Below are 71,586 nucleotides of genomic sequence, written 5' to 3' on the forward strand. Positions count from 1 at the left end.
GAGACACTCTTCCAAATACACTTGTCTATTTATGGTGCTTGCGGTAACGAAAGGTGTACTTCACTTTTCGCAAGTACAAATTGCTTGCCAATTTCAGAACTTCTAGGCGAACTTCGACATCTTCTGTGTCCGGAGGTTCTCGGGAACAGCCACGTACAGGTTTCCTGAAAATTGATTGAAATCCGCCTTCACATGTGTCCGGTCATCCATTACGCAGCAGTGTGGTTTCGTTAACTTCTGGTCGTACAACTTCCGGACACGGCATTTTGCGACCGTATTTCGTTTCACGCCAAAGTTTGGGGACTTCTGAACGTACGTAGTCCAGCTCGAGTTTCGGGAATTCTGCACGAAAGTCTTGCTCACATGCAACTTTTTAGCCACATCTCGAACTGAGGTGTTCGGTTTCCGTTCAAAAGCCTCAACCATGTTTGTGATCGTTCTCGTTGACCTGACGGCTTTTTTTCCGGATCATCGCTTCCGTACAACAGTCAGACGTTCTTCGAACCGTTTCATGATACCAGTCACCGTGATTCGAGATTCCCAACTTTTTTCCGATGGCACGGTGCGACAGATCCTTTTTCTCGGAGTACTCGTGCAAAAATTTTGCGTGCACACAGTGTTGTTCCGCCTCCATTTTGAAAACTTTTGCGCATCTGATGAAACACACAGAGTGAAAACAATACACATCAAACTATGTCTACGCAAAATTTCAATTAATTTTACCCTACGGATCAAAGGTTAGAGCAATTTCAGTGTGTGCAGATTTTGAACGGTACACCCATTATTATCTACTCCAATAATTCCAATGAGAAGTGTATAAGTATCAGATTTTCTTTCCTGATGAGTAAAACGCATTTTTTCATTTTTACATGCTGTTTTAATCTACACAATGCTACTGGCTCCCCGAAGAGCTAGGTAACCGGCTGTGATATCCATCGGAAGACTTCGAACAGTTTGAAACTCTTCAGCGTTGTGGAAGTTGAGTTTCGTCTGGGGATCTGAGTACGGTGCAATCAGTCCGGAAATATCAGAATACTTTTTAGCCGGTACAAACGATGGTGGTGCATTTATAGATGAATCTGAAAATTGTTTTGAAGGGTGTTTGGTGTATTAAAAAATGTGACAATTTGGAAATTACACTACTTGATTTGATTGACTTGAAGATAGAATTCAACAAAATCATTCCCATTCCCATTCGGAAAAAAAATGCAAGTATCGTTACTAGAGGATTCTGTAATCGATTCCCCCGGTTCTCTTTAATATCGAGAAAGGTGAAAGTATGCATCATTGCTCGCGACGAATGTTGTAACGGGTGTTTTTTATTGCTACTTGGTTTTTCAGCACACTGTTTTTGGCAGATTACGCATGATTCGTCAAAATTAAAGTTTTTTAATTTTCTTCGCCATTTGATTTTGAAAAGGCTAACAAACGAACAGGCGATTGAATTTTTGAATTTTTTGACGTAGGACTACGTCTTTCATTTCTATACTAGGGTGTAAGTTCAAAGTTTCGAAAAAGAAAGCGTTACGCAGGACATCGAGATTTTGAGCGTTAATAGCTCTTCAACAACGGAACGAAATGGTATGATAAACACTTCATTCGAAAGATAAAATGTCTACGCGTTATATGCTTGTTACTTTTTGATCCAATAACATGTTTCAATAGCCCTAAAATTGCTTTCAAAACAGGCTATTGAAATAACACCAATCGGTATATAAGCGAGTGCCACTCGGAAATCCACTCAGTTATGATTGCGCAACGATTGAGGTACGATCGCTGGAGTGGATGAATGTTTCCCTAACACAGACTTCAAAACCATGGAGCCTGGGGAAATCGACATTGCAAAATAGATGCAAGCTGCGGGAACTTTTGTACTCGTTTGCGTTCTTGCAAGTTGGAATGTTTCCCTAACACAGACTTCAAAACCGTGGAGCCTGGGGAAATCGACATTGCAAAATAGATGCAAGCTGCGGGTGCTTTTGTCCTCCCTTTCGGTTCTAGAAATCGGAATGTTTCCCTAATACAGACTTCAAAACCATGGAGCCTGTAGAAATCGGTATAGCAAATTAGATGCAAGCAGCTTTTGTACTCGTTTGCGTTCTTGTAAGTTGGAATGTTTCCCTAACACATATTTCAAAACCGTGGAGCCTGGGGAAATCGACATTGAAAAATAGATGCAAGCTGCGGGTGCTTTTGTCCTCGCTTTTGGGTCTAGAAATCGGAATGTTTCCCTAACACAGACTTCAAAACCATGGACCCTGTAGGAATCGGTATAGCAAATCAGATGCAAACAACGGGAAATTTTGTACTCGTTGGCGTTCTTGCAAGTTGGAATGTTTCCCTAACACAGATTTCAAAAACATGGAGCCTGGGGAAATTGGCATTGTAAAATAGATGCAATTGATAATTTTGTACTCGCTTGCATTTTTGCAAACCGGAGTGTGTTTTCCCAATACAGATTCCGAAACCAAGAAGTTGAGAAAATTGGCATTGCAGATACATAGATACATACATAGTCGCAATACTTTTATATCACCATGCGTTTTTACACTTCGGAATTCGTTTGCTAACACGGTCTACAGAAGCGGGTACAAATTCAACGCTTTGGCTCGATTATTCAAGACTGTATTGGAAGATATCGCCAGCTCACTGAACTTCTACGCATACCGTTTGATGATTAGGCAAAATTTTGATAACTATTTGCTTCGATAACTACTACCATAATGCATGAATTGACTTAGATTGGGATTTGTTTGCAATTGAATTCGTAAATAGTTTCATTCATTCACTAGTTGAATCAATAATTTAATCAATACACACAAAATATAGCTCTGCGCAGCGACGATATCGTACCCAATGAGGAACATCCGAGGTGGGATTATTGCTTATTGAAGGAATACAATGATTACTAAGTCAACGACAGTCCTACGTCAACCTTGCGGTTATATCATGGTTATAACCCATCCATAGTTTTTTAGTATCAAAATCTATGCTTTGTTAAAAATGTGTTTTGTGTTTTCTTTTGTTCTATCGAAAAATCGTCTTTAACAATGATCACATTTTTGGTTGCACGGATACGTTAATAAGAAAAATTGTAGTATCCGGTCCGATGAGCAGCCAAAAGCAATACAAGAGCTTCTGATACATCCCGAAAAATGTACCATTGTGCGGTTTGTGGTCTGTTTTTATTAATAAACTAGCTGACCCGGCAAATTTCGTCCCACCCAAAATTTATTTTTCGTTATCATATTCACGTTTTCTAACTAAGCACAGGTTCATGGGTATAATCGCAGAACTGTTCATCGGTTGATTTTCTCATCTACTCGTTAAAATTACCTGTTACTATAAAATTCTTAGTACTTCTATCAAAACTCGTCATTATAGAATAAAGTATAAAGACAGCCATAAATCGGACAATTCCTGATTGAATTATATGATTTCATCATTAAATTGCTGAGTATAGTGGGTCTCTGGAAAATATTTTTTGGTTCAGTCAGAGTGTACCAAGTACACATAGTAAAACCTACTTGATTGACCTTTAAACGTTTTTTTTGACGTAAGACTACGTCTTTCATTTCTGTACCGTGATTCAAAGTTTCGAAAACGAGAGCGTTACGTTTGGAGGGCAAGGTTTTGAACGTTAATACCTCTATACAGGCTGAACGGAGTGGTATGATAATCATTTCATTCTAAAGATAGAATGTTCGAAAACTTCAATAGCTTACAAAGTACTTTGAAAACAGGTTATTGAAATCAAACATATCTGTATATAAGCGGGTGCCCGCTCTGAAATCCACTCATTTAGGATTGTGCAGCGATTGATGTACGATCGCCGGAATGTGTTTCCCCAACACAGACTTCATAACCAAGGGGGCTGGAGAAATCTGCATTACAGATACGTGCAAGCAAGGTACTTTTATATTCGCATGCATTTTTGCACTTCGGAATGTATTTTCCTAATACAGACTACATAAGCGGATTCCAACACATCTTGGATCTTTTATTTAAAGGTGAATACTGCAAAGTTTAAAACCTCTTAAAAACAAAAAAAGACGGGTGGGTAATGTCGGGGACATAACCGGAGTGACGTAGGACTATACAAAGGGGACAGCTTTTGTTAAATATATATTTTAAATATATTGTTTCATTTTCTTCTCCTACGTAGGTATTCACCTATCTACCTGAAAAATGGATTAGTTTACTGTTTACTCTTTATGAATATGTTGATGGTTCTGAAAAGAACCTTTGGTGTTGTGTTTTTGTTATCACTCGATATTCCCATCTTGTTCGGTTAAACCTTCCTGTTTAGCTATAGCGTTTGCCACTCGCCACAGCTTTCACAGTTGGAAAATTTCTTCCCATCCAGCTTGTGACATGTTGTTCAGTAAATTACATTTAATGCAACGTGCCGGAGAAACACTTTGCCACTCACTGAAACTAATGGTTGCCTTGATGAGCGCCGAACCGAAGCTACTCTGTTCTTGATGCGGGTTTTCTGATTGTCGTGAGATGCCTTGCAAGCCAACTCGAGCACTCCGACGGCCGAAATTCTATAATCGCTGTTAGGTATACTGGTGCTCCGGCACCAATCCGTTCGGCCTAGTTACCCTTGCGGAGCAATCAGTGAATGCGATCAACAGGGAACTGGAGACCTGCACGGTTCGAGTGAGACTTTGCCTTTCCCTTAACTTGTCCTCCTTTGTTACGTCCACGATGCGGATGCCGTACAACCACACGGGTTTACGGTTTGAAAGAAAATAAGATATTTTTTTGGGGTCCGGGTGTTTTATACTCTAGCGGTACACACTCACAGGATAGAGACAAATCGTTACGAATGAGCGTTAAAAGGGAGCGATGGCAAAAAAATACATTCTTTACGATTTGTTCGCTCGTTGGATTCACATGCAGGCTAAAAAGGGTCCTTTTCAGGATCACAAAATTATCTTCAATCTAAAGAGTTTATTGTTTTGTTATCACTCGATATCCCCATCTTGTTCGGCTAAACCTTTCTGTTTAGCGATTGCATTTGCCACTCGCCACAGCTTTCACAGTTAGAAAATTTCTTCCCTTCCAGCTTGTGACATATTTTACAGCAAATTACATTCAATGGCACGTCGCGTTACCACCACTCAGTATCGGATTGGAGGTAATTTTAACCTGTAATTGAACATTTGCGATGACAGTGGTATAGTGTCGACTTTCAATGTGGGGTCATAATTTGGACCCCGAACTCTATGTTTACAAAAATGTCCAACTAAATATGTCGCACCTGTAGGTCCGTCCAATTAGCTAAATGTCGAGATAAGTGTAAATTACTGTACTTTCAATCTAGAAGCAATTTAAGAATTGGTGAAAATCAATAAGCTCAGAACAACTGCCAAATTCACATACTCATCAGATCCTGGCAAACAAATTATAAAAAAACAAATTGAGTTTTATTATTATTTTGGATAATGTTTTAGAAAGCATTGAACTGTATTTCCTAAACTCTTTTTTGGAAGGTTTAATGGCCCTGAAAAGCGCCTTGTTTTATGGAATGGTTCCAATTTAGAAAACTTAGTACTCGTGGTTTTGAAAAAAACCATTTCGAACGCCCTCGATGCCGCCTTGTTCTGGATTTGCCACCAAAGCAGTTTGTATAAAGAACAAACTTTTTTCTTCTGCTACCTGATGCCGTTTTGCGATTACGTTTGCCACTCGCCACTCGCTGCAACTGCCTGTTGTCTTGATGTCCACCGAACCGAATGTGTTCTGTTCCGAATGCGGGTTTTCTTATCGTCGCTTTGCCAGCTAACTCGATCACTTCGGCGGCCGAAACTATATATCGCCGGCTAGGTGGACTGGTGCACTGGTACTAACGCGCTCGGCCTAGCTACCCTTGCGGGGAACTACAGATCAACACGGTTTGAGTGGGATTTTGCCTTTCCCTTCACTTTTTCCTCCTTTACCATGGCCAGACATGGCTGCTTGGGTTGGTTTGTTGATGTGTTGTGATGCGAACCGATGTGGTGTACGGTTTGAATGAGAATGATCGCTACGGCAGCGGAGCGGGGATTTTTAAGCTGACTGGCTGGCTCGAGAATTACGCATGTGTGAGACTGCGACCAATGTTTCGATAATTTTTTTCTTTTTCCTTTCCAATCGTGCTTCATTCTATTTCGCTGCTGCTCTGGTTGCCCGTTTTGGTCGGTACGAACCACAAAACCCAATGTGAACCCACAAAATGGACCAATCAAAAATGGGCACATAATGCATTTTGACAATGCTTGATATTTCACAATTATTCAATTATTTATATCAAGAAAAATGAAATGTAATTCGTTATGATAGATGCGTAGATATATTTCCTATCAATTGATGCAAAAACCTTTGCGTTCTAGTGAGAAATGCTCGAGTTATAAGGGTTCCAAATCTTGCATTTTTTCCTACTTGTTCAGTGCCTAGATTTCCATTTCACCCCCTATATCTTCCGGTTAGACGTAGTCCTACGTCAAAAGAAGAAGATGCTCGGTTATTCAAGACTGCATTGGAAGAATTCTCGAAGAAAATCGCTCCAGAAAACAACTGCAACAGAGATTACCAAGGCATCATGCCACGCCATATGTAGAATCATAACGGACTGTCAGACTTAGTCATTGAATATACTTGCAACAGAGAACGTAATCTATCATAATGCATGGATTTCCCTAACAGGAGATTTGTTCAAACTCTTTACTTACAAAATAAATATGTTGTATTCAATTGAATTCGGAAATTGTTGAATTAAATCACTCGTCCAATCAATAATTTAATCATTACACACAGATGATTACGTCAGCCTTGCGGTTATATCAAAGGTAGAATCCACCTAAAGTTTTTTGTAATACCGTAATCGTTCGCTATCTGGTCGTGGCTTATCTGGTCCTGGCTTAACTGGTCTGTTTCTTAACTGGGGGAACGTTAAATGGTCCTTGGACTAGTTAAAAAACAGATCTCGTAAACAATCGATGCCATATTCAAATGGAAGATTTGCTATGAGGGGCATTCGAATGTAATTCGAAATGTTGTGAAAATTGAAATTATTTTCCCATGACAAAAACATTGATTAAATTACAGAAAAATAATTTCCTCGAATTATATTTCATACCTGTTACGGTACCATCGAGCTAGTTACCATTGATCAATCGTTTGCGTACGATCGCAGCAAACTCGTGTGGAAAAATTCTGGACATTCTGGAAAATCATCTCTAGCGTGCAGAAGGCTTTTTGTGTGAAACAGTTTTTAAGTTATTCTTGTTATAAATCTGAATCTTTTACTTTGTAAATCAACTTACTGATTTGTGAAGGGCATAACCGAAACGGAAGTTGGACAGGCCAATTGAAAAGGCTAGATTAGAAGAAATCACTGAATTTTTGAAGCATATATTAAAGTATCGCTAACAAAAACGGTGAGTTGCCTTTTGATTGCTGTCGCAACAATACCTGTTGTTGCAACCAATGCAAAACTTCCATTGGAAACTTTTTGTTTATCCAATTTCATGATCAACGCGAATCAAACAATTCATTGAAGTTCCCCTCGATTTTATTTGACGTTTTACATGCCGGACCGGTTAAAACGAGAATGTCGATAAGGGGCTGTCCACATACCACGTGGACAGAAAAAGCACGATTTTAGACTCTCTCCTCCCCTACCGTGGACAAGCATGGACATTGCCTATACCCCTCCCCCTGTTGTCCACGTGGACAATACTTCATATCATTCGCTCACATTTTTTTTATCCCATTTATTTATTTATCAGGCTCATTAGCATTTTATCTGTAACAGAGCCGGGTTTTTATCGTGTACATGTACATATGTTTATGTTTCTATAAATTGTAAATTACATAGTAGAAGTAGTAGCCATTTAGGCGTTGGGTTTTTCTCTTCCATTACATTATGGTAAATTACACTGTAGTAGCCATTTAAGCGTAAGGGTATTCTATCTATTCTTCCATTGTTCAGCAGACCGGACAGCGGAGACAGTTGATATTGATCATTGTTGGATTATTTATAGAACAGCAGCTCGATGTTTCTTGCAGAGCAGAGCAGTTGTATCTTCCACCGTGGATCGATCTCCATCGCTGATGATGGTTGCATGGACGTAGTTATTCTATAACAACACAAAGATGGTCAATTGAGGGCCCTGAGTTTGAACTCACGATCGATCGCTTAGTAAGCGAACACGTAACGAAGTGGCTACGAAGACCCCCGTTCACTCACATTGATAACATTGATTTTCATCGGCATTCTCTCGACTTTCGATTCTATTTCCTCAACTATGTCCCTATCCATCCCAAATATCTCAGCTTGTTCTTTGCCGTCAATACAATACAAAATATTTTTCGCCATTTATCAGGAGAATTGCAGAAGAAGTCTTCCACTTCATATTTCGGCTAAGACTTCACCAGCGATTTGAAAATTCTTTTCGACTATTCTGCCTTAAGTGTTTCAATGACTTCCAAAGTGGTCATAATGCAATATCACACCGGACATCCTCCGGCTCAGTGGGGCCATTTTTCTTTTGGGGCAATGCAACAATGCTATGTTTTCGGGGTCTGTAGCAATAATTTAGTTTTATTTTGAATATAACCTTAAATCGTTTGATCTCTTTTATAAAAAATAGAGCCATTTGGCTTCATTAGTAGTCGCGATTGTCTTATATTCTTCTATTTTAATTTCACTAACATTGTCCGTAAAATTATTTACAAAATTACATTCTGAATTTTATTTTTCCCACGCTAAAATCGGTATCAAAACATCGCTCATACGCTTTGTACAGATGACTATAGAGCAATACTGCACCGAATTAACCCGTTGCTGGCCAGATTTTTTCAAAAATTATACATACACTGGAAGCTGCCAAAATTACAATTCGCACTATAATGCGACTGTACTTTATTTTCAAAATGGTCATAGCTCGAAAAAAGTTATCTGAGCAAAACAAGATTTTTAACAAGGACCAGGAACACGACCAGAAGCTCCATCTGCCTCATCAATCATCGTGAAAACATTCCTGACGGTCAAGCAGTTATTGCCAAATTTTATATTGATGTTCTGGAGCACCTGCGACTCCATGTGAGACCTGAACACATCGAAACCCGAATCTTGCATTCTGACAAAGCTTAGACCCACTCCTTCCTCATTGCAAGCAAGCTTTTGGTGAAAAAAAAATAAGGTAAACTTCATTGGTTTGATCAAACTTGATAATCTTTACTGTCACTTCCATTTCGAACACGTCATAGCAATCAATTCATGTTAAGTTATCGAAAACTATACGAGGGCAGTCCGATAAGTACTTAGTCTACATCATAGTCTCCTTTTAGCTCGATACACTTGACCCAGCGATGCTCCAACTTCTTTAATCCATCTGAAAGATACGTTTTCTCGAGGCCTGCATGAGGAGGCGATGACCTCCTCATTCGACTCAAATTTCTGCCAGGCTAGTGACTTTTTCAAGTTTGGAAACAAGAAAAAAAGTCCCACGGGGCCAGTCTGGAGAATACGGTGGATGGGGCAGCAGCCCGTAGTGCAATTCGACCAATTGGGCCGTGGCGACGGCGGAATTTCCATTTTTCCAATTTTTCTAAAATCCACGGACACACCCGCTTCCACACACAGTCAAAACAAAACTACGAGTCCGATTCGGCTGAAATTTTGAAAGTAGCCGTTTACGAGAATGTACTACACGATAAGTAATCTCTCTTGCGATACTGACACCGTCGGGCGTTGAGGTCGATGAGGGACTGCCCTCGTATAATAATCACTAAAAGTTATATTACTAACTCTGAACTGTTAAAAATTGAAATGGACAGCAGTATAAGAGTACATGCATGGCAAAAAACGTTGAATGTTCGATGAAAATACGATGATTAAGATTTCATTATATGCAGCGCCCTGTATATAATATTAGAAGAATTAATAATTTGGAACGAAATACTATTTAAGGTTATATCGATATATAATATAAATATATATAATCTTAAATATAGAGATATCGGTTTACGCAAATTCAGTCGCGAATAAAATGAAATGAATTGTCGATTTGTTTATCTACTTCAAATGGAAATAGATTGAATGAACTCATTTTATGAGTATTTTTTGCAGAATACAAATTCCAGTGAAGGACTTCAACGATATGAGAAAAATATGAATGTTCGACCGGGTAGGTCTCTCAGACTATTCAAGCCTTTCATTTACAAATACGAAGTACTCACGGTAGCAAACATTTTTTGAAATTGTTTTTAAAAAAAAAAGAACATAACTCACTTATTTTCGAATTTAGATGTACTTTTTGAAAATAATTTATTTTAAGTGTCCACGTGGACATTGTCTATACTCCCTTCCCCCTCACCGTGGACAAGCGTGGACATTTTCGTAACCCCTACCCTTGCTTAACTTGCACTTGCTTAAGCAAAATTCAATGTTTATATACCATTGAATGGACAATTAAATACCGTGGGTAGATCTAGGTTTCATTTTGTAATTCATGAGAAACAAGCGTTTGAAAAACAGGTACTTTAAAGCGTTGTCACATCACAAAAATAGAGCATTTTTTTAAATTTTTCAGCCGAACCTAAGTTCAAACCTTCTCATATTTGGGTTTCTCTGAGCAAACAATGAGAGTCATCAACCCACAAGATTTGGTTAAAATCGGTCCACAAATAGAGGAGTATCAACTGTCTCAAGAAGTCGTTGTCACGTCACGCAAAGTATTCGATCCATCCAGCGTGACGTGGAATATTTTGACTCAATAAAAGCATTTTTTTCGACGTTTTTATGTATAAAACACACAAAATTAAACGATATTTTAGTGAAATTGAGAACATTTACTACAAGAATCATCAGTTGGAGAATATTTTATATTGTCTGTCAAATACTTTTGTGACGAAACAAAACCTGACTTTTTACTGGACTGTTGAACATTAATGTTTGAAACGGAACTGAAACCGTTTCAATAGACAAAAAAGAACTTTCTTCTATGTTTTGTCACCAATAGATAAACGTAGATCCCATAATATAAAATTGATTCTTGTTTCGACTTCCGGTTTTCTGGTAATAGTATTGAATGACAAAAAATATGGAAACCACAAACGATTTGGTTGTTGGTTGCAGGTGTCTCAAAAGCGGAAGTATTCCATCGTTATCGATGTTTTTTTTAAATCGAGGAACCGGAAGACACCGGTTCGTTAAAAATGGATCTAAAAGACCGGAAATGGCATGAGATTCCACAATACGACTGTGAATGGTACCATTGGCATGGGTACGCGAAGAAGAATGAAAAAAAGGGAAAAAATGATAGTGAGCAGATAGGATTCGAGCGAGAGGGAGATAATATTTGATGATGATGATGTTGGATTAAAGAGGCTTTTTTAAACTTTTCAGTTCATTCGCCTCTAATAATATTTGAGTGTTAAAAACTTAGCCTTAGAGCGACGTGTGTGGAGTTAGACAAACAAAGTACACATCCAAATGCACACGCAAACGTCAACGGCTATCGATCAAAGTCAACGTCCAAGCCAAAGTCAAAGTCACGTGAACAAACGCCCCTGCACAGGTACGCGCACATGTACACAAATGCATACAAATAAATTAAAAATCTTTTGATGGCAAGGTCAAATATTTTATATTTTATTAATATTTTAGAAGTATTTAGAGTAATAAAAACATAATAAATAGTATATTACTTGCTACATTACGGTAAAATTCTTCTTTAATACAATTTATTGATTGAATGACGTGACAACGCTTCGTGGAGACTGTTTTTTCGCACAGAACGCGTTGTCACGTCACAAAATGAATGCCAATTTTTTCAATCTTCTTGCGAGTTTTTTGAAAAGCTGGGTATACAGGAATCACCGTTTGTGTTTTGTTGACAAATCATAGGACAAAGTTTATTTGCATGTTTTGAAACGGAACTGAAAATACAACATTATCGTTCAAAAGTCGGAAACCGCAAAAAGACAAGTGTTGTCACGTCACAAAAGTATTGGGCTGGCAACAAGCGAATTAAACTGAAAAACATCCGACTCCGACTGAAGATTCTTGTAGGAAATTGTCTCAATTTTACTTTGATATCGTTTACTATTTGGAAATCGTGCGATTTATACATGAAAACGAGAAAAAAGCTGCTTTTAGTGAGTCAAAACGTTGTCACGTCACGCTGGAATGGGTCTATTGTTAATCTGTCTAGCAAACTTCGTTCTGTTTTGATTGCAATAGACTGTTGTTGAATACTACACCATTCGTACACCATAGAATACTAATTAATTGTATATGAGGGAATGTCTTCTCTCCTGTACTCGCACGCAAAATCATAATTCGTGTACTCGCGCACGGTGTCACACTGTGCGTGTTTCTGTAATATTGCTATTATATATTCTTAGGGATTTTTTGTATTTGTTTAACGAAAAAGATATAATTGAATGAAAATATTGTTCCTTCAACTTCATTCAGTTTTAATAGTTATTAAATTCAGCCTCCTCAGAACGAAATTATTGATTCTCGGTCTATGCGCATATGCGCGACTATATAAGGGTTAAATATAAAAATAATAAACCATTGATCGCAATATTTTTTGTCAATTATTCACAAACTATATAATGTTAAAAGCGTCGCGGTCGAGGAACTCAAAACAAATTATAAATTCTAAAAATTGGGAACAAAAATCCACCCATGCCAGACATTGATACTCACAAGTAACATCCGTTTCTCTCCAAGGTAGTGTACGCTCGTAGGCAAGAATCTGCTTGAGGGACTTCCATGTACGCTTCTTGTTCCCTGCGACGGGATTTGTCTCATCAAGGGTTTTCCTTTTAAACACCGGCATTGGTTGCTCCTCCATAATATGTACGAAACGTTTACCCAACACTTTCTGTATACAAACAACAGCTGTTTGACTATTCAGAATAACCGGTTGCAGATGCGAGAAGCAAAATATGAACCGGTTCGATCAGCTGATTGTCAATTTCAATCCTCGTTGCAATTTTTGTTTGAACACCCATAGCTGACAAGCGTTCTGTCAAAAGTTTTATTTTCTACCCAAAAGTCTTCGATTTGATTAGAGGAACTTTAATTTAATTAGCGAAAACGTTGTAATGAGTGCAAGGACAACCTTTGACCGAATGCTGTGGTGCGCGAGAGATAATATTTAAAATCTGGTTTAAGTCTGCTGTCGATAAGGACACTAAGTGCAAATGTCGAACCAAAGTAAACTGTTTTGATTAGCTCGTGCTCTCCCATTGGATGGTTCTGACTGCTGGTAATGACGTGTTGTTTCTGGATAGACCACTACCAACGAAAGCATCAGCAACATCCAAAATTGCAGCGAAAAAAGCGACGACGAATGAAAATAATAGCGGTTCCATATGAGTACACTAACACCAGCCTGGGAGCAAAGAGCGGACGATTGCAATTTTTCCAACAAGCAAACAGCGACAGAATTGCACCGAAGCATTCGCCGCCGTATCAGTTCAAGCCTTCAACCGTGGGAAAAATACGCTACGACAAAAGCTGTTCCCAGTCGGACGTCTTTTCCGCAAGAGCCACAAACTGCCAAAAGCAATGGATCCGATGAGGAAGCTACAAGTCCAAATACATCTTTGTTGACAAATACTGTTAATGCTGACAATCACACCAACGAAAACAGCCAACAGCAAGAAAATGCGAAAGACAACGTGGAACAAGAGCAAAATTCCGCAGATATTGGGCTAGGTAATCAGAACGTCGGAAACGACGAGGATAACAGCACCGCTAATATTAGCAATAGAAATAGAAGATACAATCGTATCAGCATGATTATCATCTACGGCCGGGAAGCTTTGTGCATTCTAGCATTGATATTAACAACCTACGCATCTATTCAGAACAGGTAGGACACTGATAACGATTTGAAATTGCCGTGATCACCGTTATGTATAAACAACTTTCGCAGTACTCCTAGGATATCCAAAGCACCACCGCCTTCTCCCTTCTTCTCGCGAGGTTCGCTCGTGCACGACTGGCCATCTGGTGCTCTGGGGCCAACGCAGACCCGTGTTTCTCTGTCGGAGCTTTCGCTAGTGTTCTACTACGCGCCCTGGTGCGCTGAAAGCCAACATGCTCGCTCGGTGTTTGAGCACGTGGCACGACTGTACTTCAAAGAGGCTCATTTCGCTGCCATCAACTGCTGGCAGCCGGGAGGCGAATGTCGCCTGCAGTACTCCAAAGTACAGTCGTGGCCTGTGCTCATGGCTTACCAGCCAAACGGGTTGGCCGTGCAGTACCACCAGGTGTGGAGCAATGCGGCTCTCTCCCGGTTCGTACAATCGCTCATCAATCCCGTGCGCAGGTTGACTGGTCCTGGTGATCTGATGAGTCTCATGACGGGGAAGGATGTAAGTGTTCACTATATTCGCAGAGGCGTCTCGTGAGTAAATTGACTAGTTGTGCACCTACACGGTGAACGACAGCAACCCAAAATTTATATATTTTTAAATATTACTCAAAATTGCAAAACGGCGGTTAATTAGTGCTCGAATATTGTTTTCTTCATCTAAGAATCTGAATAGATTGGCTGAACTATCAGGTGTTTCATAGTATTTCAGACATTTGGTGGAAGTGGACCAACAAATTTTAAATTTGGAGTTTTTTGTTGCATTAGGTTAAGCATTTTGTATGCTTCATACCACTTTTATCAGATTTGTAAAATCACGAGTACAGCAGGAATAATAGATTGAAGTATTTTTGAATGGTCAACGAAAACTCATTATAGCATACAGACAGAGTGAACCATGTGTCAATCAGTTGTATATTGAATTTCAACTATTTTCAACCAAATTCAAATCAACAAAACTTTTTCTTGATGTTACTAGGTTCAGTTTAGTAAAACTGTAAAGAAACAATGGTTCTATCCGTATCAACATTGATATAATCATAGTCTCAGCCTCAGGGCCCAATGCATGTCAAGAAAATTTCCAACCCAGAAAGATCCTTGACTGATCGAGAATTGAACTCAATATCTAAAAGTGTCAACTTAGATAATATCAGAGATCTGCAACTATTCAGAAATACTCGATGAAATCATCTGATAAAAAGATAGTTTACGACAATTCTGAATGAGCTAGCTATCCTTATTCATACGCAAAAAAATATAATTAAGTATCAGCGTTTTGCCAGTATTCACTATTAACTAATAGGTACCTTGTTGAAATGTACTTGAAACCGTTTGCATAAAAGGCACACATGTATTGTATTAATAAATGAACTTGGTTCCATCCGACTGAACGGATAAGTGAAAAACACTGATCTTCCGTATGAGTGATCGCTAAGTATACTATTTCAGAATGCGGTTTAGACTAGTAATGACAATGAATTCGAATTTGACGATTTTATGGAGGAATACTGCCTAAGATAATTGAAAAAGGGAAGTACATGCTTTAACATGTATGCCGTGCAATTTTATGCATGCCTGTAGTAGATGGCAGAGACTATTATGCTGAACGCAACCAGGTGTTTATGCTCCTCCCATTAATTTTCTTAACAGATAGGTCAAAGTGTGCCTTTCTGTTAAAGAACGGTTAATTGATCAAACAATATTTTGAAATTGTTCAGCCAAAGTGAACGATGTCTTAAAAAGTGCTTCATTGGTTCAGTCAGAGTGGATTATGTACGTATAGGAAGCCAAATAGCTATCTGTTTTGGGCATGAGACTGGATGTTTTTTTCACAATTATCATACGCCACAGTATTGTGCGAAAGTTGCTAACATTTCTGGGAACAATACTGAACGAAAAAAATGAATGCTTCGAAAATTGCAGAGCGCTGAACTTCAAGTTCGTTTTTTTTTTTATTTTTTTGTCTTTGTTTTTTTGCCCATTTAGCGCTTTTGTTTTAGGTTACGTTGAGGTCACCATGAAAAAACGGGGTTTTCGCGCTTTGAGTAGGATTAAGATATTGACAAATTCTGCATTGAAAATGTTTGTATGATAAGCTCTAAAAGTCGCTCGAAGACAATTTTGATGTAGAACCTGACATATGAAAGTTAAAGTGAGAAAACCTGTTTTATCATGGTCACGTTAATGCAACTTAGAAAGCGCTACAAAACCTGTCAATATCTTAATCCTACTCAAAGTCATTTATGAAACTCATGATTTCAATTTCAGTTTAGTCAAATATAAAAAAAAACATAAATTTGAAAATCCCACATTATGTAGAGTCAAATTTGCTCATTCAAATGTCGCCAATGAACACTGCTTATGTTTGCCTCAGAAGGATGACAAATAAATAGAGGGCGTATTTTTGGACAAGAAATATCAATAACTTTGAGTAGAGTTAAGATATTGACAGATTCTGCATCGCAAAATTTTTGTATTGATGAGCTTAAAAAGTCTTCTGAAAACAGTTTGTATGTAGAATTCGAAATATAAAAGTTAAAGCGAAAAAATCGTTACCCTAATGTAATTTAGAACAAAAGCGCTAAATCGCTTGTATTGAAAGTTAGAAAAATACTTTGTTCTACAAATTTGATTAAATTTGAGACTACAACATTGTCAAATTATGTTTACCTTTATCTATAAAGATAAGAAAGTTAGATTTTTGATTTTACCCAAAATTTTGATCAACCTATTTTTGACAACATATATAAATGAGCGCTCCATCATATGTAATCACTTCATCGAAGCCAGTTTTTGTCTATAGAATGACTGTCAAGCTCTGGATCCTAATTTCCACCTCGATTCGTTCCCTGGTGCAACGTAATGGGGGCGAAGTCCTTATTTAACGCGGATAAGAAATCGGCACAAGCCGCCAAGATGACGTTAACCTACTCGACTGCCGACCCGCCGGAAGCAGCGGTCTGTCGCACGGAAACCTGTGTTCATATTTGATGAAAAATCCATCTACGCATATGTTCGAATTCCAGCAATGACCGAGTTATTGAACTTTTTCTCTGTTTCGGGCTCTGTTTGCCCTAACCCTTTCAATACCGCAGTGTGCTCCGCCGGAGTGTTATCGCTGTACGGAGCACTGTGCCGAAAAGTATGCACATCTCGCTGGTGTGATCGAAGTGCAGTATCACAACACTCGTACACACAGGTCGTTGCGCGGATGTCGTCTATAGACGACGCTCGTAGCGAAAGGGTTAAACTGGCTCTGGTTAAAAAACTACACTACGTATGACAGTTCTGTTCTGTTTCCATTTGAAAGATGAGAAAATTTTATGAAGGATATAGTTGAGGATATAGTTCCAAATCAGATATAATCGAGTGCGGTCTGGGTGACATTGCGCATTTCGAAACGAGTGATTTTTGTTCGTTTCGACCACTTTGACTTAGCATTGTTTACGAACCCAAAAATTTTACATTTTCCTACGAGACAAATTTTGCTTTAAATCTAGTACATTGAAGTAGCTTTTTACGCGGATTTCGGAATTTACGCGGTTTTTTTACGCGGATTTCAGAATTTACGCGGTTTTTTTACGCGGATTTCAGAATTTACGCGGTTTTTTTTTACACGGTACGCATTAACCTCGTAAAATTCAAGGTGCTAATTGATGTGACTTTTCCCGAAATAATTTAGTATTGTATCAATGATTATTAGCTGATAAATAAAAGAAGATACAGATAGCAGAATTGTAGCATGCAAAAAACTTCAGGTAATCAGTTGTTAGATTATGGGTTACATTTTAAACTAATAATTCACTGTTTGTTAGATTTTTACACGGATTTTGAAAATTACTCGGTTTTTTTACGCGGATTTCGGAATTTACGCGGTTTTCTTTTACGCGGCACATATCCCCCGCGTAAAAAGCGACTCCAGTGTACACTGAAAATATTAACTTGAAAAAAATACATAATACTAAAACCAATTCGACTTTAGTTCGAATTTTCTCGAAACGAGTTACTCGTTTCGAAATGCGCAATGCCACCCCTGTATTGTATTTCTCAACTATGTTGATCATCCTAGAGTTGTAGGTCCGCTTAACATTGCACACGGTCAGTCTTCTGTTGCATAGTTTTTTTCAACTCGCAATCGCGCTTTTGGTTTGGGTGATGAAAAATGCAAACGAAGAGAGGGAAAAACATTTCCTTGTTTTATTTTTCTAGAATATTCGAGCAAAACAAGATTGAAAACATGCGCCTTACAATGAATATAATCAGCGCTTAAAAACAACTTCTTTACGATCGCCTGGGTTCCTCCTTCAACTCACTCGAGCTCGATCATATGTATGCGCAATCAGCTTTGCAAGTGATACGCCAAACTGCTGCAGTGAACTAATGACATGGTTAGCTAAAGCTATACCGAACTTGTCTCTACTAACATCGTTCAATGACACAAATCTTTAGACGGGAATACTGCATGAAATTAAAAAAAAAAGTTGTATTTCAATTAGGATGATCAATATAGTTGAGACATATAATAATGAAATTACTACTTGTCAAAGGGTCATTGGTTTTTGAATTTATGTTCTATCATTACTACTCACCGTCCTTCAAGCAATATCGTAGTGTTGTATCAAACTGAGATTTCCTAAAAATATCAGTGGTTTCGTCGAACAAAATTGCAACGAAATCAGCCTGTTTTACTTTCCACGCGATCTGCTCTAGCATGGTGGATCCAAAAATTTCCAACAATTCATTCTGAATTGTTGCCGATGTTCCTGAAAATACTGTAGTGGCATTGATGAAGTGAGAAAACGATACATCTTTCGTAGCCAAAAAGTTTGCTTGAGCGCAATTTTATAACTTTGTTTGTAGATATACGCAATTCTGGTGCACTAGCCAAAGTGTGCGGACTAGCGAGAGCGTAGAATAAGTGGTAGGAATAGAAGCCAATATACGTTATTCTGGGCCACTAGTGAAAATGTGCGGTTAAAATATTAGACTGTGTAGTGCACGAAGCGAACGAGACGCCACTGAATATTCGTATAAATCAATCTGAATTTAATTTTTTTTTGTATCTATAGGCAGTCGTAGTTCTCTTTCTAAATATGAACAGTAACCAGAAGCTATACAGTCGGTTCTATCAAACATCATTGAAATGGTTGGAGAAGGATCCGTTGCAGGAGGTAGCCTTTGGAGTCGTCACCGGAGAAACTTCCAAAGCTTTTGGAGTGGAGGAACTTCCAGCGATAAGGCTGTACTTATGGAATGAAACGATTGTATGTTTTGTACGCTTCTCAATTCGGCATTTGCATCAGACTTTGAATATTTCTAGGAATTCACAGCTAATCGAGCGTGGACAACAACTGAGCTCACCAGTTGGGTAAATAAACACGTTCAAGTTGTTTCGATGTGGATTGCACCACCTGGGGCGACAAAGTCATCTTCGCTGGCGCCGTATTTCAACCACGGACCGGTTATGTTTTTCTTCACTCCTCGTTCGATGTACGGCGGCTCGTCGGATGCTTACATGATGCTACGGCAGCTAGGGATGCAGTACTATAACTGCCAGGGTGACAAATGGATTGAGGAGATGGCAAAAAAGTACATCGCCGAACAGCGCCGGCTTAATGCGGAAGAACACTCGCGGTTGAGCAAACAATGTGAAGCAGTTCTACGACGTCACCCGTCACTCGATGATGATGAGGGAATCGCGAAAAAGAAGCCATGTAAAGTTTCCAGCAAATCCGCAATTGCAGTTTCGTTTGTGAATGTGTTAAATTCTTCAAAATTTTCCGAAAAAATACACAAAGGGCGTCCTTTAAGTGCGGATGATTATTGTGAAATCGAGCGCGATAAGTGTGATCAGCGTTTCTATGAGTGTGGTTCTTTGGGAGAGGACGATGCTTTGAATATTGGGATGAGTGATGGTTGTGAGAGAGGACAACACAAGCCCTCTGGTTTGTATGGCTCGGTTAAAGTAGATAGAAGTACGGAAAATCCCGCGACCTCAAAGTTGGATTCCGAACAAGATTATCGGGGTCCAAAACATTTACGCAAACAGCTTCTGAGAAAAGAGTGTGAGTTGTTACGATTAAGTGAGCTAGAAAATAGTGAAAAGTTCTTCCACGAAAAACATGAAAAACAAGAGATCGGTTATATAGATGCTATCAGGGGAATGGCGTGTAGGTATAACAAAACAATGACCATTCTGGGGATGGACAGTACCCTATATCATGCATTTGCTGAACGGCTTGGTGTCGATGTCTTGCATGAGCCAAATAAATCTGTGGCCATCATCGTTGATCACGAGGTGAGGTGAAAATCTTCCGATTTTTGGAAAACAATTCACATTAAATTAGTTTTATTTTTCATTAGGACGAATCAACGTATCTGCTACGAGACAACATTAACTTGGCTACGATGGCAAAGCTAGTTCACAACTTTTACAATCGAACCTATCCACGTTTCCTTCGATCGGGTAGCATATCGTTCAAAAATACACATTCATTCAACTTGAGTGAATTCAGAAAAGAAAGTCAACGTATGGTGGAAGTAAAACGGGCGGAATACGCTGCGCGTGTTCAAACCGCTTGGAAAGAGAACAATTTCTCGCAAGAAAATGAGAAAAGGCAGAACGCAGCAGACGATGATGCTAATTTTCTTCAGCACCATCAACATCATCTCGTACGGGAGATCAATTCCCAAAATTTTGACCAGGTGGTCGTGAATTCGAGAAAGGTAAGTTTGCAGTTTTAGTGACTATTTTGCTTTTCAACGCTTTTCACAGCCTAGTAACTACACAGGAGAGTAGTGCTTGAACAGTGTCTGGCTGTGTTAAACACGCCGGAGTCAGTTTTTAAAATGCCATTAAACATCTTGGGTGGAAACCAGCAGTTGACGATGTGGGTGATATTAATTTTATTGAACAGAACTCGGCAAAGTCACATTCAACTGAAAATCGCAAAGGGACCATGAAACCACCAATCTTCGCATTCAATTGGAAATGTGTTTTTCCTTCTTCCAGCAGTTTCTCTGTCAACATAAATCAAAAATCATTCGGGCGCTTTTGTTATGCTTTTACTTCGTCCGTTGGTCAATTCTTCTTTCACCGTTAAATAAACTGAACGGCCTATTGAAATGATCCCCTCTCAGACTGAATTCGTTTTGTAGTAGAACTACGTCTTACATTAAGGGTGCCAAATCAGAAAACAGGTCATACTTTTATTGAATAAAGATAACTATTTTTGTTACGAACAGATTTTAACGATTTGCATACCAATCGAATCAGAAATTTTCTAAGATTTGTTTGATTTGCTATAAATTACAATCTCATAGTCTGTATATCAGGGATGACCAAACGATAGTCCGCGATCGCGTAGGCATGGTCTAGGATAGTGTCATCTCCGAATGCAATGGATTAAATATCCGTCCTTTTTCCATGATCATTTTATAATCTGCTAATCTCAATAAACTATATTAGTTGTAAGAGTAGATATTTCGTCATTAAAGTTTCCGTTGTAATTTTTTATTTCAGATTGTTAGTTATTTAATATATTAACACTTTGCCGTCCGCACGTTTTATAAATTGTTATATTATTTATTATAAATTGTTAAGTATTACTAATCTTATAGTTTATTTTCATAAGTTTCCAGAACTGTTGCCATACTTACATAAAATTTCGAAGATGTACATACGTAAATATTACAAACCTGTCTAAATTCCCCCTATTATATGTACATGGGGGTGATCATCGCAAATTTTTTTTTGCTTTTCGGTCTATTTTAATTTCAGTAAAAAACCATTATATGTTTTTTTATTCGAATTTTAAAACTATGGTAAGTAGTGCAAATTGATTGTGCAGATTTCTTTCAAGAAATATAGTCATGAACAGAACAACAATGATAAATGAGAATTTGAAAAAAATCTAAAATTAACCCTTTTCGGTCGTTTGTCTGCTCTCAGCCACAGCAAGAAATCATACTAAATACTTTATTCAATTTACATTTCTTTTCTAAACGCATTCTAATATCTAGTAAACTTTTTCACGAATGTATATGGAGTTCCTTTGAATAATAGGTTACAATACTCGGTATAAACGAAATATTATTATAGTGGAAAGATAAGAGAATCTCTCTCAAAGCAAATTGATATCGGCCGCAAAGAGTTAAATATTGGGCCCTGTTATACAAATCTAGTTGAACAGAATTTTGCTCGTTAGCTCTATTTTGCAGTCGGGTGAAAGCTGTCGGCATGTCGGCTGTTGGCGAAGTGTTTGGTTTGATTGTTGCATTCCTGATGTTTTGTTTTGAGAAACATTTCGGCTACTTTTCAAAACATGCAATTCGCCGACGTTGGAACAAGAACTTGGTTCGATAAGATTCTATCGATTTATGAAATATGAAAATTTGCTCAGTGTAATAGTTATAGGGATCGCAACGACCGTTAGATTCAATTTACATAATAGGGACCAATATTTCCGACAGATAGTTTTTATGCCTCTAGGTAACTGAGTTATATAATAAGTATCTTCGTTGTATTTTAATGGAGTATTTATGCTTTGTATGTCCATAAATGACAATTATCTTAAAAAAATCAACGATATTGATTGATGTTACTTCACAGAAAATGAAGTATTAATTATCAATTATTAAGTAACCAATTATTATTTTTATTTTATGGAATAATTTTCAATGATTATTTATTGGTATGATCTATGTTTTTCCTTCATTTAATCCTCCTATACTCGAGCATTCGGATCCACAAATCAAGAATCAATAATTCCGTTTTGAGTAGGCTGGATTAAACGATTATTGAAACTGAATAAGGTTGAAGACAGTATTTTCTGGAGCTTTTTAATTTAATTATACAGTGATTTACCTCTAATGGGACATTCCGAGACACCGCCCAGTGTCGCATTAGAGGCCATTTTGACCTGTAATTGGCGCGGCCTCGATTATGTACAGTCTCTGATTCCTTTTCACTGTATATAATCGAATCCTGTATATAATCGAGTCAAAAATTTGTTTTCTTCTTCGTTTTTAATGCATGCATTATTGGTTTTTTGAATAAAAAATAAGCATTTGATTTTTGATTCATCCCCTTAAAGCCTTTCTCACATGAAAAAAATAAATTTATCCAGATTCTCTCTGGATATATCAGATAGGTAGATGATCATATTTGATGAAAAAAATCCTTCTACGCATATGTTCAAATTTCAATAATGACAGAGCTATAGACTTTTTTTTGTTTCGAGCTATGTTGCCTCAAACTGGCTCTACATTGAAAAGTACGCTACGGAAGTCGATTATGTTGCTTTCACTTGAAAGATGAGTTTTGAGCGAATTTGCTATGGTTTTGGTATCCTATGAATATAATGAATAAGTTTCCGGATTGGAAAGCCGTCTGAATTCAAAAGCATTACTTTTAAAACCTTCAAATGGAATTGAGATTGTTGGGATTTAAAAATGCGTTCTATTTTCCAAAGTTCAAACGAAGACAAACTGCCAGTTCGTTTTGTTGTCCATAACAATAATTATCAAAAATCATTAACAAATCTTGGTACCTCCTCGAGCGCTCCTTTGCCTCCAAATTATGCCTTCCAATTCAATTCGGCACATTGAAACTTCTTAATCCAGCCCTCTAGGATTAGGACTTATTAGATAATTGTAGCTACGACTAGAGCTTACGGCTAGACCTACCGACAGCTCAGAAACATAATAAATTAGAACAAACAGAAACTGAACGTAAGCTCTAAACCTTTTACACGGAAACTATATAACGTACATTTCACTTTCAAAATTGTACGTTATTTCGAAGCATAATAAAGAACTCAGAAACATAGCTCATATTGATGCATTATGATTCTAATTGGGTACAGTTGGTAAATAATGATGAAAAAATCCAACTAGAAGGTGAAGCCAACTTTTCTCATGATATTTCGCTTCATACTGTTGATTGAGAGTAAATAGATAAAATGATCGCTTGCTTGTTGAAATAACCATTTCCCTGTAACTAAGTCATTCTTCCGATGTATGAGATATTGTTGGTAGTTGTATGGACTATTCATATAATTTATTTTTTTTATTAATTCGTTTATTTCTACAGGCTCAGTTACTTAAGTTTAAAGGAGCCGAATTCTTGAATATAATTTTAAAACTATATATATAAACAATTTTCTTAGATCTATGGTTAGTAAGGTGGAAAACCGATTACTCGCGGTGTACTCGAGTTTAGGAGGGTGACATATTTTTAGAAGAAGGATGGGATATAAGGAAATCGTAACAATGTTGATGAACACTCATTTCTTAAATCTATTCGTATATCTATAGTGTATTTACATTTCAACTTATTCTACTATTTATAGCAAGGGGACGAATTACCCGCAAAGGAAGGAAAGGAGGGTATAAGGATGTAGGGACAATCACACACGAAGATCTATAGCTTTAAGGAAAACTTATATATGGGACATGTAATCATTCATATAATTTTTATTCAGAATAAAAAAAAAATAGTTTTTTTTTACAAAAGTGAATTTCAGTTTTCGAAATTATTTTTTTAGCGTTATTTTTATAAATTTTTCCTTATATTTTTTTATGAAAGATCAAAATATTTCATATATTACATTCTGTGACTAAGATTTTGTAGGTTTGCTTGAAGTCTTTAAGATAATTTTTTTTCGGAAAAAAAAGTAAAAAAATGCATTTTTTCTTATATTTAAAAAAATGTTTCAGCGCAATATGAAAAATGGCATTTTTTCATGAAAATTCATGCAATTTCCTACATTCTCTAACCAAAAATTTGTAGGTAGTCTTCGAGTTAGGAATTTTTGTAAAAAAATAGGAAAAAAACTGGTCCTTTTAAAAAATAATCTATTTTTTTGAAGATTTCATGTATGCAAAGTTGTTCAAATGACGATTTTGCATGAAATTCGTACATTGAAAATGTGTACGTTATATCGAAGTTCCTCTGTACTTATTTTCAAAACTAGGAATAAAACATGATGATTTAAATTGTTAATATGTATTCAATAGGAAACTACATTGTCCTTATAACTGGCTTGAACGACTTTTATTTATTTCCGGTCGAAAATCATAAATTAGAAATGTTCCTGTTATAAACCTTTCGATTTTTTTTATAAATCCTTTTTGGCACTAGGTCGCTTTTCCGGCTTGAAAATCGATTTTTGACGAGATAATTTTTTTCCAGACAACAGAAAATCTGGACGTTTCATGCATTTTTATGCATTTTTTCAAACCCCGATTTCATGTACTTTCCTCTTAGGTGAGCGCGTGGCTGTGATGTGTTTTCAACTGCAGGTCGGAACTTGTTGCCATTAAAAATCATACCATGCACAACATTTGATGAAATGATGGGAATGGGGATGCCAGTGGAAAATTTAGACGCAAACTTGCCGGTTTTGTGTGAGAGTTGGTGTACATGCACATGCACATGCACATCGGGGTTTCCAAAAGAAATTTAATGCCAAATGTCTTCTAATTGCATGAAACTTCGAGATCTACTGTCATTCCGTTTTTTTTGTCAAATATCGACTCTCTGGGTATGGTTTAAGGTGCCAATGATAATCGTCATTTCAATTTTTCATACGGAGATTCCTGCGAAATACTGATTCGCACGATAAAATACCCTATGCGAAATATTAGCTCAATCGGTCTTCGGTCTTTTACTAGTGTCGGAAACGTCAAAATGTGAGTCTTTTGAGAACTGAAAAATAACCCAAGGAGGGAGTTCATGAAATCGGGATTTTCCACACAAATTTTTTGATGTCTTAGAATCGCATGAAATGTCGAGCTTTTATCGCACAGGTTTGTCTGTAACACATCAATAGAGATTGCCAAAAGCTACGGAGCTTTGTTGGAAAGTCCTTATGTATTCATTTTAAAGTCCGAACCTGGCACCAACAATTACCACTTGTTCCTGTCTATAATCAAGCCTCAAATTTCATATCAGAATTAGACCTTTTCCTTGTTGTTAAAATTTATTCACATTCATTTTCCCGAAATTGATCCATTTTTTTTAAACGCTCTTCGATTTGAAATTCTATTTTCAGACTGTTGTCGTTCATTTCTACTCAGCTCAATGTGCCTTTTGCAGCATGCTATCGCAGCATCTGCTCGTCGTTTCGAGGATGTTCCAACAACAGCCATTGCTGGACTTTGTTCGAATAGATGGCGACAGGAATGATCTTCGGTGGGAGTATACCATGGATACGTTTCCTACGCTGCTGATTTTTCCTAACCAAAGGTATTTTAATTCATAGAAAGGAATGAATTTGCACATTCTTAATGTGAATATTTTCACAGGAAATCCGAAAGTCGCGTTTTCTCCCGCAGTCTACAGATGACCGTTCCCAACGTGTTGGGATTTATTCTGTCCAATTTAAGCCCTCCAGAGCGGCTATACGCCAATTATTTAATTTGTGAAAATACAAAGGTTAGTATTCTGTCTTACAAATGATTCATTCCAATATCGACTGTCATCGCGTTTTTTTTCAGCGCTCACCTCCCCGCGAGAGCTGTCTGCAGACGATGAAACGCGAGCTGAGTGAAAGTATTTCGCTCAATCTTCGCCTGTACCGGCACGCAAAGAAGCGGCCAATCCTCGCCGCTCGAATTCTGCAGCGATTGCAGACTTTGCAAGAGTTCTATCTCTCCACACTTCGCTGTCTTAGTCATTCCTGTGATTTTACTAAGTTGAAAAATAGTGCTAAAACTATTCTCAACATTTGGCAGATGAAACCCTGATTGGACTAGGTTCTATTTATATCCGTTGGTCCATTCAGGTATGGTTTTTATCAGTGAGTACAGAAATCCACAAAGTCACATTTTTTTCAGTTTTCTTTTTATTTAGTATAAATATATCAGATTTATTTTAATATTTTCGTACATAAAGTCGATTTCCAATCAAAAGTTATAATCTGTTGGGAGCATATTTGCGGGGCGGATATCTGCGTGCGCTAAATTTATTTTCCATCTTTTGTTGGAGCGCAATCTGATCAAAGTCCAAATAGAACTTAGATAATGCAATGTTTGAAAATTAGAAAAAACGGATATTATATGCAATCTCGTTTCTTAGTACATTTGTACAAAATTGCGAGAAAGAATAAAAAAGGAATTAGCGATATTACAGAAGCTACCGGGTTGCGTTATTATTCAAATGATTAGAGTGATTAAATTATTATTGGAAGTTTTATAACTCGTGCCGAAAGGGAGAAGAATGAACGTGTAATATATTTTGTTCCTAAATCATGTTTTCCTCTGCAATATTTAATTTGAAAGAAATTCCGATTCATGCTCTATTTTCTCTGAAAATAATGGTAGTAGTGTCCCAACATCAGGCGAAGTTTGCTACTAATTCTAATTACTTTAGAATTTGATATCACATATAGTTGAGGACAAAGAAATTCCCATTATTTTCCAATAGATGACGTTACTGATCTTCCATTGAATAGCGCTTGCATGAAAAAAACGGTCAACTTTCGGATGGCGACAAAAAAAAACTACAAAAGATAATTCAATGGAAAAAATTTCCCATAGAACCTAATTTTATTGGTCATGTTCCAAAAATATTTCGACGCCCTGTCTGCTGGCAATTAGTCAGAACTTTCGCCATTTTTGTCAAAAACATACTTGCTGACATATTTTTTAGTTCTTTTTTAGCTTTGTTTATTAGTTTCTCCTCCGTTTTCGCCACGACAATACATAGATGCACATGGGAAAAGTTCGGAGGATTGGTGGACTTCGGAGCAACATCTATCTTCAAGCGAATCAACTCCTTCTTCGCCTAATGGTCGGAGACCAGGTCCGGCCAAAACACCACATTCTCGTCCGGATGATATTTTTGTATGAAGGAGGCAACTTCCGGCAGACACTTTGTGCAGTAAATCTCTCCGTTCACCGCAATTCCCGAACGGAAGAAGAGCGGGTTTGACATTCCCTTTTCGCTGATCGTTAGCCGCAGAAGCACCTTCTTTGGGAACTTGGTGTGGGAGATGTACTTCACGTCGGAACTTACTCTCCTTCAATTTTCAGTCTTTGTTTCTTGGTCATATCTTGCTGTTACGACACGGTCGGTCTTGACTTACGTTCCCGTTGATGATGTCCATCTCCGCTAGGCATGATTTCACCTGGCCCGTTGCTCCGATCTCCCGACCCAAAGCCCGGAACGATGTGGCCACCTTTCACTTCGTCTTCTGTTTCAGCTTCCACTGTTTACGATTGCGTAGCACCGTCGGTTGTCCGGAACTAGGTTTCCGTTTAATTTTCTCATTCTTCTCCAGAAGTGTAAGTGTTACAGATATCGGAATGGGCGTATCCGGCGGACTCGAAGTACTTGACGATGTCCACTTTCTTCGCAACGGAATGGAGATCCCAGTACGCACAAACCATGGAGCGCAGTTGCGCCATAATTTCCCCAATTCAACTGATAGCGCTGTCAAATTATATTCGAAAATTCATGGTTTACTATGATTGACGATGCACAAGTGGTCTCATCACTAGGTGTTAAGGTGAACGCATGAAAAATTGGTAAAATGTGTACATTTTTGTTAATGCTAACGTTAAGTCCGGTTTAGGTGACGTTAGAAAGTTTAGAATTTCAAGTAAAAATAATGGATTCCTTTTTCCCTAACCGGATATCTGAAATCGCTATCGACCATCGTAGTGTGTGATTACGCATCTTTACTGAAGACGTAGTCTTACGTCAAAACATTATTCTGTACCGGGGTGTAAGTTCAAAGTTTCGGAAACGAGAGCGTAACACATGGAATGCAATGTTTTGAACGTTAATACTTCTTTGTCGGCTGAACAGAGTGGTATGATAATCAATTTATTCGAAAGACAAAATATCCAAAGGTTATATGAGTGTTAATTATTGACCCGAAAACTTGTTTAAATAGCTTAAAAATTGCTTTAAAAACAGGCTATTGAAATCACACAATTCTGTATATAAACTGGCGCCCGCTCAGAAATCCATTTATTTGATAATACGATGTGAGATAAGGATGGTCACGCTCATACGCCTATGCATTATGCTCTTCTCTCCCAACCAGTGCTTGGAAACATCTTTTTTTTTCCAACATATATATTTTTATCAAGGCTCATATGGCGTTAGCCTCACGGGGAGTCCAATACTTTGACAATTTTTCTTATTATCTATGTTAGTAATATGTAACCGATTACTCGCGGTTGGCTCGAGGTTAGTATTACAAGTGTTTTCGTAGTTGGGATGTTGTTGTCTCCAATGCTCTGCACGTGTGCCCGACACGGGATACTTCCTATTGGGATGCAGCTGACCCTTAATCAGCAACGCCCCCCTAGTCTGTACGCTATATCTAGCGTGGTGCATCTTTCTCGACTCGAGGAATCCAGGATAGAATGGTCACTAGCCGGCGCAATCATCAGTTCGTGTAGAGTTGTCATGAGCAGTACAACCTTTGGCTCTTGTTGAATGTTCAGTGGACTGCACAACCTTTGGCCCGTGTATCTGTGAAGAGTGTGTGTATGTATTGCTGGAAACATCTATGTCACATCAATCACTAATTATACCATTGCATTTGGGATACCGAAAACGAACCAACACCGGGCCTCACAATCATAGCAAGCCACTGGCAGTTGATTCATTCAGTTTCCTTCATTCTCTCTTTCGATCTTGCTCTTTAATTGGCATTTCCGCTTGAACCACTGATTTGCGTTACCATTTCGGAGTAACTTCAGAAATGACTGAATAAGCGAGGCACTGTCTCAATGAGAAAATCACACACTTATCGGGATATTGAAAATGAACAGTCACTACATTCCTGAATAACAGTAGTAGTGAATGACAGATAAGCGAAATAAACGCGTTACACTGATACAAACATATTTTCTGTATTACTTAAGGTGAAGGTGGAAGCTAGCCATTGTAGTAGTATAGGTAAACCCTCGTGTAAAAATGGGGTAATAGTGTTTGTGAGAGAAGAGCAAAGCACACGTAAATAGATCAATTCACTTATCATACTGTGTGGCGCTTCATTGACACGAGTCTTTGAATACATTTGAAAAAAAAAAAACAAATAACAATTCAATACTAAAGTAAAATGTATGAACGATATGTTCCGATGAACAATTGCAAATATAAATATATATAGAAGGTGCATTTGCATATGATTCTGATTATACGCGAGCGTAACATGAGCAAATTTATAATACATGCGAATTGGGGCACTTTTGGTATTAACAAGTTCTTCCGCATAGTAACTCGATGTTGATAATTCCTTAATATTTTCCTTCGTTGATCGTATTGTTTTCACATATTCACGTTGGAAAGCCTTAACCCTTCTCTTCGTTGACCGAGGCATTTAGATTGAATTTAATACTTTTCCGTTTACTGTTTTTGAAAGCATAGACAGCCGTGGCAGTGTTCCGAGCTCTGCAATACAATTTTCTTACCCAATGTTAAAGTTGCTAAAACTTACATTATAGACCCATTAAACGTAAAAATAATAATTGTATTGATATCAACACAATTTTATTCTATTGATTTTCATGACATGGGACGCTATGACTCCGGAATAACATTTTATTGAGTGGTTTTTATAGCTGTTTCGATGATGTTGTTTGGCATCAGTGTCGAAAAAAATAACGATGCTTCCACCAATACAAACAAAACCATTGCAGAAGATTGAAAAACGAAAATTTAACTTTCAGAGCACTTGCTCGAGTTTTCCGACGTTCTTCACTATACGGTGCGAAAGCAGATGAAAATTTAATATCTTGTGAGTAATCGATTAGAGTTTGGTTGATATTAATAGATGGGAAGTGTGCGAAAACGATCATTTTCTTCACACTGTTTCGCAAAATTATTGATTTTCGGGCGAGAGGTGAGGGAGGGAGATGAAAGAAATGAGCGCCATTGTGGCAGCCATTTGTGGCTAGCTTCCACCTTCACCTTAATAAGCTCAATATTACCAAGCCCTGCTCCCAACTCCAGTCGCAGTGTTTGGTGAAAGCAGCAGCTCTATTATCGAATGCTCATGAATGGCGCTATCGACCGATGATTCCAACTGTCGGGGGTTGGGGAGGGGGTATTATTTGCGCTGAGTATTATTTCCCAGGAAGAATCGATTCTTCTTTTGAGCTTTTATAATTCTTTCACTTTATTCGAAAGATGAAATCTCGCGTAACTTTTGAAAAGGTCCAATGTAACATTTTCGTCAACTCGAGAAAAACGAAGTTGTAGACCCAAACATTATTCCGCGAATTGTCCTAAATGCTTTCGATCTTTATCGTTATTTTCACCACTAGCAGTCAAGAATAACTCTGAAAAACCAATCGTAACTGTTGTTCCGTGATTTGAGATAAAAGTTGAAGACTAGGAGCGAAAAATGTCACATTGGACATATTACGTTGCACGATAATAATTTGAAACTAACTATTAAACAACAATCCAAATAACAGCATTTCATTCTAAAGGCAGATTATTATTGTTATCACTCGTCGAATTGCACTAAAATCGGTAACAACACCTGTAAGAAACAAAAACTCAAAACGACCGAAGTACGACTTCGTATTGTTTTGACTGCTTTGTTACTTCGGACGATTCGGGCGTCGGAGAAAAAAGGCGTCCGAAGTAACAGCCGGGCGCATAGAATCCGAATCTGTACATTGGATATTTTTTGTATCGGCGATAAAAAGATGAAGAAGATAGATACGTGAACGATTGTTTTTGTAATACATTCAATGATTGAAAACTAATAGCGTGCATCCATTAACTCGATTTGTTTACATTTGTTACATAGGACCTTTTCAAAAGTTACGCGAGAAATGTCTGAGAGTTATATGTTTGTTACATATTGATTGCTAAGCCAGCGGTAGTCCTACGTCCACTTTACGGGTCTATGACATATATGACACACTTCTAGTTTTTATTGGGGTGGGGAATAAGTTCATAACGTTTTAATATTTCTTTTATTTTACAACGATTTGTTTGCTGTTTGGCAAAGGGTAAGTATTCATTCGGAAGAACTCTTTGTGCTCTACAAAACTATGTTAGTTGTATTTTTGAGTTACTCAACTTTTTATTAGTTCCGAGGCTTAGAAATGAAATACCCAGGAGACGAAATCCAACATTTTCGATATCTGCTCTTCTTTGATTTTAATCGAGGTCAAAAAGCTGCCGAAGCAGCACGGGACATTTGCGTCTTGAATGGAGACAGTCTACAGCACGGAAGTGGTTTGCAAAGTTGAAAAATGTTGACTTTGACATCGATGACACGCCCCTTCTAAATTCGATGAAGAACGCCTCAAATCACTTTTGAAGGAGAACGGTCGTCAAACCAGTTGTGAATTGACGGGAAAAATGAACTACGGCGAATGTATAATTGATTAACTTATTGATATAATTGTTCGAGCTCATTCCCCCACCCAATATAAAAAAATATCTGGTTGTTTAAGAGAATTATGATCGTTATTCCTGTTTGATTCAGGAGATGTTAATATCAATAGTCGATTAAATGGAAGTAGGAAATGTGCGAATTAAGACGATCGCCACGCCCCATACTTAGTAAGTGTCAATGCATGTTCTGTTGCTCCACTTTTCCGGACTCATCTTATTAAAGAGACGATCTGGTCGCTCGTTTCAATGTTGTACCTCATGAAAGGATGTGAAAAATGTACCTGCAACATTTTTCATGTCGCCTTTTCGAATTATTATAATTTCATAGAATTTCTCTATCATCATCGAATCGTCATTACTGATACTACAGCGAATTGTTCATTTCTCGCCGATCTCCATGATAACAACAAAACGAATACCTACGAACACAATTCGATACGAAGCGTAGGGATAACGTTCTTCATAATTTATGTCCGTCTCGCCGATTAGTGTCGCGGTTGCCCTACAATTCTCGCACGCGCCCAGTAATTTGTGATTTACTCCGGTTTGAATAGATTAATAACCGATAACAACTCTGCACTGCTCTCTCACGTGTGGAGCTTTTTATGGTGATTTATGTGCTATGCATCGCATCGGGTGCTTTTAGTAATAACATGCTGGAATAGGACTTTCCCAGGGCTGACCTTCGTGTATACACACATAACGACGTCAATTTATCGACTGAGTTGAATAAACAAGCGAGTTAAAACCACTGAGTCGACCTAGCTGTTTTTAACGGGGATACGCGAATGAACTGTGACCAGTTGGCTGTAATCAATATCTGTTTCCGGTTGTTTCGATTAGAGCTTAGTGTTCGGGAAAGTTTGATATGATATGACACCCAATCATGGGATGCTCTTCGTCAAGCGCAACGGAGGATGAAGCGTTTCGTCCGAGTACACCTCGGCAGTCTAGTGCAAACACACAGTTCGTCGGGAAAGTGCCGAGAGAAAGTAGAAAATTCAATGATACAGTGCCAAACGTAAGTTGAGTTGTGGCTAGTTATTTCATTCATAATAACACCAGTGTTTTCACAAGAAACCGGAAACCGTCCCGCAAGCTCATCAGCGCTTGGACGAGGAAATCTGCGCCCTTGAGAGTACTTGTCCAGGTCCGCGTCTCTTGACGGCGGAGGCATGGATTGAACATCTGCAGACGTTGTTCGGAAGAGGCCGGGCAATCGATGAGCATCCGAACCAATTGGTATTGAATGCTAGGATCGTTGACATCCCGAGCGAAATATCTGATCCTTACGAACCGGAAAGTGCGAATGCAGTTGCGAATCGTAACCGGGATGATACGGCAAAGGTTCGTCGAGTATGTATTGTTTCGCTCTACTTTTTGATGTTGCGTAAACAATTATTGTGGAATACCAGAATGTTTAAAGAAACCAATAATCGATTAGAGTGAATATCTAGATGCTTATCTGTGGCGATGCCATCATCATTCGCGGTATATTGAATTTTTAATGTGCTCATGACATTGAAAACATCGTCAGTGCTTTTGGGTGTGCAATGGTGCTTTCCCTATTTCGGTATGGTTTTCTTTTTTAGTGAGTGGTGTCATCGACCTCACTCTATGTAAATGTTAGTCAGTTTGCGTCTGAATGATCGCATATCAGACCATGGTCAAAATTCTCCGAGTTTTTGTGATGTTTGAAGTTAATTCAACGAATCAATATAAAGAAGCTGAGCGCGTTCTAAGGGTTTTGTAGCTCCCGAAGGAAAATACTTTCACTCATCTTTTGATGGCTGGCGGAAGTCCGATGTGTCCAACGAAGCGGAGGTATTGAGGGCTATATTGAGCAGTTCGATCGATTATGTGTTTTGTCGAGCTTCTTAGTGCGTGGTAATCTACATATGGCGAAGCGGAACGAGGTGGGATTAACGGATTTCCGAGCAGCAATGGTGATGGAAACAGTGGATCGAAATGTTTCCGTCGTTGGCGGTGGGGCAACCGACCCGCAGTTATTTTCTGGGACACGGTTCTTTTGCGCTGTTTTTCGAAATAACACGGCTTTCTATCAAAGATGTGTGCATTTTATTCGAGAATGTTTGAAGAAGTATGTGAAATTTCAGAATGTATGCAATCCGACATCCCGGGCGAAGAAACTTTTTGGTAGGATAAAGACCACTAACGTCTATCACTTCGGAGTCACAGAGCCGGAAGGCGCTAACTCCGTATTTCTTACTTAATTTCAACGAAGTCGTACGACCACCACGGAATCTGTTAGAATCCAAGACTGTCGGAACCATGGACTGGAAGTTGTGTGGAGAGTTGGTAGACTATTATCGGTGTAGGAGGATCAGGGTGTTTTGATCATCAGGAGAACGAATTGGTTTACGGAATGCAAGTCGTTTGAGCCATGGGATTTTGTGATTATAAAGTGCGTTTCACTTAGAGTTTGAGTTTGATTTTTATCTACTGCAGCACCCCTAGTTGTCACATGGAGAAACTATTGACAGCGTTTTGATCCGGATGGTTTGTTTATTCATTTGTGAAAATTTCATCAGGATTGAAGGACGTATTCAAAAGCTATCGACAATGGAACGCGTAAGGCGGGAAAAAATTTGCACACTCAAATTCAAAACCCGATGTGGTTAGGAGGAATGATCACAAAATTCCTGAAATTTCCAAAATCGACTGTAATTACCGTACTCAAACGTTACCGGGAGACCCTTACGTTGGATCGGGCGAAACCAATCAGGCATAGAGGTGGAACATATGACCGAAATCTACGAGCAAAGGTGATTCGAGCGGTCCACAACAATCCTGGGCTCTCCTTGCGGGATTTGACGGAACAGTTCACGGCGAATCACATTATAGTTCGGCGAATTTGTATGCGAGAATGCTTGTGGTTGAAACAAAATCTGGTTGCTAAAATCCGTGTAAGGAAGCTGTACGAGTAAGTGTTGAACAAACACAAAGAATGCATTTTGATGGACGATGGACATATGTAAAAATGAATTTTGGACAAATAACCGGTAAAAAATTTTACCTTGTCAAGCGTAAAGGAGTTGTTGCCCTTCAGTTGATGATTTGGCAAGGGATCTGTAGTTGTTGATAGAAGACAAAGATTTTCATCACTGGGACAACAATGAATGGGAATGTATACAAGGAGGAGTATCTTCAGAACAGGATTTTGTCATTCATTCGATCACACAAAGGTACGTTGAAGATATCCTCCCCTTTTTTGTAGGTTATTTCTGTGTTAAGAAATTGCCTTCTTAATGCGACCAAATTCGAACTGAAACAGGCTTTAATTGAAGAGAAAGTCTGAAACGGATGAACCAGAGGTTGAATTCTTCAAGATGATGGGGGTGTCCGCTCAGCTCTGATGAAAATTGCAGATAATGTGCTAAGTTAGCTCGATTAGAGCTGCAGAAGTTGACCAGTTTTAGGGTCCATGGAACGTTACGGTTTTTTTGGCAGTCCATGAAGAGTCTAATGAGCGAGAGCAGTGTGCTTTTCAGTTGGCCAACGATGATAAAAGGTGATTAGGAAATAATATTCCTAATATAAGAATATATTAGGAGATCAGAATTAAAAAGGTCTCGTCATACATTACGACCACGACGTCGCGCTTCGCCGTAAACATGTTTTCCACTTTCGGTCGCTCCTCCTGGGGGATTTCCTGCTGCTCCGACACAGCCGGCCTCAACTGGCGTTTCCGCATGGCAGACACTTCTTAACCGTTTGGCCGGTTGCTTTGATCTCACGGCCCAAGCTGCGAAACGATGAGGTCAACTTGCTCTCGGCCTTCCTCTTCAGTTTTTGTTGCACTGTGAATGTCGAATTGGCTATATCCCGCGGACACGAACTGTCTCACGATGTCCATTTTTTTTTGCTTCGGGTGAAGCTGGCGTTACGAAAAATAGAAGAAAAACCGAAAACAGAGTATTCGTTTGACACATTATTACACCAGCAGTTCACACATATAAACGAAATACATTTCACGAAAGTGCCAACAAATTATGAGGAAAGAAGACTTTTTCGTTGTTTTATCTATTTTTTTCAATTTTGGAAATGACGATTTAGTTACCTAAAATAAATGGAAAGTTCGAAACTGCATTTTCAAGGAAACCTTCATTCTATAGTAGATAAAAGTGCGTATTCGTTTTTATGAAAAAGTTCAAGAGTTTTTTTTTAGAAATTCGATTAGTTGTAAAATTGCTTGTGGGGTAAAAGTGCGCAACAGCGTTTTGCTCTCAAACAAAATCATACAATGTTTTCAACCAAATTTTGAACGGGACTCACATGAAGAGAACTAATTTGAAGAAGTGCACTCCAGAAATGCTCGTAAAGATCCGACAGAGGCTTCGGAAGGGAGTCTCGAGATGTCGGATTGCGACAGACCTCGGATGCTCTGAGGAAGAAGCTCATATCTGTAAGTGATTTATGATTTGAATCTTTTTTCATTGACATTTCTACTTCTGCTGGGATGTGCCAGCGAGCACATAGGGCGGCTCAGACCAGTATTTACGAGTGAGCAGTCTGAGAATCTGGCGAACCGTTGCAGAGCACTGGACAAAGCTTTCTATGGCTTTCTTCTCTCAAACATTTACGGCGCCTGTTGTTTGATTTTGTGGAAGCCAACAACCTCCAGCACGATTGGGCCTCTAGCTTCATGAGCAAACCTCGTCTGACTCTTCGAACCTCGAAAAGCGCAACGGAGCAACAGCGCTCCAAAGCAAAGCGTCGGAATCCTCAGAACCGAAATCCAAGATGAGAAAATAATCAATTGCTTAAAAATAATTCAAAATGAATTTCGAACTAAAAATGTTTTTTTTAACATGCACTCAATTCAAATAACGGTTAAGGTGAAGGTGCAACGAAGCCATTGCAGTAGTATTGGTAAAACACGTGTTCTTCATGGGGCAATAGTGTTTGTGGGAGAAGAGCAAAGCTCACCATTTGGTACGTAAATAGATCAATTCACTTGTCGGACTGTGCGGCGCTTCACTGACACGAGTCCTAGAATACATTTGAAAAAAAATTCAATACTGAATTAAAATGTATGAACGATGTGTTCAGACGAAAATATATATATATATATATATATATATATATATATATATATATATATATATATATATATATATATATAACAAATGCGAATTGGGGCTCTTAACAAGTATTAACAAGTTCATCCGCACGGTTATTCGATGTTGATAATTTCTTAAAATTTTCCTTCGTTGATCGAATTTTTTTTTTACATATTCACGTTGGAGAGCTTTAATCCTTCTCTTCGTTTGATTGCATTTTGATTGAATCTAACACTTTTCCGTTTACTATTTTTGACCGTAGAGGCAGTCGTGGCATTGTTCCGAGCTCTGCAATACAATTTTCTTAACCGATGTTAAAATTGCTGAACTTACATTTTAGACCCATTAAACGTGAAAATAATAATTGTATTGATATCAACACAACTTTATTTTATTAATTTTTATAACATGTAACGCTTTGATTCAGGAATAACATTTTATTGAGTGGTTTTTATAGCTGTTTCCATTATGTCGAAAAAATAACGATGCTTTCACCAATACAAACAAAACCATTGCGGAAAACTGAAAAATGAAATTTAACTTTCAGAGCACGGTGTCTACACACTGATGCTTCTTCTTCCGCTGGTAATGATAATGCGTTTATTTTTTTTTACAAGTTATCTCAACATTTCAATTCGCACTTTTGCCCCCACTATGGGGCCACATCAACTGCCTCTTGATAATTGTCCAATATTTTTGGATTGGGCGGAATTGGGAGCTTTCGGTGATTCGGTGAATTGATTCCATCTTCGATGAAATAAAATAATCTAATAATGCCAAAAGTATCTAGGCATGACGGTATTCCGTTGATATTGGTCACTATCATTCAGGTAGTCCACAGTATAGATAACAGACAACAACTTGAATATTTCTTCCCACAGCTAGCACTCAAACTTGACATAGCAATGGACTCCGAAAAGGCCGCTCGTCAGGAGGAATTCATCGCCCGCATTTCCCGCTCTGCGATGGAGCTTGAAGAGGAGAGTTTTCGAGCCGATATGATCGAACTTGCCCGTTCGAGGGCTTATGGTCTTCGCCAAAGCTTCAGTCGATTGAAGGCTCTCTATTTGGAGCTAGACTACCTGATAGCATCGGCGAACAATGGCAACTATAGCTCACTGAACGAACAACGGTTGGATGGAGAGCTAGAGTCGGCACGAGACGTTCGCGATCGCTTGGGTGGAGTTTCTGAACAATGGCGAACAGCGGGGTCCCTTATTCGCGCTTCCGCCAAGGGTATGCTTCAAGCCGTTGAATGTTGGAATCTTGTGGAACGCTCGAAGTCTGCACAAGAGAGAATTGCACTTGCGCTGGATTGCAGGACTGCTTGCCATGGCGCACTAATAACATTGGGAGCAGCCCAGGCTGCGTTGCCTCAGGTAGAGATACCATTTGTAACGCTTAGACAGCAATCAGCGGTGAAACACGGACTCGTCTACATGCTGACGGATATGGCTAATGTGACGCGATATCGGCACACAAAAAATGTTTTGGAAGGATTTTCGAGTAATGTACAAAAATCGGTAGAATGGATTCATAACACGTACAAAGACACATTGCAAAATGATCTCAGCGAAGCGGATCAAACGGTGATGATGTTCGCGAAGCAATTGCGAGAAATCAGAAAACATTATCTCAGTCAACGAATGGGGTCCAAAATTTACGCCGGTCTCCCAGCCGGACATTCTGAGTAAAAATAATTGTTTAAATTGAGTATTACCTATTAGAGTCTTATATTTTCACTTAAGAATATCGAATAGAAATATTTACTTTATACAAACACAAAATTTACACTTATTTATATGTCATTTCCACTTCCTTGGCGTCCGATATTTGGGATTTCTTTAATACGTGTTCATAATCGTCCACGCTGCGTACCGGCTTATACAGAGGTCGAACCCAGGGTGTGAGAAGTTTCTCGGAGATGGGTTCCTTTTGTCCTCCTGTCATGTAGCTGATAATTGTTCCAGAGAACACTGCTATGAGTGTGCCAAGGATCGAATAATACATGAATCCCAATCGGAAAATCCAGGGAACCTCCGAATTATCGTGTCCATAGGAATCGATGTAGTAAGAGGTGGTTGCCGTTCTGTAAGGGTAATATTTATACATTGTTTTTGTCGGTCTGGAATGATTATTCTCTCACCCTGTTGAATTGAAGCTCGGACAACCATCGTATCGTAGGGGAAGACTGGGATATTTCAAATGTCCATTTAATATTTCCAATTGTGCCCCTGCGGCTATCACGCATAATGTGCCGAGTGAAATTAGGGAACCCCAAAATGCTCCCTATTTACAGATAAAGTAAAATTATCTAGGTGTCGATCTACGCCGTAAACTCTACCACTCTTACCTTGTCGTTAATTTTCGGCGAAAACATCCCCAAGGAGAAAATTCCCAGCAACGTTCCGGAAGTTACTCCGGATACCGAAATCGCCAAACTGAACACACTGCCCAGTTTTTCAACGACGAATACAAGCACCAGACAAAGTACTCCGATCAGCACCACCATCAATTTAATAATATTGCTGGCAGTTTTTTCCTTAAAACTGAATTGAGTCTTCACGAAGTCGTCGTAGATTGTCCCCGACAACGTGTTCAATGTGGTCGACATGGTCGACAGAGCGGCGGAGAAAATACCCACTACGAATAGTCCGGGCAAACCGGGGATATTCTGGGCTACATCCAGCACATAGTACGGGAAGATTTGATCGTTTTTCTTCACCAGCCCCGAGTAAACCGGGTCACAGTCGTGATATTTGCTGAAAACCAGTAACCCATTGTAGACGGAGCACAGCTTCACCACGATGTGGCCCACTCCGAAGATCCAAACGGCTCTGGAAAGATCAGAGTGTGTATGGGGAATTATGGAATGGAGATGTTTTACTAGAGCTGTTTCATCGCAAATGACAATTTTCAAATAAATTTAATTTTTGTATTTTTTTGATTCGGCTTAAATTTTGCAGACGCATTTTTTATTACCAGAAAGGCCCATTTGCATAATCGGTTTGCTATTTTGACTCTAATCTTACTTTGGGCCTAAGCCTAAGCAAAAATTGCTTGAAAATTTTCAAAAAAATATAACTCAGAAACGGTTAGTCCAATTGACTTGGTGTCTTCCGCAATGTTTTAGGTTATTATTGGGACTATGCGAAGAAAGTATGCACTGTAAAAAAATGTTTTGTTTTTATTTTATTCTGAAAATAATTTAAGTGATAGTTATCCTAGTGATGAAAAGGATAACGGACATCCGACCAGTTTCGAGGTCGGATAGCCGAATATCCGTCGGCCTCTTTATTAGCGGATACAAAATTAAAAGAAACGGCAAGCGTAAATGAAGCAAATGAAACGCAATATTTTAGGAACAAATAAACACATTAAAAAAATATGGACGAATATTCCATTTTTCGTTTTGAATCAATGTCGTAATAGTGTATCAAGTTTTCTACAAGAAATCTGGAATAGTTTTTCATGACAATGGTTTTATATAATAATAATTAAATAATTTTGTTAGTGTATTGAAATAATTCCAATACTGGTCAAGTGAGAGTAAGAGTTACGTGTTTTGAGAACAGCAATCAATTATTTTCACTGAGTTTGAAAAACTTATAATTGTCATCAAGGATGGTAATCTGAGAGTTACTTCTCTTCACTACTCATTTATTACTTCACTACAAATCGAAATTATTATGATCGGCGATCCACTAATTTGAGGACTACAACCTTTTCAGACCCGAGGTTCAAGTCAGACCATTTAGGTGTCTCGAAACGGAAACAGCCAGACAGAAAATCTTATTGGATCATAATAAAATATCTTGAGACGAATCTTCACAGGGTAACAACTCATTGCCGTCTAGAACACCTATTAAACGAAACAACAGCGACAAGACTGAACAAATCGATACACGCGTATCTCACATATTTTGGAACGCCGGAGAAGCAAAGGAAAATAATCGCCAATGTCGCGATAAGGAAATTTTTTTCACGTAGGACTACGTCTTACATTTCTGTAGCGAGGTGTAAATCAAAAGTTCAAAATATTCAAAACGAGAGCGTTACACTTCGAATGCAAGGTTCGGAACGTTGATATCTTTTTGCCGGCTGAACGGAGTGTTCAATAGATTTATAAATAGGCTATTGAAATCACACAAATCTGTACATAAACGAATGCCCGCTCGAGAATCCACTCAGTTATTATTTCGTTGATATACGATTGCAGGAATGTGTCTTCAGAACCAATGAGCCTGGGGAAAATGGCGTAAAATAGCTGCAGGCTGCGGTTGCTAAAAAGCTATTTCTAAAAAAAATCAGGCTGATAAGCGGTTCGAGTACATACAAATTAAAATACACAATTCTTTCGTTCACATATCCACGTAAATGAAATGGACAATACATCATGGCATAAGTCAGACTTGCAACGAAGAACGTAATCTAAAACAATGCATCAATTGAGCTAAATTTGGATTTGTTTGCAATTGAATTCGAAAGTCATTTAATTACTGGTTTAATCAATACACTCAAATGATTACTCAGCCAACGGTAGTCCTACGTCAACCTTGCGGTTATGTCATAGGTATAACCCACCCGTTTTTCTTGGAAAATTTCGCCAATATCGGGAAATAAAATTGCTAACGGAACTGACTGGTATGTAGAAATATTCCGAATCAATCGCCATCATGATCTTTTTAAAATTAGTTTTAAAAAGTTCAGTTTTAAAATTATACTGTTATGAGTTGATAGTTATTTTATTTTAATCACATTTCTGACATGTCAGTAATCGCACCTTATTTTAAATTACATGTGAATGATGTTTCTATACTATTGTGTTATGATTTATCTCATGTATTTTTTTCTTGTAATATCCGGTATCCGGCCAGATGGATAGTTACCGGATATCCGTTTCATTTCTACTTAAAACTCAATTTTCTAAAAAAGTGTTTTGGAAGTGCGCTAAAATGGAAAAATAATGGACAAAAAAGATATAATTTTTTAAAAGAAGTTGGATTTTTGAAAATTGTTGCAATGTTTCTTATAATTGTTTTTAGATCCAATTTTAATTTGCAGCCCAAAAGGTACACGGCAGAAATTTTCTAATTGCTACCGTTTCTGAGATTTAGTGAAATAAAATTTACTGAAAATTCTGAACTTTTGGTCGTTTTCGAATATTTTTTCGAGTCTTTTTTAAATTTTCCTAAAAAAGTAGAGGGGGTCTTCGTAGCCTAATTGGTTGCGTGTCCGCTACTAAGCGAACAATCATGAATTTATAACTCAGGGCCCTCAACTGACCATCTTTGTGTATTATTTAGCTTCTACGGCCATGCATCAATCATCATGTGATGGTGATCCCAGCCTCTCACTCCACATACGATCGATCTGCTGCATCGGTAATTGGTGCTATTTATAAACACAACAATGGAAGTCTCATATCAACAGTCCCGCTGTGTCCAACTGTGAACATTCGAACAATAGGAATATTCTTACGCCGAAAAACGCGACATGTGCTGTGTATCGATAGAATACGAAGAATACTATTACGCCTAAACGGCTAATGTGTAATAGATAAAAATGTGTATCGATGAGATAGGAATACTCTTACGCCTAAATGGCTACTGTGTAATATACAACATGAGAAAAATGTACACGAGAAATTCGGTTCTATTACAGCTGAATTGCTAGATGAGTCTAATTATAAAAAATAAAAACAGATGGGATAAAAAAAATCTACTCTTGAGTTAATAAGATTTTGTAGAGATGGAACTCAAAACGAAGCCACAGACCAATGACTGTTCAATTGAAACTCTAACTCGTTCCACATTTTCAGGTGTTCTTCAACTCCTATGCTTTTTAATTGTGCCAACCGAACTGTGCTCTCTGGAACAATCACGCAATCGAACGGAGCCTCTTTGTTTCCCAATCATTGATTGTTTTCATAAAGGCGGGTATGACGAAGCCCTGATACTCATCCGACCAAACTATTATAGTGACTGAAAAAAGGCTCTCAAGGCGGCATGGTACCGGTTTTCTACCCCATCTCCAGCCGAAGTGCTAAACAATCGAATTAAATAAAATAATTTCAAAGTCCTGCCTCAGCTACGCGATCATCCCTTTTTCCTTGAAATAAATCGCAAATGGATGATAGTGCATTTTCACATGCCAAGCTATCTGTAAACACTTTTAATGCATTAGATTAGTCGTATTTTTTTAAGCTGTGGGTTATAAGATTCACATTTCCGTGAATGGTACATACAAACACCTTGTGAGTTCCCGAGCTAGCTAAGCGTTGACAGTTTTTAGGCCGGAGTTGAGCAAAGGATGAAAATGCAATTTGTATTTCAGTGTTCAATTCCTGTAATCTGTTGTAGGCCTCTCGCAATGTCGTAGTCATAAGCCTTTTTCGAATAATTGTTACACAATCACCCTGACAAATAATTCTTCGTCATAGCAGCATAGCAGTCCAAAATTCCAAGTCCAGTCGCAAAAAACTTTGAGAAGAAATGCTTCAGACAACACGCGTTCTCATAAATAATTATCAGGATCGCTTCCACCTGAGGGGAGGTTCTAAGGTTCTGTATTGGGTGCCCAGCAAACATTGAATCGTATGAATAGCCATAATTGGAGGCGATATACGTATATGCCATATTTTATACCCATATAAAGCCGTATATATCGATATACGATACTTTATACACTGATATGCGATTTGAGCCGACAATGCTATATAAAATTAATAGAATAGAATAGAAAGCATATCGCGATACTAGGATGATCATTATGCCGATATACGACTTGGTCCATCAATGCTATAGTAAACCGTATGTCTGCCATTTTATACGATTCCGGATACACACTGTGTATCCTTTGATTGATATTTTATACGGTTGTAATTTGATACGAATTTATATGTGACCTAGTATGTGTAAAAGTTATAGAATTTAATGTTTGCTGGGTGGCTGCCAATCCAAGGGAACCCAATGTACTTTATTTACACTCTTCAAAGGTTACAGTATACATATTATGAACCGTTGTAGCATCTGAGAGCGATTCAGCGTGTGAAACGATTAAGCTTTTGAAGTTTGTGTAGAACAAAACCGTTGTGGGTGATTTGAGCATTAGATGAGACAGCTGACTGCTCGTTAGTTGAAGCGAGACTGTGCATTAGAAATCATGAATGGCTTATTTATACCCAATAAGTTATAAGCAGACGAGGTTAATATGCAGTATCTCCTCTCTCTCCAGTATCCGTTGAAAGAACGCGAATTTGCATTTCTAGTGAGCGATTTACGCACGCCTAATTAGCAATGGTATATGAAAATTATACCTCACGGTTACATCCATTCCTCGGGATAGAAAGTACGGGTAGATATGGACGGAATTGCACAGAACAAATGTATGATAGAATGAATCGCAATGTACAACATATCAAACAATTTTTAGAGAATTTCCAATTCGATCGGTTCGCAGCAGAAATAATTACGAACTATAAAACTATTTATAAAAATGTGACGTGTGTTCTGATTTGGTACACTCACTGAAAAAGCTAGTCTAGGAGAATCATAACAATATTATATTATCCTCTTGTCCTACGATTTCATTCTAATAGTACGAACAAAACACGAGCACATCGAGTCGTTCCACTACGATAAGTGACTGAATGTTTCGATGCTGTAGGTGCGATGCAGTATAATTACCAAATCTAAAAAAAATCTCCTATTTTTTTTGAAAAAAATAAATATTTTTCGTCCATTTTTCATCTTGGTGCACTGTGTAATAAACATCATTAACTAATGACCTGATGTCCGCTCCAACAGATAAAAAAAACTCTCAAAAACAAAGTCAGAGTAAAAATCAAAAAGTTTTTTAACAGTGCACACTTACTCCATAGAGTCCAATTAATAACCTTGAACATTGCGGAGATAACAAAACAATCGGACCAATCGTTTCTGAGTTATTTTTTATTGAAAATTTTCAAGCAGTTTTTTAGACCCTTCTCGAAAGTAAGCCTAGAGTCATAATGGATAACCGATGATACCAATTATTCTTTTTGGTCATAAAGAATCTACAGAATTTGAGCCAAATCGGAAAATAAAAATCGACTTACTTCTTAGCACTTGACAAATCCGGCACGGTTAGGAAACGCTGAACACACTCTGGTGTTACACCGATGTTAGAAATCCACATGGAGGTTAATCCGATAGATACCAGCCAGAAAGAAGATCGAAGGGTAGGATCTGGATCCATACTGGAAGTTGGCATGTTTATTTGGGATTATTATATTGAGAATTTTAGATGTTCAATATTCTTTTTTTTTAGTTTTGGATGTTTGAACATACTTGAACCAGATGAGTCTTCCACCCGCATCCGCAATTTTGTAAATATTTACGATACCGCCCAGCTGCAATGTTCCTAGTATCATTACGACAGCCAGTGCCAGTAACATGGCTCCAAATTGCAGTGTATCAGTCCATATTACTGCCCTACAAAAACACATGAAATTTCGCTTAGTAACCAGCTATTCAACTGAACCTAAATTTGTCTCAGATCTTACCTTATCCCACCAACAGTGGTGTAAAAAATGCAAATACAGCATATGACGGGTGTGATGATGTGTACATTGATACCACTTACTGCAAAAAGTTTCATCCATTGTACCGAAAAGTTCAAATATAATTCATCAAAAATGCTGACATAAGCCAACTTTCTCTCACCTTGGCTAAACGCTATCGCTGGGGTGTAGATTATCACCGGGACGTTCAGCAGACAGTAGAACATAAAGAGAAAGCTGGCCAGCGAGCGGACGCGTTTGCTGAAGCGCTGCTCGAGATAAGCGTAGCAGGAGGACGTTTGCAGCTCGTAGAACACCGGCAGGAAGATGTACACAATGAAAATGGTTACAACCAGTCCGGAGATTGAGCAGACCCAGTACTGTATACCGTAGCGGTACATCTCGGCCGGTACCCCCAGCATCGTTATGGCCGATATGTGTCTGGAATGTGTAGAATTGTCGATCAAAAAAGAGCATTAAAGTTAGTACGTACGTAAATTTGATAAAAGGGACAATTTATTCATCATACTTTCGCTCAGATAGATCATTGATGAAATGTTTTTTGACTATCAGTGTCCTTTCTTCCCTTTATCAGTTCTTCTAATAATTAAACCTAGGAACAAGTCACCCTGTCTTACGAAATTTATTAGTTCAAGATACCGATTTGTAGTAGTCCGAAGTCCTTGAAGAAGCAGCATATAAAATCACTGTTAATGTTCAATTAAACGAAACTAGGATTAATGTTAGAACAAACTTTTCCTCAAACCCATAAAATATAGTGGAGTGCGAAATGAAATCACATTCGAAAAAAAAAAAATCAAACAAAAAGATTTACTGATTATCAAAAAACTTTTTAAAACACTGTTCACCAACACTTCATTGTATTATTGTAATCTCAATGTGAGTCTTAATGACTCTCATTCTACAATACAATTCAATTTACTCACGTTGCAGTAAGTGACATCGCCACGGGGAAAACCTTCATCTGTTTGCTTCCCAGAAGGTACTCCGCCGTGTTGTCCTGCTTCTGCTTGGCAAAAAATCCATAGTATATACCGATGAGGGCCGACATTGCCATCATCGTAAAGAATATGACATAGTCAGCTGTACTGAACCATAGCTTGGCATGCAGCAGTTCTCCCGGCAGACTTTCCACGGTCATTTTTGAAAAAAACTATTATAACCGTTACGTTCAAGCGCACAACCGCAGAGGTCTCAGACTACGGACAAACTCTTCCTAATGTTGGAATTACTTCGAACGAACTAAACTTCTCAAACTATCATACGTACGGTTTAGCCACTCAATTAGGTACGCTTAACTCTACTTAGCTTCACAATTTGAGCCGAACTATTTTTAGACGACTCAATCACCGCTTTTGTCGTCGTCTTGCGACCACTAGTTAAGAGAAGATGCGTTCTGAGTGCCGAATTCATCAACACTTTGCAGACCGCCAACACCTTTGCCGAGGTTTAGCATCAACTCCAGCGAACTATGGCGAATGACTATTTATATGTACCATTGAGGCAAGATCAGCGGCTGTCGTAGGCACGCGCAATAATATCTTCTAGGTTAGTGATCTTATATGTCAGCCCTACCTCAAAAGACAAATGTTATAAGCTCTCCATATTATCCAAATAAACAAATAGCCGGCGTCATTCTCCCATATGTTCTGTGTTCACATGAAGATAAGATTAATTGGTCAAATATCGTATATTTAGGACAGCTACCTACCCCATTGTTTTCGTCATACTTCAACCCAAACTGATGCTTCTCAGCACATTCATCCATCTTCATAGAAAGTTACTAGCATAGCCTCAAATCGTCCCATTTGGAAAGCAGGGCTCCACCCGAAAGAGAAGAGCGGAAGGAACAATGGCACGATGAGTGTGACTGACAACATTACGCCGATGGATATCACTGATCTTTCCTTATCTTCGCCTAGTATATCTTCTGACAACGTGGAATTGCATACGTGGAATCAACTGATGCTTGTGTTGATTCAACATGTTGATGTCTGGTTCTGATATTAAATCCACAAACATAGTATCAGTGATGTCCGTCGTAAGATTTATATGAACGAGGTGCGGAAATATATAGAGAAACTCAATTCGCGTTTTCATCATGAAACGTTCCTTGATTTCAATTTCCGCTTAGGAACGATTCTGTTATTTAGAATCCATGTGGAGATTTTTATACATGTGGACATTAGTATACATGTTTCGTTAGAGTCGCACACAGATTGAAACATTAGTTTTACGTATAATAATTTAAAGTGCAATAATTGAAGGCATTGCATTGAAAATAAATCTCTTTATATATAAAAATGTTTTGTTCGTTTGTGTACGCGTCAAAAACTCGAAAAATACGAAACCGATTGAGCTCAAAGTTGGACACAATATACATTTCACTCCGAGGAATGTTGTTACGGCATAAAAAATTGAAAAAAATGGAGAAAAATGATCTTCTATGTGGTCATAGTACGTTTCTGAAATTAAGCTTCTTATGAAAATCAACCATTTCGTATTAAATATGAACTCTATGTGATGGAAACATCTTTTTTCAAGTATTTGACAAAATCATGAACTGGAATTGTGTTTCGGAATGATTTAAAATTTATCGATTTCGCTCATCCATCTCTATCTCTATATACATAAAAATGTTGTGTTCGTTTGTGTACGCGTCAAAAACATGAAAAATAATGAAAAAATTAAAATTCAACTCAACCATGCAACCACAATGTGCCACAGCAAAGCGTGGCAGGGTACAGCTAGTATACAATATTTTCTACAACAATATGGTGCATCATGAGGTTATCTTTCTGACTCAGTTAAGCTTTATGAAGTAAACATTTAACGAAAAGTGGTGATAAGTGTTTATCCCGTAGGAGTTCACAGTTTTTGAATTCAATATTCAGTCAGAATATTAATTAAAACTAATGAAATGAGAAATTTATATCTTCAAAACCAACGCGTCTATAAAATTATAAAAAATATTTTCAACTATGTTTGCCAACAATGGCTAGCAGATGTACTTACGCTTGCTGGGCGATGGTTCAGATTCTTGTTTTTCGGCTCAACGTGACGCGATTATAAACATTACAGGACGAACAAAAGTAATGGTAAGGGGCTGTCCGCATACTACGTGGACGCAAAAAGCACGATTTTAGACTACCCCCCTTATTTTTTAATTAAAATTACCAAGTAAACACCTCGATTGCACCCTTGCTCCATTTCAAATTTATTTCATGTTAGATTTTGTTTATCAGAAAGGACTGTTTCAAATGACTTTTCCACTCACACGAATAAAAAGTTAGGAGTTCAAGGGTTTAGAGGCGTATGAACTGAAAAGTTTAAAGCCTCTTTAAAACAAAGAATGTCAATAGGAGTTAAGGAAGTATTTCTGGATCATTCGCTGCCGTTTTTACATCGAAACCACCGTGCTATGGAATAGCACGGTGGTCAATATAAATATCATTTCAAAAAAAGTCAGAAGTCCTTTACATGGTTTATAGGACTGGGGCTTCGATTCTGGACTACCCTGCTTTTTTATCAGTTCCAACCCCAATCATTGGAAACTAAGGATGGCCTACGAATTATAAACTTGTTGTAATTCGTGCGATTTTTTTTGTAAAGAAGTGACAATTTTTTATTTTTTTTCAAATTGCTCGAATTTCAATTCCTCGCGAAAGTGTACATTTTTGGAAAAAGTGATGCAAGTGAAAAATTAAATCTTCGCGTTCGTATGTCCGTTCTCACCCAAAACCGTTTTTACTGTGCAGAACTGTAGTCAAAAACCAGGACCTCATTTTGAGGAACTGTTTCGAAAGATGGCACACGAACGAGAGTTTTAGAATATATTTTTTTTATATAAAAACAGCATTTTAAAATACATTATTCAGTAGATACACATCTAAAGTTCACAACGAATTGAAGAAATCTTATTTATCTTTCATTGTCATACAAATTATGCATCACTGCTTTTTCAAGAAAAATAATTCCAACCAGTATGACACCCATATCCGAATTGAATAAGACCGCAAAGGGTTAACATGCAACTGTGTATCTATATGAAGATTATCATTATTTTGGCATTTTTATACAATTTTGGTACATAGTCATGATTTGCAACATGCATTTTGCATGTATTATTTTGAAATAAAAAAAAAACTCTGACGGTCCACGACCAGGAGCTCCAGCCATACTGACTTTTGGAAGAAGATTGTTTGGACCGATCAGAGTAAGTTTGAGGTTAGAAGATACAAAGAAATGACAGCCTGAAGTCTGAGCGTATCCAGCCTACTCAAGCAACAGCAAGCAAGTGGAGGATCACTGCTTGTGTGGGGTGTTTACTTGGAATGGGGTGGACAATCTCGTCAAGATCGATGTAAAGAAGACTGCTGAGTACTACGTCAATGTCTTGGAGGAGAACTTAAAGCCATCACTCAGGAAAATGAATATTAAAGGCTATATTTTCCAACAGGACAATGATCCCAATCACACATCGAAGGTTGCGAAAAGCTATTTCCAGTCCAAAAAGATTAAAATACTTGAGTGGACATCCCAGTCCCCAGACCCCAACTCCATTGAACATCTATGCACAATACTGAATACAATGAATACAAGCAATGGCTTGTTCACATCCTTTCTATTGTAAGGAATACGTTCATTTTCAAAAACAAAATCATGAAAAAGTATTTTGCGTAATGCTGTTTACTTTTTTCTTTCCAACACTGTACATAGGATAATTGGTAACTTATCGAGAAGTTCTTGATCAACGTGATAATTTTTCACAAACTGCTTTGTGATTAGTTCTCTGACCCCAAATTGCTAGATATTTACTTCAATAGCAATTTCATTTTAAGCATCTTCAAAAAACACGAGTTCTACCATTGTGTTCACACTGACAAGTATTTGAAAAAAAATAACAGGCAGCTCAACCTTTTTATTGTTAAATATGCAGAACAAGCATGAAGGAAAGTTTGATAGTTCTTGAAAATTAAAAACATATTTCGTTGATTTTTAAATATAGATGTGATTGTTTTTTTTCTCAAATATTCATTTCACGTATCCACGTGGACATTGGCTATACCCCTACCCCCCACACCGTGGATAATCGTGGACATTTTCGTGACCCGTGATCCATCGGCAAGTGTAACACAAGGTGAACTAACAGCTAGCTAGATACCCAGAGGAGAGTATTCAGATTATATTTTTGTTTCAAATGCTACCACTTGTTGAGTTTTCCTACGTTTCTTACTTTTTGGCTCGTGTACCCATCCCAATGCTGTTCAGGGCAGAATTAATTATATCTCGCTGGCGCCGAAAATATGTTTCAGTAAAATAAGCGCGAACGATAACATTGAATAACTCCATTCGTGTAATTGATAGTGTGCTGCTCGCTAGAAATCAATTCAATTTCACTCTCGAATGTATGTCGCAAACAAAATTCACTTTCGTTGTGTCAGGCAATAGAACCACCGACAACAGGATCCAACTTAGGACACAATTTGCACTCATGTAGATCGCAAAATGTTACTAGCAACATCGATCTAGTCTTCCCCCATTCGCCGCTCGCCACTGAAGATAAGCGAATGATGACGTTTATAATTCTTTGTGAATCATTCATCGCCTTGGCTGTGCAGCAATGATTCAAGATAGTTAGAAATAGATGATATATGCGGTTCAAAGCAGTATGCAGTCATTAAATGAGCAGCTCTTTGTTAGGGTCAACTCGGATGTGCAATCAACTGGTTTCATTCCTTGCTTCGTTTATTCACTTGGTGTAACAAAACCAAACTTCCTTGGGCTCCAGAATAGCATTATCAAGATGTTGAAGTCTACGTCTTGTTAGAGCTTCACAATTGCAGAGCAAATATTCCGAGGTTTCGCTTTCGGCATTACAAAAGCGACAAATATCATCTTGTACGAAACCTATGATTCGTAGGTGGTATTGGCTCGGGCAGTGCCCTGATATAAGGCCAGTAAATGTGCTGAGGTCGTTTTTATTGAGACTCAGCAATTGTTGAGTAATTTTAATACGCGGCGTGATACCTTGTTTATGACTTGTTAAATTGCACAGCAATTTAATTGGCCATCACCTCCCGGGCTTCCCATTACTTCAGCTCACTTTTTAACACACAATCAGAAATTCCACATAATGGTTATGGACCAGTGAAGGGTGAGCTTGAGCCACCCAAGTTTCATCTGCTTGTGCATTTCTCTCTATACCTTAAAAACGGATAGAGACGTTTTTGCAGGTACTCTTCGCTATACATTTTCGAATTTCGTTGTCTTGTTTGTGACGAGAGCCTTGATTTTTCGTCCACAGATCAACTTCCAGGTAAATTTATCAGCGAAAACGAACATAAATTTCCTGTGGACATTTCCTCTGGCAGTGGCCAGTGGAATTTCAGGTCTGGGCCGCGACTAAGTAAAAGTTTATAGATCGTTCATGCACATTTTGCAAGTCTGATTAAATAATCCTTGGTTTCGTTCAAAGAAAACATTCTTTGAATAGAAAGAAGCTTTCTATTTTTTTTGCGTGCATGTTGGCAATTAAAGTCTGGGGAGCCGACTGCATAGCGGGCGACGTCGTACAAATGCTGACCAAAAAAATAAATACCCAAAAATTAGTTTTAGATGCAATTTTCAGCGGCACACAGCAGAACCAGCAGAGAAATTTCAGCGGCTAAAACACACCATTAATTTCTCGATGTTATCACAAACTGAATGAAGGAAAAAACTAAAAGCTACACTTACACTGCACTACATATGCTATGTGTGCATGCGATTGCATCATCCTTTCTTCTCCTCTTCTCCGCTCGTTTTATAGCTCGGGTCGCGATCGTCGCGAACAATCAGTATTGGCCATTTGTATTCAAAGATCCAGCCAAAATTGTTGCTCCCGTGGTCGAGTGGTTAGCGTCACGCCTAACATGTCACTGCTGAATAATTCAATTTTAGTACTTGTTCAAATAGCTAATAATAGCGAATGTTACATGAATTCAATATATAAATTGATGCGTGCACTAAATAATGATATCAAATGTGAAAAACTCTCATATCAATCGATGTTTATTTTGTTCAGAACAGAAAAAGAGGTTTATTTTATTTTCCCAATATTTTTGATGAAGCACCCATTGTCATGAAAGAAAAGCATTTTTTCCATGTCAACATACCAACACACCACGCGTTGAGTGGTGGTGATGTGGTGTCCGATTCGCTTCTTCTACTCTACGCACTGCCGGTGCTTGGGGTGAAAATGCAAGAGAAACTGTACACCATGTTCGAACATCATGTGAAACATTGGGATTAAACATCGTATGTCCAAACATACCACGAATACAAACATGTCACATTTTCTAACATAGGTACGAAAAAATCATGTTTGTACTCAAACACAAAACTGTGAACAGCAGCGTGGACATGCTTATTCCGGACGCAGTGTTTTTGTGAAACATGGAATACTGCACATTTCTGCATGATTCAAGAACTAATCAAACAAACGGAACCAAATTGACATGTGGAGGTTTTAGGGGGCAAGAAACATTTCTAAGGAGGTTCAACGCTGTTCCCACCTCTCTAAGGGGGGGCTGCCATAGAAATTAAACACAAATTTCTGCATAACTCGAGAGTAAATCTTGCAAATGAAACCAAATTAGACATATGGAGATTTTAGGGTACAATAAATGTTTCTATGGTGGTTAGACACTTCACCCCCTTTCTTAGGGGGAGGGCTGCCATACAAATGGAACACAAATTTCTGCATTACTCGAGAACTAATCAAGCAAATGAAACCAAATTTGGCATTTGGACGTTTTAGGGTACAATAAATGATTATATAGTGGTTAGAAACTTTGTGTCAGAAAATATTCTGATATAGTATTATAATGACGTGTTTTGGTAGAATTACTAGGAATTTTATTGAAAGTTATAGTCAGCTAGTACAGTTATAAAATCTCGAAGTTCACGTAAAAATAATAGATTTTCTTTTCTCAACCTATTTTTTAAAATATTTCTAATAACATCTCAATAAACTATAAAAAAAAATATTTCAAAACCGACATTTCCTCTTTTTTTCCAATTAATGCTCAAAATTTCCGACAGCAAACAGGTAGAGGTGGTACATCCGTTTCTCGACCCCTTTATTAGAGTATTATTCCTATTCCTCCCAAACAAAAACTCACGAGGGGGAAACAAAGAATGTTTCGCTGAAAAATGTTTCCCCTTGGAATGATTTTTCCTCGCAGAAGCATTGGACCGTACCAAAAGGCAATCCTCGCCTCTTTCACATCGCTTTTCAAACCGGGTGGTGGTAACCTGTTGTGCGGCAAAGCATCGCATGGTTACATTACAGGTTTAGTACGGACGCGTATGCACTGAAAAAGATCCTCTCGTGTTCACGTACCTACTTTGACGAGGAGGGATACTTTATGTTTATGCTAACGGATTTACAGGCGCCTGGGTTGGGTGGCGGAAACGTTGCCTACGAACACAAGGAAGTGAATTCGGAGAAAGGGAAATTTATTCCTTTGTGTGTGCTCGCTGGATGTCATTGCAATGCCGTACTAAATGACTATTCACCCATCTGTGGTTGGTAGCGTTAGAGATGGTCAAACTTTGTCTTTGTCTTCTTGGGGAAATTTCATAATTCGTTACTTTATGGAAGCCAAAGAATCACCAACAACTCCAGTCGTCGTTCATGGGGATGAGAAGTATGTTATTTCAACATCCCTCTTCGAGATCATAGTTCCAGGTAAATGGTTACAATGGGCTGAACAATAAATGCATTTTTTAAATTCTAGGTCATTACTATAATTGTAAATGAACAGGCAGGTCATTTAAAAATGAGTCAATGACTCAGTAGGAGCTGATACACGAATGACTGCGTGAATATTGCTCGACCCACAATGCTGATAGGCAATTTACATGAAGCTGGAAATGACTAAATCTGTGAAGGATGTAAAAACATTCTCTGGTATGCATTGCGTACAGTGGTGACCGAAAAACATCTACAAGACCGTACAAAAACAGTTGCTTAATTCTCCATGATTATACGATTCCTCGCATGTAAATCTTAACACTGTGATGGAAAGGTATTTTATTTTTTTGTCGCGTATTTCATGTGTGAACGCTACTGTTCGTCCTGAATCGCCATTGAGCCATATCGTACCTTTTGTTTCTACCAGCGTCGTCCTTTTTGCCAGCATAACTCTGAAATCAATAACAGCAAATAACACAAGTGCGAACCCTCTTCGCTTCCCAACCTGGTGCCATGCGTTTCGGTGTGATGGGTGTTCGGAAGGCGCGCGTATTCCCTTCTGCGCATGTGCTCACTTTTGTTTGTCGAAGAAAATTTCCAGTTTTTCAGCAACTGTTGGGAATTCCTTGAGTGAAATCAGTTTCCGCAAGCAGGACATTCGTCAATGTAAGTTTTTTTAGCCTCTTTTGACGTTCTAAACAGTTAAGAGTCAGTGTCTAAAGTGATTGTTTCAAAACATTGGCTGTGAATAATGTGCGAAAGATAGAGAGCAATTGAGAGGAAAATAACAATTTTGATTTTATTTCATCTTGTCCAGTAGCAACAGGATACACATAGGGTGCTATGAGCTGTCTAGGCGATTGCTCCGAATTGGGGCCACCGCCCGATATGATTCTGTCCATGCCTCCGCCGCCGTTGTCATCGTTTCTTCTGCCGCGGAATGCAATCGCACCACGGCCGGCCAATAATTCGCAGTCCTGCATTGCGGCCTTCATGTGCGAACCGTCCCTGAAGGCGAACGAACAATCCGGAATGGATTTTATTGAGCTCTCAGGAAATGGTGAATAATTTCAATCGATTTTTTTACATCCGAGTGGGTTAAGTGCTAACTGCGTGGTTTCTTCCTATCTTTTTGTGATTCCGATTGTGATGACAATTGCCGTAGGGATGGATGATACGTGGATATTCGTTCTCATCTCGGCCTGTGTGGGTGTTCTTTTGCTGGGAGCGCTCCTGGCAATGCTCCTCATCAAATGCAGAGAGTATGAAAGTTCGCAGTAACAAAGGAACTTTTCATCATTTTTTCCTTTCGTTGTAGCTCATTGAATTACTCTTACCACGATAGTAATTTGAAGCACCCACCGTTGTCATCGTTAGATGAACCACATCTAGGAACAACTAAATCAGGACTCATGCCGGGCACAATCCTTTACACCACCAATCAGCAATTCACGCCTGATAATCGCACCTTGTGGGCAACTTTGACTCCCCACGGAACCACACAACATTTCATTTCCGATTCCTACTGCAATCCCGAGGATCACTACGAAGTCATCGATTACGGAAGAAAGCACGAGCAATATATTCCATCCAATCAGTGCACTATTGTGAAGAATAAAAACTCCTTTGAGAACTCCGGCTTCGTAGACTATGATTACGAGGATCCAACGCCGCTAATGGAATCCTATAACACCTTCGACGACATGGACTCCGGATACCAAGAACCGCATGAAGTAATCGGATCGCTCAATCGCACTCGCTCCATTGTGTCGTCCCCGACGAGGATTGAACACCCAAATCTGGCACCACTTAATCTGTATCCCACCCATCGCAGCAACGGAACGCTGAACAAGAAAAATACCACTCTCAGCCGCCGCATTAGTGATATCAAGAATTGAATCGAGTGAATTGTGAATCAATCAGCAACAATAACAAACAGCATCAATGCTTTCCTTGTTTTGGAGTGATAATCAACAGAAATTCCTACGAGCAGATACCTTTATTTGATAAAAGACGAAACAAAGCACCGCAGAGAGTATTATTGTAGTGATGAACTGTCTATTTTCACATCAAACAGAAAACCAAAAGACAGAGTAATAGTATCTATATTAGTAGATTATATTTTCAATGGCATATTTGGTTGGGTAGAGTTGCACGCTCTTCACGCGGCAAACCATTAAATGTCTAAACAATAGTAAACGAACCCAGTCGTATTATTTATACTGTAGTCACGCGAATTTGCAGCATTATTTTAATAACCGCGGATTTTATCGTCTTACTATCAGCAGAGTGAAAATAAAGCTACTAACTAGATGCAACCAAATGCAATAATTGTCATAATCGCTGAACTAATCATGATTCCTACAGCAGAAAGAAAATTTAAGCATAGTAAGGCCACAATAAAGATTAAATAAGAAAAATTTACATTCCACTCATTCATTGATTCATCCTCAAATAAAAAAACAACACTTTCTTCTGTGTATAACTCCTTATTGCATGGGTAAAAGTGATGGAATTATTGGTAAAACTAGTTTAGAGTGTAATGTTTACATGTGCAAAATTTCGTCACAATCTGTCAAGTGGTTATCGAGATGGCTTCCAAGCAAGAAGTGCCTCGACAAAAAATTATGGGCGAGGTCGTGGTAAATCCAGGCCAGTCCCACAGGTTGTATCGCGAACAGTTGGGACTCGACCATTTGGCCGTGTCCCGTGTAATAAAATCGTTCAAGGAGACCCAGAAGACCGACCCCGTGAAGGCAAGGAAGATGAGTAATTACTTCAGACGCTATCCGAACCTTTCGAATCGGAACGTGGCCAAGAAGATCAATTCTTCCGTCTGGTTCATCCAGCAGACAATAAAGCGGCCCGAACTTCATGTCTTCACGGTAACAAAGGCGCCCAACCGAACCGATCAACAGTCAAATGGCCAAGTCCTGCGCCAGAAAGCTATACCGCGAAAAGTTGGTGCAGCCGAAGTGCATCGTAATGGACGACGAGACGTACATTAAAGTGGACGTCAAGCAGATCCCCGGGTCTGAGTTTTTCGTCGGCAACTCCTGCCTGGATGTTCCGGAGAAGCTCCGCAAAAAAGAGGTCGACAAATTTTCCAAAAAGTACTTGGTGAGGCAGGAGATCTGTGGGTGCGGCAAATTCAGCACGCTATACATAACGACCGCCACGATGAACGGCCAAATACATTAAGAAGAATGCCTCCAAAAGCGCCCAAGAAGGTGACACTCTGTTTTGACCGAATCTGGCATCGTGCCACTACGCGAAACCGGTGTTGAAGTTGATCGATGTTGGCGGATTTGCCACAACGGATAGCATTATATTCAAGGTATAAAGCCTTGGAGAGGATGTTGAATAAATCAACTACACAATTGTTGAATTATCCCAAATCCACGGTTCGTTATGTCCTGAAACAATTTGGGGAACGCCTGATCATCGACAGGATACCTAGAAATGGCAGACTAGCAAAAGTAGCTAATCATGAAACTTATTCAAAAGTGGTAACTCTTTCCAAGCGAAAGTTGCCCTCGAGAGATGCGGCCAAAATGACAAGAGTTTCGCAAATATCCAGAAAACAAAGAAGAGGGCTGGTTAGAGAAGTTTCAAGGAAGTTTTTCTACCAGACCGTAACGCAAAGCAAAATCTGTTTCTAAGGAAATATGATTACATCGTTATGTTTATTGGAACATGCAGCAAGTCCATTCTCGGGCAATTTCCTGGACAAGAATTGTTACGCTCGATCGGTAAAACAACAATTTTGTCACTGCGATTTCCAAGGAGTGGAATCCAGCCAATACCAGGGAGCAAAGGCCGATTGAGCAATTGTGTTGATTGTATAGTGTAAACTGTAGAAGAAGTGTGGAACTGCTAGCGGACGAGATGTAAAGAAAGACGAGGATGATTCAATACCTCTTTAGTCTACGGACCGCCGAAGAAGTCTAAACGTAATAAAGTTAAATAAAGGCCAATGTTAGTTCCATAATAACATTGAGTGTGTGAGAAAATAAGTACTCGAAAATGTCGTAGTTCGTAAGAACCGTTCATGCCAAGTGACATCAACCCTCCTCACAGGAATCACCCTAGGAAAAACGTACCTAGAAATGCTGGTAGTCAGCAAATCGTTAATCGCATTCGGATGAATCGATCGGAAGCTTCAGAGGTATCAGGGCTCTTCTTCTTCTTCAATGGCACTAACGTTCCTAGAGAACTTCGCCATCTCAACGTAGTATTACTTGCGTCATTTTTATTAGTACTTAGTTGAGATTTCTATGCCAAATAACACGCCTTGAATGCATTCTGAGTGGCAAGCTCTAGAATACGCGTGATCACAGTGCAAGTCGGAGGAAATTTCTTTGACGAAAAATTCCCCCGACCAGAACGGGAATCGAACCCGAACACCCGGCATGTTAGTTATGACGCAACCATTCGGTCAAGGGAGCACCAAGGTACCAGGGCTCGGCATAGTCAAATTCAACTGAGGATAGTCAGCGGACTACGAAGAAATTTCTCTTTCGAATTCAATTGGGAATGACTTCTTGCTTCTTCACGCAGTTTCTCCGTCGACATGATTCAATAGTCAATCGGGCGTTTAGTATCTATCTTCCTCTACGACTCGACTATCTCATTTCATTCTTCTCCGTCAAATGGAAATCCCCTCAAAATGAATTCGTTTCTCTCTCTCTCATGTATCCCGTGTGCATGTATCGATGTTTGAGTTCAACGTGGTTTGACATATACTACAGATGAGCTAGATATATATTATATATATATATATATATATATATATATATATATATATATATATATATATATATATATATATATATATATATATATATATATATATATATATATATATATATATATATATATATATATATATATATATATATATATATATATATATATATATATATATTACATATATTTTTTTATTTTTTCTTGAGAGTTACAGTCGCTATTATCAATGTAGACGCTTAATAGGCTAGTCGCATTGAAATATTGAACGAAGGCTGAAAATATGTAAACTTTTAAAAATTATTACTCACAAACGAACAAAAGATTGGCTCATTGACTTCGATTTGGTATGTCGATCATCTTAATTGATCCAATAGTGTTACAGACAGAGATGCCAACCTTCCTGATTTTTCAGGATTTCCCAGACTTTTTGGCACGCTCCCTGATATCCTGACAAACACTCAATTTTCCCTGATTTTTATAAAATGATCCGGATTTTTCCTGATTTTTTACTTTTTGCTAAATCAGAAAAAAATCCACATAAATATAGTGGGAGTTTGGCTGGTTCTGTATGAGAACTGTCATAATAGTCTACATTAATAAGCTTTTGGGTCCGCGCTTATATAATGCTTACTCTTTCTTTCGATTATACTCTATCTGTTCGCATTTTCGAAGGTTCAGTGTCGACATTTCATAAATTTTGAAGTTAACGTGAAAGAAATATAATCTATAAGAATCGTATGCCCGAAGGTTCTCGCAATTTAATCTCAAAAAAACGAAGATTAGAAACAGAATAGGAGCGGAAACGATGAAAGGAATATTAGCGACCAAAATTAAGTACAGGACGGATTTCACGCCAACTCAACCGGTCATTGGCAGCACCATTTCAGATTGCAGTGAAACGTTTTGGGTGTAAAGATATTGGTCATTTAAGCAACTTTGCATACTTGAAATATTCCAAAAATAATTAGACTACTTTTTAAAAAGGGCCAAAGTTTTTTTTAATTTTTTTTTTCAAAAATTTATATCTTAAAAACTATAACACTTGCAATATTTTGGTCAAAGAAGAAATTATAGAGAATCGTTTAAATTTTCATAAAAAAATATTTAAAAATTTATTGTTTTTAATTTACAATAAAATTTTTTTTTTCCAAAAACTAAAATTCAATTTTCACAAAAACGTATTTTTTTTTAAATTCTCAAAAAAATTGTGTGAATGGCCCGTACAATTATCAACAAGTCGTCCATACATCCGAAGATGAGCACTTTTACAGGAAAAAAGTTTTTCTCACAACAACTTTTCCATGTTTTTTTCGAAAAAAAAACAACGAATCCTAATTTTGTTTGAACTCACGATATCGATGTAGTATGTTCGACAAAGTTTTAGATGATATTAAAATATGAACTTTTGTCGAAGACTTTAACTTTCTATCATTAATAATTTCTTGAATATATGGCATTTTCCCTGAGGACTCCTGAAAAAATATAATTTTTTTCAAATTTTTTGATAGCACCCCATATTTTTTATAATTGGGGGTGACTGTAACACCGTGCATGCACACTTCATTCAAGTAGCTGCTGACGACGATAATATTTCATGTGCTAGTATTGGGCACTGTTCAACCTAGTGAAGATAGCTAGATACTGGTTCCTCACAGTTCTGTCGAAATGAATAAGTTTAATACGCTCTATTGTCGTGCTGGTATTTCGAATTCAAAGTGTAATAGAAACAAGCTACGTTTCTTAACGCCGGAATTGATTAAAAATATATATACTATGGGATATAATCACCATCTGGATGAAAATATTCGGATTTGTGAATCATGTCGTGCTTTTGTGGTTCACAATAGATGTCCACCGAGAGAATCACAGCAGTTGGAAATGAACAAAAGAATATTCTCATTCGTCGACCCTACGCAGCCTTCAACAAGTGGAAAACTAGTGGTTCAAGATATAGAAGGTAAAAACAATATCTAGTTGATCAGTGTGATGCAAGCACATTTCATTTTTGTTTATGAATTGGGGATGTTCGCATAGGTAGCAAATTCAAAAATTCAAACGTCAATGATAAGATAGATGTACGGTTATTGTGGAAGCATTTAACAGCATCGTTCAAATGTTGAAAATTTCACAAATTTCAATGAGAAATATGAGGAGCTTAGACTACCGTATTAAAAAATCGGAAGAAATTGCGCAAGCAGTGCGGTAACATCTGTTCGCACTGGATCCAGTGGACAAAAACAAATCAGATGATTTTGACGAGATTGTTATGCAATTGAAAGAAAAGTTTAAATCATCTGCTAACGACAGAAGCGAGCAGATAAAAATATTATCAGTATTACCCAAATCTTGGCCTATAACCAAGATCGTAGGAGAGCTTGATGCACCGGAATACATGGTTAAACAAATGCAAAAATTAGTTTATGAGCAGGGAATCCTTTGTACCACCAAGACCAGAAGTGGCCATGGAATCAGCGAACCCGAAAAAGCCTTTGTAACAAATTTCTACGACAGTGATGATATAAGCAGACCTATACCAGGAATGAATGACTACGTTTCTGAACTCAAAAATGGCCAAAAAGAAAGAGTTCAAAAGCGTCTTTTGATGATGTCTCTTAAAGAGGCATTTATGATTTTCGAGAAACGGAATCAAAATTTGAACATCGGTTTCACCTCGTTTATCATGCTAAGACCGAAACATTGTAGGCTACTCGATAGTACAGGAATTCATAATGTGTGTGTATGCACAATCCATGACAATGTGAAATTAATGTCTAAAAGTTTAAGAATCGTATCCCAAGAAGAAATTACTAAGAAATTGCTTTGTAATACATCTGTAAGAACGATAGAATGTTTTTTTCGTGCTTGTGAGGAATGTGCATTAAAGGAAGAAGTAAAAGAGGAACTTGAAATGCTATTAGAGGAAAACGAGATAGAACACATTGTTTTTCAACAATGGTTGACAACTGATCGTTGTTATTTAGAAAACATTATGAAGCCGGTAGATGAGTTTGTTTCATATTTTGTTGATAAAATTGATATGTTGATCACTCATGATTTTATTTGTAAAGAACAGTCATCCTTTCTAAGAAACAAAAAAGAATCTTTAAAGCATGGTGAATTACTTGCAATTTGCGACTTTTCAGAAAACTATTCATTTATAATCCAAAACGCTGCTCAGGGTTATCACCGGAATAATTCGCAAGCAACAATTCACCCGTTTGAAGTATACTACAGAAGTAGTACAAAATTAAAAAATATTAGTTTCATTATTATATCAGAGGTACTAGCCCACGATTCAAAAGCAGTTCAGTTGTTCATTTCAAGATTAATAGGATTTATGAAACAGTTTACTGATTTTACAAAAATGACATTTATGTCAGATGGAGCAGCTAGTCATTTTAAAAACAAACAAAAAATTGCCAGTCTGTGTAGGCTTAAATCAGAGTATAATTTAGAAGCTGTATGGCATTTTTTCGCGGCATCGCATGGGAAAGGGCCTTGTGATGCTATTGGTGGAACACTTAAACGAATGGCAAAGAGAGCAAGTCTTGCTCAAGAATACAGAAATACTATTAAAACTCCACGAGAGCTTTACGAATGGGCAGAACAACAAACAGATAAAGGAATAACTAAACTAAATTTCAGTTACATAACGACTAAGAATATAAAAAAATGTCGGAGAAACTCGAAAAAATATTTAACAACGCAAAGACAATTTCAGGAACCCAGAAATTTCATTGTTTTGTACCTATTAATGATGAACAAATAGCTGCTTTAAGATATTCGAAATCGAAGGAAACTCCACGAATTTTCACATTGTTGGGAAAAGCCAGAAAATAATATGTATAGTTATTCTATAGCATTATATGTATAGTTTTTATATGATGTTGAATAAATTTTCTAGTTATGATATTCACCGAAAGTGTGTTTTGAATAATGAGGAAATGGTTGGAAACACCATCTCAGATTGCAATGAAATTTTGTGGGTGTAAAAACATTGGCCATTAAAGCATCTTTCCATACTTGAAATCTTCTTGTTAAATCTAGGTGACTTTTTGAAAAGGGCCAAATTTTCTTCCTTAAACTGTTACAAAAAAAAAATAATCAAAAAACTTTAAAATTGTGCCCAAAGACCAAATATAGTGGCCAAAGAAATATAGGAAATTGCTGAAATTTTCATTAAAAATAACTTTTTTTTTAAATTACGCTGGAGAAAAGTATTAAAAAAATAAAATTCATTTTTCTCGAAAAAGTTTTTTTTAATTATAAAAAAAATCAGCTCATATTTTAACCAACAATTCATCTAAACATCGAAAGAAGGGCACTTCTATAGGAAAAGAGTTTTTCTAACTTTTTATTCCTTTGAAAAGCTACTACTAAGGTTTCACTTGACATTTCCATTAGCTAGAAACATTAGTTTTTCAATAGTCATCAGGCAACAATGCCGTATATTCAAGAAATTATAAAAGATAGAAAGCTGAAGTCTTCGACAAAAGTTCATATTTTAAAATTATCTAAAACTTTGTCGAACACATTATATCGATATCTTGACTTCAAACAAAATTAGGATTCGTTGTGTTTTTTTTTAACATGAAAAAGTTGCTGTTAGAAAAACTTTTTTCCTGTAAAAGTGCCCATCTTTGGATGTTTGGACGACTTGTTGATAATTGTACGGGCTATTCACACATTTTTTTTTTGAGAAATTTAAAAAAATACGTTTTTGAGAAAATTGCATTTGAGTTTTCGAAAAAAAAAATTAGTGTAAATTAAAAACAATAAATTTTTAAATATTTTTTTATGAAAATTTGAACAATTTCCTAAAATTTCTTCTTTGATCAAAATTAATAGGCTTATAGAAATTTTTGAAAAAAAATTAAAAAAAACTTTGGCCCTTTTCAAAAAGTGGTCCAATTATTTTTGAAATATTTCAAGTATGCAAATTTGCTTAAAAGACCAATATCTTCACACCCAAAACGTTTCACTGCAATCTGATATGGTGCTGCCAACTAGTTGGCGTGAAATCCGTCACAGTTAAATAAAAACGACGGTTACATTTCCGACATCACATTTCCGCAGCATCCAAGTATAACAATCGATTAATCTTTTTTTTATTAAACTGTAATTATTATTAAAATGTGTTTTATTTCTTGAAGAATATATATCAAATTGTTTGTAAAGCAAGAAGTTGCGAGAATGATCTGTGAGACACGACAAATGAATTAGCAGGTTCACTACATATGTTTAAAATCTCCGTTCATTTGCATCAGTTGAAACATGGTTACGTAAATGGTTACGACTTGTGCGTTTCATCTATGCGTCGATTTTTTTTAAAGCAAATTTTGGCGGGTGATGAAAACGGGTCATTTGAAACAATCCGACTGACTCGGTCCCGGACAACCCAATATGAGCTATCCTGATTTTCCCTGATTTTTTTTCCATTCTCCCTGATTTTTCAAAAAAATAGTTGGCAACCCTGGTTACAGATGTGAATGTTTCAAAAAAGTCATTTTTGAAAAAAAATATTTTTCGGATTACCCTAAAATGAGAATGGCCTCCTAAAAGAAAAAAAAGGAAAATACGGGTCTCGATTTGTAAACAACTTTATCGGTTTGGCATCGAATGACTGTGTGACAGAACAATATTAATATATTTTTCAATCAATTGAAAGTTGTACAGTCAAAGCGTGTTTATATTGGAATTGGCCGATCTTGGGTCTATATTTAGAAGATCGATTTTTTTCATTCCGATTTCCGATTTTTTGGATCGATTCTTAGTACTCGAAAAATCGTGAAAATCGATATCTTTCTTTCGATTTTTTCGATTTTAAAAAAACTTTTCGAAGATTTGCAGATTTTGTAAATTCATTTTAATCTCACCGAAAACTACCAGCCTGGTTTTCTATAATTTTTTTCCCGTACAATCGGAACTAGCGGCAGCTGATGAGGGGTGCGATGTACTGCAACCAGGGGCTCATACGACCACTCAACTAGATGGTGACAACAGTTCCTGCTTGTTTTTTAGAGCTGGTGCTAAAACCAAGAATCGGTTTCGACCAAATGACAGACGTATATGTAGACACGATTAACTTTTATGGTAGTTAGTTTTTTTTTCTGTATTAGGCGTCGTGCACAAATTACGTAACGCTAAAAATGAGGTTTTTGGACCCCCTCCCCCCCTATGTAACAAAAAGTAACGCAAGACGAACCCCCTCCCTCTCATGTTACGTAACGCTAATCTGTACACAAAATCAAAGTCGTTTGATAATTTTTTAGCTTTTTTTAAGTAATGAGAATATCAACGTAAAAAAATCAGATATCTGCCCAGGTCGGAATCAAATGTTTAGACGAAAGTTTTTTATATGCGAGTAGTGACTTCGGAAGAACTTTCGACAAGTTCATAGAATTTCGAACAAACAGAGATGGAAAATTAATGTTCACATCTGTTGGGATTGGTGCTTTCAAACCATCTGGCGTTTGGCTGAGAAGACCATGAACTGGTAGAAATTGATGTTGATTTACACAAACATAACTACTCCTTCGTTCAATACGGCAGTTCCTGCCGTTACATTCACTATCTGCAACAGGTCTTGGGATGTCTTTACGTGACGAGCAAACAACTCGACTTGATATTGTACTAATTTTGCTTCGTCGATTTGGGAGTTTGCGGGAGTCGGGAAAGATGGACACCCCTGTTTTATGAATAAATTACATTTTTATATTAAATTTCAATGATATACAAACTTGCAATACAGTGTATCAATACCTGTGACACTAACTGTGTACACTTGGCTGGCTTTCTGTTAAATTTATTAATAAAAACAAAAAATAATCTCTCTGTAGATTAGCTCGATGTAAATTTTCGTCTGCAGAAGATAAGGTTTTCATTGTTATCGAGTAATTTTTTAGGGTAATTTTCGCTACATGAGTGTTTTACCATCACTTCTCTTCCAATTTATCGAATCAGCGGTGAAGTTTTATTATTTTTACTCCAGAAATATTTATGAAAACAAAATACTAATCAAGTCGTGTAAGACGGACACTCCACCGACTAAAGACGAACATTTCGTTTTTGAAACAAATTGATTATCTCCTCCTTCTTTGTTTAACAGATGCCCACTAACCACGTTTGCAAGTGAAACCAGATGTCATGGACGAATAAGCAGAGCGGTTTTTTAAAACCTAATCCGAATTTGTAATTCCGAATGCCGGAAGCTATTTTGGACATGGAAAAATGATACAAATTGCAAGCCTTTTAGGTGATTTTATTCTAGCCTTTTCGTTCGATCCTTTTTAAAGGCCTATTTGAAGACCACCAAAACTTCTAAAATACATACACTTGAATTTTCAGATAGTGGTCATCTTTCCCACCCCAGGTGTCCGTCTTTCCCGACTCAATCTTATTTTTTTTTAAAAGTCGGACATATTCATTTTGCAAAATTTCTGCCTCAAAGACAAATTTTATTATAAAAAGGGACCGAGACTATCAATTTGTGGTGAGATAGCTATATTTTTTTTTGTGAAGTTCACGAAAAAATTAACGTTTACTTAAGGTATCCGTCTTTACCATCCTTTCCCTATATTCTGCTTTGACGGGATATCCATCGATCACTAGGTTATTCCACAAATCAGCTAACGGTTCCCTTCCCCTGCATACTTCAAATGTTTTATTTCCAATTCCGGGTGCCTTGTTTCGAGTTTTTATCCAAGTGAGATCCCTCATGATCACGAGAAAGTATTTAACCTGCTGGAAAAGAGAGACAATCCAACTCAGTTGATTGCACTGCGTGCTGGAGAATTTGTGGCAACTAATATTGCATCAAAATTGAATTGATTTAAATAAAAGATCGAAAATGACCTTTTTAAAACGACGGTTCTCGTCTGGTCCTCCATCCACATTAATTATGGTTACTGGCTTGATTATTCTTCGGTATCGAATAATCTCGAAATCAGGCAGCTGGTACATACTTTGAAAATCGATCCCATGAGGAAATGCGTTCGAAGAACAGTACCTTCCTGAACAAACTGCAACGTATATTAGAACACTGCAATTTTGTTACGTAACGATCACGGCTAACCACCGAAACCCCCCCCCCCCCCTCCCCCCTATGTCACATTAAGGTGAAGGTGGAAGCTAGCCACAAATGGCTGCCACAATGGCGCTCATTTCTTTCATCTCCCTCCCGCACCTCTCGCCCGAAAATCAATAATTTTGCGAAACAGTGTGAAGAAAATGATCGTTTTCGCACACTTCCCATCTAGTAATATCAACCAAACTCTAATCGATTACTCACAAGATATTAAATTTTCATCTGCTGTCGCACTGTATAGTGAAAAACGTCGGAAAACTAGAGCAAGTGCTCTGAAAGTTAAATTTTCATTTTTCAATCTTCGGCAATGGTTTTGTTTGTATTGGTGAAAGCATCGTTATTTTTTCGACACTGATGCCAGACAACATCATCGAAACAGCTATCAAAACCACTCAATAAAATGTTATTCCTGAGTCATAGCCTTTCATGTCATGAAAATCAATAGAATAAAATATTGTTGATATCAATACAATCATTATTTTTACGTTTAATGGGTCTATAATGTAAGTTTTAGCAACTTTAATATTGGGTAAGAAAATTGTATTGCAGAGCTCGGAACACTGCCACGGCTGCCTATGCTTTCAAAAACAATAAACGGAAAAGTATTACATTCAATCAAAATGTCTCAGCCAACGAAGAGAAGGGTTAAGGATCTCCAACGTGAATATGTGAAAACAATACGACCAACGAAGGAAAATATTGAGGAATTATCAGCATCGAGTTACTATGCGGTAGAACTTGTTAATATCAAAAGAGCCCCAATTCGCATGTGTTATAAATTTGTTCATGTTACGCTCGCGTATAATCAGAATTTTACTTCATATGCAAAAATACCCCTTCTATATATTTATGTTTGCAATTGGCTTGGTTCATCGGAACATATCGTTCATACATTTAACTGCAGTATTGAATTGTTATTTTTTTTTTCAAATGTATTCAAAGACTCGTGTCAATGAAGCGCCACACAGTCTGATAAGTGAATTGATCTATTTACATGTGCTTTGCTCTTCTCTCACAAACTAATAGTGTTTTTTACACGTGGTTTTACCTATACTACTACAATGGCTAGCTTATACCTTCACCTTAAGTAACGAAACCTCGACTCCTCTCCCCCCCCCTTTCTCGCGTTACGTTATTTGTGCACGACGCCTTATAGTGACTTTCAATACATTTCGGCTGGTTCGTCACTTTTACTTCCATTTTTGGAAGAATGTCGGAAGTGAGAATTGACTCGTGATCTCTGCGTGAGAGTTATGGATGTTACCACTACGCCAGATCGCCTCCATAGTAGTTAGTTGAGTTCTAGGCAGATAGCAGTTTTGCAATTTATAATAATGCTTTTCCAATTAATTAGTTTAATTAAATGATTCTATGACGGCTCTGGAAGATACATTTTTGGTGACTTTAAAGTTCTCATGTGGCTTTTATTCTGGGGGACAAAATAAAATGATTTTGATGTTACAATACAAACTTTCAATCCCTATTTAAAAAACAAACGACTCTCACATAGAATAAGCAGATAAATTGATTTTTTTTTTCAAAGATCGATTCTGTGGTAGCGATTTAATCAGTGAATCAATCCCTGCACCGTGTAACTTTTATACCAACCAGCTCAATCACATTTCAACGAATTAGTTAGTAGCCTTAGATAAAAATTTTTGTTGGTTTGAATTTGGTGCTTGAAAATTGTTTGAATTCAATACACTACTAAACTGACACATGGTTCACTCTGTCTGCACATGATACAGAGTAATATACGATCAGCTTACAGACAGCAATTAATAATCGTAAATATTCTCGAAATGCACTGTAGTGCATGAAACTTATCGGAATTCGATTATGGGTAAACAAAGAGTCTCCTGATGCAGGAAAGTTCGAAAAATCGCTGATAAAATTTTCCATTTCCTCGTTTAGCTGGATTTTCGTATATCCTGTTGAGAATGAAAATTATAAGAATTTGCGCTACAAACCGGATAGTCACGAAATGAACCATTGTAATACTGAGATAACTCCTCACGTGTCAATTTTAAATAATTGATTGATAACCCAAAACACAAAAAACTCGCTTGATAATTTCTCTTTATTTGTGGTAGTTATCATCAATAATCCTAATCTCTTCTATTTCGGCTCGATTGTCTTCTGCAGTTCCTTGAGTGCCAAGTCAATTTCCAAATACTGGATATCATGCATCCTCAACGCTTCCTCCTTTTCGTATTGTTTCTGATCCCGCATGAATGGTGCAAGTAATCGTTGATCGTTGATTTCACCCCCGCCGGTCATCACACTGACAATGTATGCCACTACGAAGTAAATAACAACGCCTAGCAACGAATAATACATGAAACTGATCTTGAAGATCTGTGGGACGTCATCAAGCACAGTATCCGGAGCGGACGTTACGAGGGTAACATTGTGGAGCAAACTGTCAGCGCACCCGTCGGTGCGGAATGGCATCGGAGGGGTCTTTGGATTCATTTGAGCTCCAACCACGATCGCTCCGATCGCTAGCACCGAAACAATCGCTCCACTGATCACTCCCTTCGTGTTAATGATTGTGGAAACCATCCCGGATGTAAACATACCAAGCAGAGCACCGGAAGTGATTCCGGAGAGTGAAATAGCCATGTGCATTACTTGTCCCATTCTTTCCGCCACGAAAACCAACCCTATCACGATAGCTCCTAGAAGCACTACCAGACATTTCATAACACTGCTAGCAGTCTTCTCAGTTGAGTGTGGGTAGCGATGGCGGATGAAGTCTTCGTAAATCGTTCCGGCCAGAGTGTTCAAACTTGACGACATCGTGGACAATGCGGCTGAAAAAATACCTGACACAAACAGACCGGGTAGGCCTGGAATCTTCGATCCGACATCCATGATGTAGTACGGAAGGATTTGGTCAAGTTTTTCAACCTTCCTAACGGTGTATGGATCACACGACTCGTATTTAGCATACATCAGTAATCCGGTGAAACAGGAGCACATTTTAATGAATATCAAACCACCGGTGAAGATTATGAGCGAGTTTTTGGCCACCTTCATGTCGGGAACCGCCAAAAAGCGTTGAACACATCCCTGACTAACGCCGAGATTCGAGACCCACATGGTGGATAAACCAAGCGTGACTGTCCAGAAAGATGTTCTCACGAACGGATCTGGGTTCATGCTGAAAGGTGACACCGATATCAATAGTAGATGAAAGGTTATTTTTATTGTAAGTTTTACTCACTCGAAAAACACTAGTCGCCCACCCCGATCGGCTGCCTCCCAAACTTCGATGAATCCTCCAACGTTTGCGATTCCCAGAAATATGATCGCCAGTGTTGCCCCAATCATGAGCAGAAACTGCAAAGTATCGGTCCACACTACCGCACGAAGACCGCCAACGGTCGTGTAGAAAATGCAGATAACACATATCACTGGTGTGATCAGGTGAAGATTGATACCGGTGACCTGACTGAACGCTAGTGCTGGAACATAAACCACGATCGGGATGTATATCATGCAAGCAAGAGCGTACACGAGGCTGGCAGCCGTTCGTACATTTCGGTCGAACCGCTTCTGGAGGTAAGTGAATACGGATGTGACCTGCAGGTCGTAGAACACGGGTAGATAGATTTTCTCCATCAGAACGGTAACCTGAAATATCGAAATAAATCTATATGTAATATAGTTTCATCCTGATGAAAATATCTACAACGGATTTTACATCAGAACCTTCGGAGTTAAGGTCATTTTTATGTTATGTATACATTCTGTAGGGTAAATGTTAGAATGGCAACCCTGGCAACCCAACTGTGATGCCTTTACAGTATCTACTTTATCGACACCATAATAAATAGCCTATGATAGGGATGGCTAAACGGTAGCCCGCGGTCTATCGTACCGGTCGCCCGCGTAGGCATTCCTAGGCGCCCGCCAGCTGTTCTAGGCTAGTATCACCTCCAAACGCAATGTATTACATATCCTTTCACTCTTTGCCATGATCATTTCATAAGGTGTTAATGCTAACCTCAATAAAACATATTAGTTGTAAGAGTCGTCCATTTCACCGTTGAAGTTTCCGTTTTAATATTGACGTGGGACTACGTCTAAC

The 71,586-nt window shown here is 38.0% G+C and overlaps 6 protein-coding genes across 14 annotated transcripts in view; 3 read left to right on the forward strand and 3 right to left on the reverse strand.

Annotated features, from left to right (window-relative positions):
* Positions 1 to 873: 873 nt before the first annotated feature.
* LOC129777428 (INO80 complex subunit C) lies at positions 874 to 13,225 on the reverse strand. Its single transcript, XM_055783683.1, has 2 exons — positions 12,713 to 13,225; positions 874 to 1,079 (listed from the first exon to the last, which is right to left on the reverse strand). The coding sequence occupies exons 1-2, from the start codon at positions 12,858 to 12,860 to the stop codon at positions 883 to 885; spliced, it is 345 nt and encodes a 114-aa protein (XP_055639658.1). The 5' UTR covers positions 12,861 to 13,225; the 3' UTR covers positions 874 to 882.
* LOC129777426 (thioredoxin domain-containing protein 11) lies at positions 13,011 to 27,140 on the forward strand. Its single transcript, XM_055783682.1, has 8 exons — positions 13,011 to 13,886; positions 13,950 to 14,391; positions 18,959 to 19,153; positions 19,210 to 20,187; positions 20,253 to 20,615; positions 25,946 to 26,139; positions 26,199 to 26,328; positions 26,391 to 27,140. Exons 1-8 carry the CDS (start codon positions 13,384 to 13,386, stop codon positions 26,637 to 26,639), a joined length of 3,054 nt encoding a protein of 1,017 aa, XP_055639657.1. The 5' UTR covers positions 13,011 to 13,383; the 3' UTR covers positions 26,640 to 27,140.
* Positions 27,141 to 32,790: 5,650 nt separating this feature from the next.
* On the forward strand, positions 32,791 to 39,532 carry LOC129779298 (uncharacterized). 2 transcript variants are annotated; one of them, XM_055786698.1, is made up of 3 exons: positions 32,791 to 33,289; positions 33,346 to 33,624; positions 38,234 to 39,532. In XM_055786698.1, the coding sequence occupies exons 1-3, from the start codon at positions 33,155 to 33,157 to the stop codon at positions 39,044 to 39,046; spliced, it is 1,227 nt and encodes a 408-aa protein (XP_055642673.1). In that variant the 5' UTR covers positions 32,791 to 33,154; the 3' UTR covers positions 39,047 to 39,532. The 2 variants fall into 2 exon arrangements, with proteins under 2 accessions (XP_055642673.1, XP_055642674.1); XM_055786699.1 differs by having other exon boundaries at positions 33,346 to 33,615.
* On the reverse strand, positions 39,053 to 47,393 carry LOC129779297 (sodium-coupled monocarboxylate transporter 1-like). The gene is made up of 8 exons (XM_055786696.1): positions 46,842 to 47,393; positions 46,058 to 46,335; positions 45,898 to 45,976; positions 45,683 to 45,826; positions 45,451 to 45,591; positions 39,706 to 40,189; positions 39,499 to 39,641; positions 39,053 to 39,441 (listed from the first exon to the last, which is right to left on the reverse strand). The coding sequence occupies exons 1-8, from the start codon at positions 47,054 to 47,056 to the stop codon at positions 39,147 to 39,149; spliced, it is 1,779 nt and encodes a 592-aa protein (XP_055642671.1). The 5' UTR covers positions 47,057 to 47,393; the 3' UTR covers positions 39,053 to 39,146.
* A 7,769-nt stretch (positions 47,394 to 55,162) lies between these two features.
* LOC129776480 (uncharacterized) lies at positions 55,163 to 57,075 on the forward strand. Of its 4 annotated transcripts, none has more exons than XM_055782145.1 (4): positions 55,163 to 55,321; positions 55,473 to 55,715; positions 55,821 to 55,917; positions 55,974 to 57,075. In XM_055782145.1, exons 2-4 carry the CDS (start codon positions 55,499 to 55,501, stop codon positions 56,551 to 56,553), a joined length of 894 nt encoding a protein of 297 aa, XP_055638120.1. In that variant the 5' UTR covers positions 55,163 to 55,321; positions 55,473 to 55,498; the 3' UTR covers positions 56,554 to 57,075. The 4 variants fall into 4 exon arrangements, with proteins under 4 accessions (XP_055638120.1, XP_055638121.1, XP_055638122.1 ...); XM_055782146.1 differs by having other exon boundaries at positions 55,165 to 55,321; positions 55,476 to 55,715; XM_055782147.1 differs by lacking the exon at positions 55,163 to 55,321 and adding an exon at positions 55,390 to 55,408 and having other exon boundaries at positions 55,476 to 55,715.
* Positions 57,076 to 69,145: 12,070 nt separating this feature from the next.
* Positions 69,146 to 71,586, reverse strand: part of LOC129779392 (sodium-coupled monocarboxylate transporter 1-like) — a 17,739-nt gene continuing 15,298 nt past the window's right edge. For 4 of the 5 annotated variants that reach the window (XM_055786835.1, XM_055786833.1, XM_055786834.1 and 1 more), the window contains exons 4-5: positions 70,720 to 71,129; positions 69,146 to 70,656 (exon numbers count right to left, since the gene is read on the reverse strand). In XM_055786835.1, the coding sequence (XP_055642810.1) occupies positions 69,609 to 70,656; positions 70,720 to 71,129 (1,458 nt within the window). In that variant the 3' untranslated portion in view covers positions 69,146 to 69,608. The remainder of the gene's footprint in view (positions 70,657 to 70,719; positions 71,130 to 71,586) is intronic. The other variant, XM_055786831.1, reaches the window with a different exon arrangement.

Source organism: Toxorhynchites rutilus, chromosome 3 (genome assembly GCF_029784135.1).
Source record: "Toxorhynchites rutilus septentrionalis strain SRP chromosome 3, ASM2978413v1, whole genome shotgun sequence".
Taxonomy (NCBI): domain Eukaryota; kingdom Metazoa; phylum Arthropoda; class Insecta; order Diptera; family Culicidae; genus Toxorhynchites; species Toxorhynchites rutilus.

Bases quoted from the DNA above. Each gene is read 5' to 3' on its own strand.
- LOC129777428 (XM_055783683.1), bottom strand. From the start codon at position 12,860: ATGGAGGAGCAACCAATGCCGGTGTTTAAAAGGAAAACCCTTGATGAG. The intron at 1,080-12,712 runs GTGAGTATCAAT...AACAATTTTCAG, and splicing joins GAGAGAAACGGATGTTACTT to ATTCATCTATAAATGCACCA.
- LOC129777426 (XM_055783682.1), top strand. From the start codon at position 13,384: ATGAGTACACTAACACCAGCCTGGGAGCAAAGAGCGGACGATTGCAAT. The intron at 20,188-20,252 runs GTGAGGTGAAAA...ATTTTTCATTAG, and splicing joins CCATCATCGTTGATCACGAG to GACGAATCAACGTATCTGCT. The intron at 26,140-26,198 runs GTATTTTAATTC...ATATTTTCACAG, and splicing joins CTGATTTTTCCTAACCAAAG to GAAATCCGAAAGTCGCGTTT.
- LOC129779298 (XM_055786698.1), top strand. From the start codon at position 33,155: ATGGGATGCTCTTCGTCAAGCGCAACGGAGGATGAAGCGTTTCGTCCG. The intron at 33,290-33,345 runs GTAAGTTGAGTT...TGTTTTCACAAG, and splicing joins TCAATGATACAGTGCCAAAC to AAACCGGAAACCGTCCCGCA. The intron at 33,625-38,233 runs GTATGTATTGTT...TTCTTCCCACAG, and splicing joins ATACGGCAAAGGTTCGTCGA to CTAGCACTCAAACTTGACAT.
- LOC129779297 (XM_055786696.1), bottom strand. From the start codon at position 47,056: ATGACCGTGGAAAGTCTGCCGGGAGAACTGCTGCATGCCAAGCTATGG. The intron at 45,977-46,057 runs GTGAGAGAAAGT...AACTTTTTGCAG, and splicing joins AGCGATAGCGTTTAGCCAAG to TAAGTGGTATCAATGTACAC. The intron at 45,827-45,897 runs GTAAGATCTGAG...GTGTTTTTGTAG, and splicing joins ACCACTGTTGGTGGGATAAG to GGCAGTAATATGGACTGATA.
- LOC129776480 (XM_055782145.1), top strand. From the start codon at position 55,499: ATGAGCTGTCTAGGCGATTGCTCCGAATTGGGGCCACCGCCCGATATG. The intron at 55,716-55,820 runs GTGAATAATTTC...CAATTGCCGTAG, and splicing joins TATTGAGCTCTCAGGAAATG to GGATGGATGATACGTGGATA. The intron at 55,918-55,973 runs GTATGAAAGTTC...CTTTCGTTGTAG, and splicing joins CTCCTCATCAAATGCAGAGA to CTCATTGAATTACTCTTACC.